Source organism: Henckelia pumila, chromosome 2, assembly GCF_033568475.1.
Source record: "Henckelia pumila isolate YLH828 chromosome 2, ASM3356847v2, whole genome shotgun sequence".
Lineage (NCBI taxonomy): Eukaryota > Viridiplantae > Streptophyta > Magnoliopsida > Lamiales > Gesneriaceae > Henckelia > Henckelia pumila.
The window spans coordinates 11,653,537-11,725,625 of NC_133121.1; the positions used below are offsets into that span (position 1 = coordinate 11,653,537).

General features: G+C 34.7%; 4 protein-coding genes and 1 pseudogene across 17 annotated transcripts; 1 reads left to right on the forward strand and 4 right to left on the reverse strand.

Annotated features, from left to right (window-relative positions):
• Nucleotides 1–1,789: 1,789 nt before the first annotated feature.
• On the reverse strand, nt 1,790–5,244 carry LOC140881569 (disease resistance protein RPM1-like). 6 transcript variants are annotated; one of them, XM_073286983.1, is made up of 3 exons: nt 5,140–5,244; nt 4,941–5,008; nt 1,790–4,714 (listed from the first exon to the last, which is right to left on the reverse strand). In XM_073286983.1, the coding sequence occupies exon 3, from the start codon at nt 4,689–4,691 to the stop codon at nt 1,908–1,910; it is 2,784 nt and encodes a 927-aa protein (XP_073143084.1). In that variant the 5' UTR covers nt 4,692–4,714; nt 4,941–5,008; nt 5,140–5,244; the 3' UTR covers nt 1,790–1,907. The 6 variants fall into 6 exon arrangements, with proteins under 6 accessions (XP_073143084.1, XP_073143083.1, XP_073143082.1 ...); XM_073286982.1 differs by having other exon boundaries at nt 1,790–4,717; XM_073286981.1 differs by having other exon boundaries at nt 5,094–5,182.
• A 182-nt stretch (nt 5,245–5,426) lies between these two features.
• LOC140881570 (uncharacterized) lies at nt 5,427–10,102 on the forward strand. 6 transcript variants are annotated; one of them, XR_012150011.1, is made up of 3 exons: nt 5,427–7,641; nt 7,758–7,856; nt 9,793–10,102. XR_012150011.1 is itself a non-coding variant. In XM_073286987.1 (2 exons), the coding sequence occupies exon 1, from the start codon at nt 6,392–6,394 to the stop codon at nt 7,556–7,558; it is 1,167 nt and encodes a 388-aa protein (XP_073143088.1). In that variant the 5' UTR covers nt 5,427–6,391; the 3' UTR covers nt 7,559–7,600; nt 9,790–10,102. The 6 variants fall into 6 exon arrangements, 2 of the variants coding, with proteins under 2 accessions (XP_073143088.1, XP_073143089.1); XR_012150008.1 differs by lacking the exon at nt 7,758–7,856 and having other exon boundaries at nt 9,790–10,102; XR_012150009.1 differs by lacking the exon at nt 7,758–7,856.
• A 24,696-nt stretch (nt 10,103–34,798) lies between these two features.
• LOC140879918 (disease resistance protein RPM1-like) lies at nt 34,799–38,410 on the reverse strand. 3 transcript variants are annotated; one of them, XM_073283891.1, is made up of 3 exons: nt 38,332–38,410; nt 38,147–38,202; nt 34,799–37,814 (listed from the first exon to the last, which is right to left on the reverse strand). In XM_073283891.1, the coding sequence occupies exon 3, from the start codon at nt 37,786–37,788 to the stop codon at nt 34,975–34,977; it is 2,814 nt and encodes a 937-aa protein (XP_073139992.1). In that variant the 5' UTR covers nt 37,789–37,814; nt 38,147–38,202; nt 38,332–38,410; the 3' UTR covers nt 34,799–34,974. The 3 variants fall into 3 exon arrangements, with proteins under 3 accessions (XP_073139992.1, XP_073139993.1, XP_073139994.1); XM_073283892.1 differs by having other exon boundaries at nt 34,799–37,806; nt 38,332–38,372; XM_073283893.1 differs by lacking the exon at nt 38,332–38,410 and having other exon boundaries at nt 34,799–37,806; nt 38,147–38,274.
• A 3,477-nt stretch (nt 38,411–41,887) lies between these two features.
• On the reverse strand, nt 41,888–45,341 carry LOC140883788 (disease resistance protein RPM1-like; annotated as a pseudogene).
• A 6,227-nt stretch (nt 45,342–51,568) lies between these two features.
• LOC140880181 (disease resistance protein RPM1-like) lies at nt 51,569–55,818 on the reverse strand. 2 transcript variants are annotated; one of them, XM_073284387.1, is made up of 3 exons: nt 55,747–55,818; nt 55,527–55,585; nt 51,569–54,411 (listed from the first exon to the last, which is right to left on the reverse strand). In XM_073284387.1, exon 3 carries the CDS (start codon nt 54,392–54,394, stop codon nt 51,605–51,607), a length of 2,790 nt encoding a protein of 929 aa, XP_073140488.1. In that variant the 5' UTR covers nt 54,395–54,411; nt 55,527–55,585; nt 55,747–55,818; the 3' UTR covers nt 51,569–51,604. The 2 variants fall into 2 exon arrangements, with proteins under 2 accessions (XP_073140488.1, XP_073140487.1); XM_073284386.1 differs by having other exon boundaries at nt 51,569–54,453.
• Between the last annotated feature and the right edge of the window lie 16,271 nt (nt 55,819–72,089).

The window sequence follows — 72,089 nt, forward strand, 5'->3', positions numbered from 1 at the left end:
AGTATGTGTTTACTAGCAAGACACATGATTGCTCCTGTATCTATATAAGCATGCATATGATACGATTTATGTTCCTTTATTTTTATTTGAATTTTTATATAAATACTATTTGAATTAGTATTGTTTTTTATATCCATTCTCCCACTTTTTTTAATTTTTAATTTTTTATGAGGGTAGGATTTTTGGGGAAAATTTTATCTCTCCAGAGAGTGGAAATAAATTTTATGTTAGTAGATAGTGATAAATAAGTTGATTTTGAGATTAGGGATTTTTGGGCAAATGTCCGTTAAAATAATTAGTTATATAAAATAACTTATCGATAATAGAAATAACTTATAAATAATTTTATTAAATAATAAAAAAAATTAAATTTACCAAAATATCTAAAAAAACATATAAAATTTACTAACCAAGGTTTGAAACTTATATTTAACAAAACGTGGTGTAATTATATTTTTTGATATATTCATATAAAAATTCAAAAAAAATATTTATGTAAAATTAGTTAATACTATAATGATTAATGTTATGGAAAATTGCTTTTTTTGTTCTGTATGTTTGTCACTTTGCGATTTCAGTCATCTATATTTTCAGATTTCAGTTTTAGTCCGATGTCTTTGTTTTCTTGGCAATTTGAATCCTTTTTACGATGTAACGCTCATGTGGAACGAATCCCGTGCTGATGTGGAGCTGACATGTACAGTGCCACGTAAGCATTTTCGAAAAAAAAGACTAAAATTATCAAAAATCAGAACATGCAGAACTAAACTAAAATATGAAAACATTGAGGATCGAAATCACAAAGTGGCAAACACACATGACCAAAATTGCAGTTTTTTCATTAATGTTATAATATTTTTTTATAATTAATGCCAAAAAAAAATTATTTTAAAATATATAAAATATAAATTTATAATTTATTTGTGGAGATTTGAAAGTTAATTACATAAAAATATTTATTTATGTTAAAATATTAATATAATTACGATAATTTTATAAAATTTTTATTTAAAAATAAAAAATATATATTTAAGAAATACTTAAAAAAAATTTACAATTTATATTATATATCTTCATATCAAAAAAAATATGTAAAATATTAATTACAATTGTGAAAATATAATTTTTGAATACAAAGATGTTAGTTTACAGAATAATTGAAAATACAAAAAAAAAATTAAATTTATTCAAAGAGTTAATAAAAAAATTTAAACTATTGTAAAAAATTAATGACTTAAGAAAGTATCTATACCTTGTTTGGCCAAAACACGAAAAAAATCCAAAGATAGAAAAGATAATTAATTAATTAAATAATGCAAATATAAAAATACATTTTAAAGATAAGAGAGAGTGAGATAGAGAGGAGAGGAGAGAGACGTGTGGAAGAGGAGAGAGAAACTAGAACAATTAAAGAAAATTGTTACAGATATATAGGAAAGACTCATAACATCGATATGAACTACAAATTGGTGATGAATTAGAATATGGACCATATGTTGCAATGTCATTGCTATATGTAGATGAGATTGAACTAATATCATCTATGTTAATTATTTCTACACGAAAAACAGACTTTCGACTTTTATTTTTTAGTTCAATGCACTCCGAAAAGGATCAAATATACAATATAAGTACACACAATTTTAAATGTTACTGTTGAGATAAGAATTGTCAACACATCTTTTGCTATTAATCCATTTTAGATTTACTTTTTATGAAATCTTCATAAAATGCGTCTAGCAACATTCATTTGCAAAATTTGCTGACCATCCATATATAGTGTGCATTCAAGTTCGTGCTTGCTGCTAGTATTACTAAATAAAGTCAAACAAATTTCTGAATGGAATAAATCACATAACATAAATAAGTCGATCATGTTAAGTGTACAATGATTCTTACACATTGCGTTACAACAGTCGTTTCCATTCATCATTGACTAAATCCCAAACCTCAACTCGAGGAACATGTGCAAGCTTCCACTCCTCTCCTCCTCCTTCGTGTTTCTGCTCAGCAAGTCTCCCATTGAATTTCTCAGACATATCCACGAATGACAGGTAACAAAGATTTCTCAAATGCTCGATGCCCTCCGGCAACTCCTCCATTCCTTCACATCTCCAAAATTCCAAATGTTTCAGCTGAGGCATGGAATCCTTCTCCACTCTCACACTTGTCAATCCTCTTAATTCCAATAGACACAATCTTTCCAGCTTCTGAAATTTTCTGCCGGCCTTCAAAATTAATTCTTCGCCTTCATATGCAAAATGATCCAGCACTAATGATACTAGATTCGGCAAATCTTCAAGGTGTTGCAATGGATCCTCTCTTAGTCTACTCCAAAATAATCCTACTTCAACGAGCCCAAGGAGAGAATACACCCACCTAGGAAACTTCTCCAAACGGCCGTGAAGATAAATTTTACCAAGAAACGGAAAATTTGAAGAGGATAAAGAGTGATCCAAATCCATCACCTCATCCTTGTTAATGCTTGAAATTTCCAGCGACCGCATGTTGGTAAGCTTCACTAGCGACAAGCAAAGATCCATTCCATCTTCTCTTCTCAGCTTTGTGATGCTTAATCTTCGGAGTTGAGTTAGCTTCCCTACTTCTCGCACTATTTTAATGCCATCTGTTTCCTCTGCATCTATACAACAGAGCGTTTGTAAGGATGTCAAGTAAGATCCTATTTCATATGGCGCCTTCAAGCCTTGCACCCATGCAGGAGAGTCATCATCTGTGTCGTTGTCTGATTCTACTAGGAGATGCCGAAGTTTGTGAAGCTTCAAAATCTCAATGGGCACCTCTGTCACTTTGGATCCCTCGAGGTTTAATGACTCTAGATTTCCAAGATTTCCTATTGATTTTGGAATGACCTTGACATTTGTTCTACTTAAGTTGAGATATTTGAGGTGATATAGTTTGAATACCTCATTTGGGATGCTCTCTATGGGAGCTTTGTTTAGATTCAATACCTTCATTAGCCTGCAATGGCTCAAAACCTTTTGTAAGAAGAGAAGTGATTTTATATCTTCCAACTCCAACCAAAACAAAGAACGGAGATACTTCAATTTGTAGAATTCTTTTGTCTCTTTAAGTCTGCTATGAATTGCCATGCGTCTGATTTTATCAGGAAACATCATTTCTCCTCCGCAAGTAATTGCTGTAAAAATATTTTGTTCTCTTGATTTTGAAATGATGTATTCTCGTAGAATGTCGTGGATGCGAAACCATACGGCTCCATCATGATTGGTATGTGCTACCTGGATTAGACTTCTGTTATGAAGCTCTTTAAGATAGGTCTCTGCCACTTCTTCAAGCAGCATTCCGTCTTTCGCCTCCACAAAACCTTCTGCTATCCATAGTTGACTTACTTCCACCTTATCAAAGAAATAATCTTCTGGAAAAATGCTCAAGTATAAGTAGCATGCTTTGAGATGGTAGGGCAAGTCATAGTAACTCAGAGACAGTAATTTGTTCATTCTTTTGAGATCGTCTCCGTGTAATTCAAAACCAATGTTATGCTCAAACATTTTCCAATCTTCAAAATTGTTCTTCTTGGTTGCTAATAGCCCACCAATGACAACAATTGCAAGCGGCAAGCCCTTGCATCTCTTAAGGATACTTTCCGAGATTTCCTTTAAATAAGAAGGACATGTGTTCCGTGGAAATGCCTTTCTGTAAAACAACTTTTTTGAATCTTCAGCATTCAAAAGATCTAAATCATACAAATGGCCACAGGTCTCGCTACAAGCGGCATTGCCTATGCTGGAAAAGCGAGTCGTGATGATGATGCGGCTACTAGCACTCTTTCTTGGAAACGCATACCTGATGGATTCCCATACGTCGATTTTCCAAACATCATCTAGGACAATCAAGTAAGTTTTATCCTTGAGAAACTTATAAACATATTCTTTCATTTCATCGGCATTCATTGTTCCAAGATTTTGAGGCGGTCGTAGCTTGACTTCATTAGCAAGCTTGTTAATCATGTCTTGCAAAAGACTTTCTAAGATGAAATTCTGTGAGACAGTAACCCAGACATGGCATTCGAAATTGGCCTTAACTGATGCATCATCGAAGATCTTTTTAACAAGGGTTGTCTTCCCCAACCCACCCATGCCAACCATTGAAATGACCATAAGCCCATCACGAGTCTCCTTGAGCCACTCTACCAGCTGTTTCTTTGGTTTTTCAATGCCCACGACCTCTTCTTCTTCCAATAGAAGCGCATCACCTCGAGTGTCATATGTTTGACTGCTGGATCCTTGATCCTTGTAACCATAAATGTCTTTGAATCTCAGTTGAGTCTTGGAAACATTTTCCATTCTCAACTTGATTTTTTGGAAATCAGACGCAATTTGGTGACGGACCATCAATGTTTTCACCGAGGCATATATCTTTTTGATGTATCGTTTGTATCCATCTTCATCACGATGTAAATGGGCTAGTTTGAGCATGTATGTTTCCAGGACATCTTCAATGTCATATGTGATATCGCGCACTTTGTTGACCCATTCTTTGAGTTGGGGATCAGTTTCTTCTTTCTCGTCAGCAACTCGAAGGAATGCCCTCATCTGTCCCAATTCATCTCTAATATACACCGCATTATCTCCGATCCCTCCAAGCAATTCTTGCTCTTGTTGGAGGAACAGAGTAAGCTGATTGAAGAGAAACGATGCCGCACTCTCTGCCATTCTTGTTCATTCAATTCGTTGTTCTGCTGCAAGTTACAAAGATTACATGGAACTGTTATCAAATTCATCTCGAATATTTTAACAAGATAGATGTAGAGTAGAAATAATATTGGTCGAAATTATTTTTATAGTTAACTACCACCATGAATCCTAGCTAAAATTTCATATGGTACTAGTAAGAATATGATAGGCTATGGACATTAATTAATTAAATATATATATGATTCAGTGGTGGAGTAGAAGACTTACCTGATTTAATTGTATTTTCTGCACAAAGCCAGAAAATGATTGAAGATCAGATTGTACAAGTGACAGATCTAAAAATAAATGAAGAGGAAAATGAAGACCATATATATTAAAGAATGAATTTATTTGCAAAAGAATCAAAGAATTGATGTATACCAGACCAGATAGAAGAAGAATCATGTATATGTATGTATACACATACCTCGAATTTCTGATATTCACAAATTTATTTTATTTTATTTCTGGGCAAATAAAATGATGTGGTAGGATTATAAGGAGAAAAGAATCATACTATAAAACAAGTTGGCGAGACATTGGCACATTGAGCCACAGAAGTCTCAATTATATATGATCCAATCAGGACCGCACAATGCAACATTAAAATCACATGTGGTCCTGTTGAATTATTGATGTTGAGTTAAATGAATTTTGACTTAAATTCTTTTTTAAAGCTGCATCGGGAGTGCTAGCTTTTGCTTTTGTGATTCGGAAAGACGACTTTAATATAAATTTTTAAAAAATAATTGGAATCATTCATGTTCATATATATATGCTTGATGTGGCTAAATCATTGATTTGTGCATCAAAATACTAAAGTCTTTGTCGATAATAATTATCTTAACACTTGCACTGAATGAGTGTATATCAAGTTAAATCGAATAAAAAATAGGGGATAATTAATGATTATGTCTTTAAAGTTTCATAACTTTCCCAAAAATATACTAACACTTTTTTCGGGGCCAATTACATCCCTCTTTTTATAAAAAGTTTCCCTGATATGTCTTCCAAACTAAAAATTTCCTATAGTACCCTTATATTAATATTTTGTATAAACATTTCCCAATGTATCAAAATGGTATCAAAGCCTAGGTAATTTTATTCAGACTTTATATTATTCATTAAATCATACTTTTCTTTGTTGAGGAAGAGATTTTCAACAAACCATGGTTTCAAACAAGAGTTTGAACCAGAAGGATTTTATTTATATGAAATCCCAAAAACAAGTGAATCTATTTAAAATAGATTCTTTACAAAACTTAAAGAGACTTAGGTCTTATATACTCTCTGAAGAGATTAAGAAATATGATTTCTAATTCTCAATTTCTAGAGATCACACCAGATTCCTCTAAACTATCCGGAGATCTTAGAGAAATTCAAAAGACGATACAATATTACAGTAATCAGCTGTACGAAATACCTCGGCAGATTGGAGAAATCCTTAAGAAACAAGAAGAAATTCTTGTAACTATAAAGGATCTTCAAACCAAAATCGTAAATCTAGAACACACTTCTAGTTCTAGAAAGGGAAATACAGGAGGAAGGTTACCACTCTCATTTGGTACCGAACCTCTGTTACATCAGAAAGGTAAAACCAAAATGGTTCAAAAACCTTTAACTGATGATGAATTGATGATTAATCTTATAAAGGAAGTATCAGAGAAAAACACTATCTGATGACTACTTTAGAAAGATTAAATCTCGAGGATCTACAAGATCTTGAGGATTCTTTTGCAAATCTCAAAGTAGTAGATCTAAAAATGAATTTCCCTGAGGGTGAACAATCCATAGGGAATCCCCCTAGATATGTGGTTAAAACAGAAGAACCACATAGTGAGTTCCATGTTGGAGGAAATTCACATTCAGCCGGAACCAGATCAAGAAAGAGTAATATACCAATACATCAAACTCCTTATGGAAAAACTGTTTTAGACCCTATATATCCTTATGGGATTATGTTAAACCTGGATGTTCTGGACTTCAAAAACAGAGAAGATCTTATAGATGATTGGACATCAGCAATGAGAATAGCAGCAGGAACTTTAGATCTCAATAAAGAAGGATTTATCAAACTTCTGGAAATGATTCTAATGGGATCTGTCAAGATAGCTTGGGAAATGACCATGCTAGAAACCAAGGAATCAATCTTAGCAGGAGAATTACTTAACGAGATTGGAGGAAGAATGGCTACCCTTTTTAAAGCACAATTCATAGGGGTAGACTATTTCAATAATCAAGATACAGAGAAAAAGAAAAGATATACTCAAGCTCTGTATAGCCTCGAGTTACATGATATCTATTTAGTTGATGAATATATTATGTTATTCACCAAATACAGATGGAATTCGGGAGTTGAAGAAAATATAGCCATTCAGCTATTTTTCGCAAAAATGCCAAGCCCCTGGAGAGAAATGCTGATAAAAGAATACGTTCCAGGTAATCTTGATACATTGGCAAGACGCGCCTCCTTTTTGAAAGGTAAATTGGCGGAATGGTGCCATATGGCAGTATTACAAAAGAACTACAAGAAAATAAGGGGTATTAATAAGCATACTCCTCTATGTTGTAGAGAAAATGATCTCCCTACGATTATAGGGAATAAATCACAGGGATTTAAGAGGAAGAAATTCAGAAATAATCCCTACAATAAAAGAATGAAAAGTTCTTGGAAACCAAGAACATTTTGGTCCAAACAAAAGGTCAAAGGCTATAGATCTGGTAGAAGAAGTGGACCTACTAGCATCTGTTCTGGAGCTCCATCTCTCCTACAACAAGCTAGATGGCAGGATTCCCGACTCTTTAGGAAATTTGGTGTCCCTTTCCTCTATGGAACTCGACGATAACAAGCTGGATGGTGGGATTCCTGATTCTTTGGGGAATTTAAGGTCTCTTTCTTATCTCGATCTCGCCGCTAACATTATTGAAGGTATTTATTCTTGAAAGTCTTTTATTTCATTTTACGAACTAGGATTCGGGGGAAGGAAATATGATGTATTAATTAACATAAAATCTAAGTTGATGTGTCCTCAAATTATTTTGAAGGTGGGATTCTTATGTGCTTCGACTAACCTTGCAATGATAACCCTTCCAAATGAGCAAATCAAAGATTTCTTACAAGAAATCGATCATCAATATATATAAGTATGTACTTCTTGTCATGTTGTTTGTACTGGAGGCTTCTTATGTGAAACATGGGACATAAAATTATGAGATAAAATTCCTATTTCAACTTTGAGATATATATATATATATTAATTATACTAAAAATTTGTGTATTAATTGAAATTAAAACTTTTCCTTATGGATCTGAATCGGAATACGGAGTGGTTCATGTATCCTGGTGTATGGACCATCTACATCCTCATATTATTCTTCTCCTGGCTGGTCGTACTCTCGGTCTTCTGGTGTTCTCCGGGCATGGCATGGACAATTGTTCATCTCTCCCATTTCGTCCTACGTTTCTTTGATTCCATTTTTTAAAATCTTTGAGTGGATTAATTTGTATGTGTTTGCGGATGCTTGTTTTAAATCTCTTGCAATTGATTGCTCGTGCTGGTAGGGAGTAGATGGGTGCTGATTTTGGTTTTCATAATTGCCTGTGTATTTTATTTAGAATCATCGATGAGATGATAAATTTATAGTTGTGTATGTTTCGTGTTGTTGGTATGCATAGTGGTTATCAAACCTGCGTAAAATGGTCGGTTTGTTTTTCCAAATATCAGTGTACTAGCTAAGCTTATATATTGATCTATTATGTGTAATTAATGATGTACCAATCTAAAATCTCAACAGATAAACAAATTAATAAGATAGAAATTGGGTTGCTTGATCCAGCAAGTGCACATGTTCAAGTTGTTGTGTTTGGGCATTGTGCATATTCTTTGAATTACGTTCCTATATATATTAATTAATCAATTGTTAATGACTCTCATCTCGAAACTGTTTCTCAACTTGCGTCTTTCGAGAATTTTATTGGCCAATAGGCATTTATTTCTGAATGAACATGCATGCATGTAAATTTACGCAGGTTATGTATCTGGTTATTAATGCCTTTAGCACCTCTGTTCTCGTTCGCTTTTGGTAATTATGTTCTATCTATTTTGTCTGAGATTTATATGTTTTTATCTGTTTGGATTAGATTAATTGGTGTGGAACTAATTGAGAATTATTTTGTACGTGATTCGTCGAAGAATTGACTGGTTGTTGTGATAAATATTTATACAAATTTTGGCTTGGTGGTTCAGAAATTTCAGTTAGAAATCCTATCAAATACGAATGCAGGCTTGTTAGATCTTAGTAGTTAGCCATATTTGTTCGGTATTTTTTAATATTAGTTAATGACCAAAATTTTGTAACAGTCAAGGTATTTAAAAAACTAGGATATGTGATTTTTTAAGTTTATATGTGGGTAGATGTAAGTTTTATATAAATTTGAGAGAAGGTATACTTAATTTTCAAAGTTTGTTGGATTTTTTTGTAATTGTAATACACCTTGGGAAAAATATATATTAGAGGTGATCTTTCGGTTGTACTTTACTGTCTCAGTTTATCTATTTTCAATTAGAGGTGGATCTTTCGGTTGTTTTTTGGCCGTTGATTTTTTGAGTGGAGTATCGGTTTCGATCGATTTTTGGAGTTTCCAGGGAGATCTGCTGTGAGTTTTTTTATGCTTTTGGTTGTTTTCTTTTGTCTACTGATGAGAATTAATTTTTCCCCGTGGTCTGTTAGTTTTAATCTAGGGAATTTTATGAGCTGAAATAAAAATTATTGTTATTTTTTTCTTGAGATATCTTCTTTTGCTCCTCTTATTTCTTTTCATGGGTTTCTTTGTTTTTAAAATTAGCACATCAATTACTCTTGGAATTACCATAACAGACATGAAAAAATAAATGTACTAGAAATAGGAAGTCCACTGAAATGAAAACAAGAGTCATGCATGGACTGTGGTACAAAGTCCTCTTTCAGTAGGATTCACATAATGGCATACAATGCTTGGAAACTATAATACATGGACTGGTGTGTGGTTGATTTTTGTAATTGGCTTGTAACACTATTTGGTATTTGTTGTTACTAGTAGTTTTGGCTGTCGGGAGACTGGAAGTCATGTCGGGCATGGACATGAAGCTATGGAATGAAGCTGTTTTTGGAAATTGAGGAGAAGAGATTTGTTTCAAGATCGGCCTTTAACTATTGAGGAGAAGCTGTTTTTGGAAATCGTGATCGAAAATATGTGATGTATGGTTTCATACTAGTAAACTCGGTCAGATAAGTACATCTATTTTTGTACAACTTCCATGACATGTTGGGTTCAAAATTACTAGCGCTACAATTTCTTCAAAAGTATTTAGATCCATGTAACAGTTTTTGAGACTTGAAGATATATAATATTTCCACGGATTTAATGCATGTAGTAAATATTTTATTTTGTATGGGTATATAGCACTAATTAAATTAGAAAACGGTTTTGAATTCATAGTGAAAATTAAATAATGACAACATTTTTAAAATGTTGAGGACAACGAATAATAACTGTTGTGAAAATCAACTTAAGACAACAGTTAAAAATTGTTGTAAAAAATAACATACGACAACGGTTTTGAAACATGGTTGATAATAAGCAGACACCTACATAAGACATCGGTTTTAAAATGTGGTTGAATAATGTCTACGACAACGGATATAAACTGTTGCAAATCTGTTGTCGTATGTCAACATAGACAACGGTTTATAACTGACGTTAAAGGCAACTTAAGACAACGGTTATAAACCGCTGTCAAATACTGTGTACGACAACAGATATTTACTGTTGCATATCCGTTGTCGTATGTTTGAATCCACAACGGATATAAACCGTTGTTGTATGTTATACTTTTGACAACACCTTAAAGTACAACGGTTTTTTGACCCCTACAACAACGGATTATATCCGTTGTCGTTTCCCGTTTTTCTTGTAGTGAAAGAAGACATCATTTGATTTACAAAGTATCCAGAAGGGAAATGGCAATCCTTATGGAGTTAACAAGTAATCAAATAGAGATGCAGTTAATCCCTTTTGAAAAAGTAAGAGAGGAATTGCAGAAGCTGAAAAGTGAGGTAGCAAGAACGATGTCTTGGATTCATATTGGAGCAATCCAAATAATGATCAAGACAACTTTTAAAGAAGAGATAGATTCACCCATTGATATCGTAGTATGTGATAAAAGAATGGGGAATATCCAAGATGCTGTTTTGGGTACGATCTCAGGAAATCTATGTGCAGGGAAAATTGTAGGAGTTATTTATCCAAGAATAGCCTACAATTTAGCTGACAGAGACTTTAGTCGAGCCTTGACGTTGCATCAAAACTTCAAGGAAAAAAGATTAATGAAGGAAGGTAATAGACCATATTCTATTACCTATCAAATTTCATATGCTCTTTCTAATACTCATCATTCTGAATTATTTATTAGAAATGAGTTTATTGAAATTCCAGAAATCTTTGGGAAAGTTGCTCAAGCAATATACCCGGAAAGAATCGAGTTTCCTTTAATTCATGAAACAGACATTCAAATACAAGATAAACCGGTTCTATACAGAGATCTTAAAATAGAACCTTGTAGGTTATCTTTCCAAGGTGGCCGAATGACAAGTCGAAGGTGGGAAAAACCTATTCAGGAAATTCCACCAGAAAAGGAAGAGATCAATCTTAGGCCCCACACCGACAAGGGCAAATCTAAGATCGATACTAACCCAGCTGTCATTTCTCCATTTCAGGTTTATCAACAAAGATGGGAGAAATTAAGCACAAGAAGTGAAATCAACCCGATCACTTGCAGAGTTGATGTTGCAGGAATATATCCAATGGTTTGGCTAAAAAACAATGTCAATCCTAAGGATGTAAAGCTATGGTATGAATTTGGGGCTCTAGCCTCAGTTTATACAACTTCACCAGGCTTCCAGGAAATATCACAACTACCAAAATGGATTCAGGAAGCAGTCCAAGAAACATGGGCAAATAATGATCATTTGTCCAGAGGAGATGTGCTCGAGTTATACTTCTTTAGTGCAACTCCAGAACCAACAGGGAAAGGATCACACGAGCCCTTTCATTTCATCAAGCTAAGGAGACCTGACATGAATAATCAAAGATTTATCAAGGATCCTATATCTGAAGAAATACCATTGGTGTCCACTTTTGGAGAAAATGAAATCTCAACCAGAAGGGCATGGGGCATTTGGGTTTGTCTCACCGAGATGGATAAGGTCAAGTTTTCGTTCAAATTTTATCAAAATTCTGTGAACGGATCATTTCTGTTAAACACCATGACGGGAAAAACTACGGCTTTTGCGGAAGAACTCTTCGAAAAGAAGAGGAACTTTTTGTGGAACAACAAGCTAACGGGGAGTAAAGAAACTCGCCGAAAATTTTGTAACATGGCTCATATCGGAAGATGGTCAGAGAATATCTGCCCAGAATGTCCAAACCAGAAGGAGTCAGAATTCGGAAAAACCTTCAAACCCCGAACGGATCGAAAAGATTTTTCCGAGACAAGCAAAGGTGGACAGGGACCACCAAAACCGCGTTTTCCCAGGGGCCCACTGCAAAAGCAAAAGATGCCCCGACAAAAATAAAGAAGGCATATGAGGAGAATAAATCCAAAAGAAAAAGTCAAGCATGTGACTCCTCCACTAGTAAAAGATGACATCGGACATGTGACTCTCTCACTAGCAAAAGATGCCATCAATAATGGCATAAAGAATTCAAGACAGCTGTAAGATTCCCTGAAGTTTCTCGGTGAAACGAGTGGAACTTGGGCTATAAATACAGGATTTTGAGGAAGCTGAAGACATCGATCATTCCCTTCAGTTTTCTTACGAAATAAAAATTATTGTAATATTTCTCTTTTTGAGTTTGTGTTAAATTTCTGTTTTATGTATTTCAAGAACAATGCTACTATGAGTAGCTAAACTAGTTATCTCCTCCTTTTCAAAGGAGGTTGATTTATGTAATAATATGTTGTCTGAATAAATTTCCTAAGTTTCTTGTTCATCCATGCTTATATTTTATAATTAGTTTTATATACCATACGCCTTAAGATAGAAAACGAATTAAGGCTGTGCTGGGTGTCATTGAAGGAGCTTGTGCAGAACCATCTGTTGCGACTGCGTGGTTGAGTGTGAGGAGCACTTCGTAAAACTCGGCAGGTATGACCCGACGACACTATGGTCAAAGAGGTATTTAATTTTAATTAATCTTACGGAAGCATGATGGGCTTATGCATAACTTTAATAAAATTGGGAAATAAAAGGCAGAATATGTATTATTTAGTTTCAAGGACATGCTCGAGACACTTTTTAATTAAAAAAGGATATTTTCAGGATACGAAAAACAAAAGGGATATAATTGGCTCAATAACGAAACTAGAAGGATATATTTAGGAATTATCCCAAAAAATAGCATACAAACTTATTATTTTCAAAACAATACATTTACATGATGAAATACTTTGACGTCCACTTATTGTGTGGATTCGATCTACCAGTAAATATATGATAATAAATAGTTATCATACACAATAGCTTACTATAAAAAAGGAAAAAAATAAACATTGCTACTAAATTATTAGTTACTAATCATATAATACATTTTCATGACAGAACACAGACCCCGCACGTGTAGAGTTGTCAAAATGGTCGGGGATCTGTTGGGTTGGCTCGTCTCGTGTCACTAAATAGATGTTGGGTTGACAATTTTCCAATCCGCCAAAATAATGGGTCGGTCTCGTCCCGTCAAGTAGTGAGTTGTAGCATGCTGCGGGTCAAACTGTCCCAAACCCACTAAATATCTATTATTATTATTATTATTATTATTATTATTTATTATACTATTATAAATATATGAGTTCTAATTGTGAATTTTCTAATTTGCTCTTACTTATCTTACATAATATTAATTAAATATTTTTGTCATTTCCAATGTATTTTTTTGTTTTTCCTTTCATTTTTTAGATTAGTCTAGAGTAATTAATTTTTTTTATTAATTGTTAACATTTAATTCATGTCTTAAATTAAAAAAAGTTATTAATTAATTAATTAATTAATAATTAAAATTATAAATATATGAGTTCCAATGAAAAATATACTCATTTCTAGATTAGTTCAAATTGAGTTTTAACTGTGAATTTCTTAATTTGCCCTTACTTATCTTACATAATATTAATTAAATATTTTTGTCATTTCCAATGTATTTTTTGGTTTTTCTTTTTATTTTCTAGATTAGTCTAGAGTAATTAATTTTTTTTTTATTAATTATTAACATTTAATTCATGTCTTAAATTAAAAAAAGTTATTAATAAATCAATTAATTAATAATTAAAATTATAAATATATGAGTTCCAATGAAAAATATATTCATTTCTAGATTAGTTTCAATTGTCAATTTTCTAATTTGACCTTATTATTTTACATACTATTAATTAAAAAATATATATGTAATTTAAATAAGTGAAACATAGAGAGTATGATTATAATTAAGTTTTAAGTTGATATTTGTACTACAGTATAATAATTGGCTAATAGAATCAATTAATACTAATAAAATAAAATAATTATACATATGATAACTAGACTATATAATTGAGACAAGCCCACAGGGGCATAGGCGAGTTGGTAAGGTCTGAGGTGACGTGGGAAGAGATTCTCCAGCGTTGCGGGTTCGATCCTCGTGTGGAGCATATTCCCTGCTGAAATATTATGGGGGTATGCTCTGGGGGTTGGCCATGTTAGTCCCTCTTTCATGCCTCTGCCGCTCGTGCACATCCCTCGATTTAACCTCCGCATGAGCCAATGAGCCTCTGACTCATTTGGAATGGGGTCCCCTTCGGAGTCAACTTTTTTTATATATATAATTGAGACAGATAAAAAATAAATGTATTTTAAATAAGTGAGAAAAAGAGATCGAGTATGATTATGACTAAATTTCATGATGTGGATATTTATATTACAATATAATACTTGGCTAATAGAATTAATTAATGTTAATACTTATGAAATCTAAAATATTGCGTGACAAAACTTAAAAAATCACACTAAATTCAAATCAATTTTAAGTTAGACAAGTTATTCTTATCTCTAAGTTACTTAAATACTTGAATGATTTATTATAAAAGTTTTTAACTTGTTTAAAATATGATTGTTCATCCTCTCAAAAAATATTTTTCTTCGCATTTTTTAGTCTACTCAAATTTTTATTGCAAATAATATATTTAACATATTATTCTTAAAAATTATAAATTAATTATCACACTCATATATAAATGTTTTTTATGGCATGTACAACAACATCTACTTTAAATGCATATAAAATTTAAAACAACTCAATTGGATTATTATTGAAGAAAATTAAGAATAAAAGCATATATTCGAGTCAAAAATTGAGATTGAACATTGTTGAATTGTCAAATATCACGTCAGCAATTGAACTAACAATAGTCGAAATTAAATGTTAGTGCACCAAAACCAAATTTGGCAAATCAATGGACTAAAACTCAAATTTAGAGAAGTTAATGAATCAAAAAATCACTTATCTGAAAAAGATTATTGTAGCAAGTTAATCTACAATAATTGTCTTATGATTAACATGGTTTATCAGAGAAAAAATAATACGTGATTTTTATTTACTTTATCAATGGAAGATCAACTTTCATATCTAAATAAAAGCTTTTAAATAAAGGAAAACTAGTTTTTTTCACTAACTTATTTAATATTATGATTTGGTCCACTAAGTTTACAAAGTTTATTTTTGATACGCTAAATTTTAATTCGGTTATTTTAGGTCTAATTGGGTCAGAGGCCCATTGGAAAATACTGACTTATAATAAAAAAAAAATATTTACATGACGTAAAAATGCTGAAGTGAGATCGAACATTGTTGAATTATCAAATATCAAGTCATCAATTGGACAAACAATAATTAAAATTAAATGTGAGTGCACCATAACCAAATTTGACAACTCAATAGACTAAAACTCAAATTTGAACAAGTTAATGAATCAAAAAATCATTTTTTTGAAAGAAATTACTGTTTTTTTTCTTAAAAATCAATATAAGTAAAATTATCATTTAACATAAATTGTTTAAGCTGAGATGAAATAATAGTCTCTAAGAGCAATCGAAACATGATGCTTGAGATTTTGTAATATTTAAGATATTTGAATTGTATTGTTACCATCAATTTTAAATTTTGGTAAAGCGATACGTATTCGGTCATACAATTAATATCAGAGTCAATACCATAGTTTCGATTCACATTGATTGAAAGCACAATTGTTGATAAGGTGATTTTTTTGGTGCAATAATTGTCCTCTTGGGTTGAACAACTGAAATATGTATTTTTTTGAACTGTGATACGATCTAAAAGATTTGCGTTACACAGTTACCCCCAACTATAGTTTTTAGCAAAAAACAAATCTCTTGATCCTACCGTTTGTAACAATATAATGCCCTTAATGTTATAATACAATCGCGTGTTTGCTGATAACCCCCTATAAAAATTTGTTGAGCTAGAAGCCCCTTATGATTTAAATCTGTAGCATACACCCCCCCTTCTGGCTAAAAAATGACTAAAATGTCCTTAATGTTATATTACAATTTAATATTAAAATATATTTCGTATATGACAAATATTATGATAAAATAATTATATATAATTTTCATAGTTATTTAAATAAAATTTGATTATTTTACTCAATTAAATATAGAATTATAAAATAAATTTAATTTAATTATTTATTTAAGTAAGGGTATTTTTGTCAATTTTTAATTAGAAAGGGTGTGTATGCTACAAATTTTGAATCACAGGGGGTTATTAGCTTAAAAAAATTTCATAGGGAGTTATTAGCAAACTCGGGATTTCACAGGGGCGATATATGCAATTTCCCCTAAATATTTTACGTTTTTCAATAAATATGTAACATATGTTATTGCATAAAATTTGTTAGCTTTAAAAAATAAAACTTAATGAATAAACATATAATATCACTAAAAAAACGTCTATCAGAAATCGACAAATCTAACAAAAGAGAAAGTTAAATAGGTTATATGATCACTTCAGTAGCTAATTAGATATTGAATCATAGTTACTGAAGTTTGAACTGACACCCGTAAAAATATAACACTTGATTTTAATAAAACTAAACATTCAAAATTTGATAACTCCGGTCACAATCAAATAAAATTGTTATTACGTGCAACACACGTACATTTTGCTAGTAACTAAAAATTGACAGGCCGACCCGCCCCGCACCTTCAAATAGACAGGTTGGCCAGTTGCTAATTTTCCAACCCGCCCAAGTTCGGCCCGACCCATCAACTGACAGGTTTTAATGGGTTGCTGGTTGGCCCGCCTCGTCAACCAGTTTTGTTAGCTCTACGCGCGCGATGACTCGGGGTGGAGCTCCAAGTTGTGTATGCATTATGATGTTTAATTTACAGCTCATACATTATCATAATGGTTTTCCCCCCATTTTATGGGTTCTAGAATATATTCATGATCTCTTCCAAATTTGAGAAAGGTGATGTCATTTGACCAAGTATTCATTGATGCATTATAATGTTTTCGATCATATCATCTTTATGCATTGATTATAATGATAGTGGGATAATGCAAGATATATGATGAAATAAGTGCTCTTCCAAGAAAAAAACCAAAATCTTGTGACATATATTTGTTGGGATCGGTTCAGAGGGTAGAGGGGGGGTGAATACACTCTGAAACTTTTCTTCTTCTTCTTCAAAATGATCAAGTGAGGTTTAGTTCACTTAATCTGTTTTCTCAACTTCTAAAACGGTTTGAACAACTTAAATAGTGCGGAAATAGTTCAGAGGTTTTAGTGATGCAAAGTTTATAATGCAATGTATGAGCAGAATGTAAGATAAATAGCAGTAAAGACTAAGGCACGATTTATGGAAGTTCGAAGGCTTAATCCTTCTACGTCTCCCCTTCTTCCACTTAGGAAGGAATTCACTAGAAGACTTTGGTTATTACAACGTCTTGTAATACACCCACTTCAGACTTAGGACTTATCCAATGCCTAATCCGAAACTCCTAGATTTACACAGATAAGATTCTCAGTTCTTATCAGACTGGTGGAAGCTTTCAGAGTAGCTTCAATTCTCTTCAACAATGAGTATAGTTGAGTTGAGCTTCTCAAACTGCAGAGCGGTCGAGAGGCTTGAAAACCCTAGGATGATCCTTGACGATCAGATATGTGAACTGTAGGCGAGGGTTTATTTGAGCAGCAAATGAATGATCTTGTAAGTGTGCTCAAGTATATCAGATGAGGACTTCTGATATTATTCAAGTGATTGAGTTGATTGAGATTTTTCTGAATTGCTTGTCTCTCTTTGTTGTCTACCCTTTTTTTTGTTGTTGTCACACTTCTTGAGCAATCTTCCCTTTATATAGGTCAATCATCAACGTCTTTATTTTGAACGTTCTGATGCTGCATTGAATGCACATTTAATGCTCATAAATGCATTGATGATTCTGCATGAAGATCGTACACTGCAGACAACTTCCAGGGTCCAAAACTGGAATAAACGGTCGAATGCTTTATCTGTAGTCATTCTGTGTTTTTGCCATTTTGGTGCAACCTGTTGTCTCGATTGCAGGAGTCAACATATCTTCTAACACGCCGGTTCTGCTTTTAATAAAAGATCTTGCAAAGAACATCTTGTCACAGGTACTTGTCTTGAGATATCCTGATAAGCAGTTGGCATTCTACCTGTAGAGATATTTGTCCTCTGCTGGTTTGAATAACCAGTCGATAAGCTTGTGACTTCAATCGGTCGAGAGACAAAGGCGGTTGACAAGCTTCCGGTAGATAGATTTATCCTCTGCTGGTTTTGATAGCCAGTCGATAGGCTTGTGACTTCAGCCGGTCGAGAGCAAAGGCGGTTGACAAGCTTCCGGTAGAAGTTGTAGTAGATTCCTGAAATACAATGGTTGGCAGCACATTCCTATACAATGAGTTGTTGTTTGTTATCACCAAAATATCGGATTCAACAATTTCCCCCTTTTTGGTGATGACAAAACTTAAGTGCTCCAAGAACAATATGAAAGCATTAAAATGAACTTCATTGAGAGAATGAATTTCATTAAGTACAATAAGCATTTTTATTACACCTACAGAAAAAAATAAGATGCAGCTGCGATAAGTAAAGAAGAGATAAGTTGTTCATCTTTTGAACCAACTGGCTCCTCCTGACCTATCGCCTTCTCTTCTTCTTCTGTCGGCTTCTTCTTTTCTTCTGGACTCTTCTTCACGTCTTCTTGCCTCTGCTGCTCTACGTTGCTCTTCTTCCCCCTTTTTGGCATCACCTTGGTTGAGTCGAAGGATGACCTCAGTGAGTTGAGTGCCAAGGCAGGCTTGCATAGTGTCTATTTTTGCATCGATTTGAGCAAGTAGAGTGGCTTGCATAGTGTCCATCCGATCATTCAACTGCTTATGAAGGCGGTTTTCGGATCGGATAACTTGTTCGGAGACGGTAGAGAGCGTGTTGATTTGAGTGCGATGATGATTAGTGATCTCTGTGGACAGACGAGCAAGGTCTCGAGACACAGTCTCGAAATGCCGAATCATCGTCTGGCGTGAATTATCGACCGATAAGGATGAGTTTGTTATGTCTTGAGAGAAGGATCTAACCGTTTGCATGAGCTCATGAAGCCGATTTATCAAGGTATGATCTAGAGCTGCGGCCATGGCTTCAATTAAAGAATCATCAGTCTGAAGCATTTTCCCTTCTGGGTCATTTCTTGGTGAAACCGGGCTAGACTCACGATGATGTGGTGCGGGTGTACTGGCTGGAGAGCTACCCGATGGACCTTCCAATAATGGTACAGTTGGAGATGTAATAGTTTCGACTGCAGCCAATATGGTTGGTGGAGTACCAGGATCAGCACTTGGTTCATCCATAATGAGATCTTCCATAAACTTTTCAGTAGATGGAGACGGTTGAAGTGCTGGATCAGCATCAGTCACTTGCTGTTCTGGAGATGCAGGTGATACAATAGTGCTTGATATCTCCGTTGGGGGCACTGTTGCTTCACTACTGCAAGGAGCCTCTGTCACAGAGGTGACAGGTATCTCTTGTGCAACCACTTCTAAAACATCTTGTGAATGACCGGGAGAAGTGTGAGCGGTCGTCACTGGAGAGGAGTGAGCAATCACAACTGCTTCCGGTTGAGTAACTGCTTGGACTGCGGTTGAGGAGGGGTCGACCGATGAAGATGCTGCCACACTCGATCTTAGAGCAGATGATTGAAAGAGGTCAGCAGTGATGAGATCGGTCAGAATCTCATCTGAAGAAGGGAGAGCATAGACGTCTTCTTCACCCTGATCTTGAGTGAGAAAGGTTTTCATCATCACTTGTGCTTCCAGCACATAAGCTTGTAAACAGGCTGCTGAAGCTGGTGTTTTGACATTGTTGAGAGCTTGGAAGTGCTGAAGTAGTTGAGTGATTTGACGTAGACTATCCTGTAGTCCAGTCAAAATCACAAAGTCATCGGCAGCGGTAGGACTCTTGGATTTGAAATTCTTGACACGCTCATTAATTAGCAGAGATAGCAGGCTTCCTCGAAGCTTCAAGTCTATGAGATGTCTTCTTCCCAGAGCCTCCACGATGTCTTCAGAATCAGCAAATAGAAGCATCTTCTGCTCAATGACGTTTAGAGATTTCCATTTAGGAAATATTTGAGCGAGTGTCAAGTGAGTGCGGGAGTGATGCCATCTGTCAAAACGTTGTAGATGACGCTTGACAGTACGGAGCACGTGAGAGATGATCACATTGAGTTCTATCGTAGCTGCTGGTTGAGCCTTGGGTGTGTAGATCATCACACCTTTCCCTTTGTCTTTGGGATCAGCTAGAGTGACCTCAGGAGCTGATGAGGCACCTTCCCGGATTATCACACCCTTTGTAGGACGAGGAGCAGTAGAAGCAACAACGGTAGTAGTCTCGACCGTTGGCAGGGTAGGAGCAAGTCCAGAAAGAGACTTTAGCTTCTTGTGCTGCCTCTTCTTCTCGCCTGCAGGCGTGGATGACACAGCTGCTTTGGAGACCGAAGGGGATGACTTGCTGAAAGCTTGAATCAGTGGAACATTCTCACGTGATTCATCTTCAGAGTCAGATTCGATGATCAGTTGACGCTTGGCAGACTTTTTGGTATGGACTGGTTTGGCCACGACCGGAACCGTTGAAAGCGGTTGAGGGATAGCAATAACCTTTGCGGTTGAGGGCAAGGTGTCGACCGCAGTCTCTTTCTTGTTCAGGAATTTGAGAATCGTAGACTTGTTGAGCCATTTGGTGGGATGCAGAGGCTCAGTCTTGGAAAAGTCCACTCCAAGGACGCCCAAGATGTGGCAGATTTGCAAAGCAAATCCCTCGGATTGCCCTTTGCCCCTGATCATTTCACATAGAATATTGAACAAAATGTCTGACCAGTTTATGTTGATCTTGGAGGCAATACAAGCCATGTATTGAAATTTCTCCAGCGTCACCTTGTCGTAAGATCCAGCCTTGGCCAGAAGATTCTTGGCCACGATATTAGTCAGTAGCCTGAATGGAGCTTTGAGAGATGTCTTCTGGGCCGGCAGTTTGATCGGAGCATCAGTAGTTGAGAACTCCTTCAACCAATAAGAGCAGTTACCATCTGGAAGATCCGTGCATTTTGTCAAACCCCTGGAGGGCAGATCAAATGTGCTGGCGAAGAACTTCTGATTGAAGGAGTAGACCTCTGTCTTGATCAAGCATTTGATAGTCCCATGCTCGATTTGAGCGGTTGCGAAGAACTCCTTCAAAACAGGCAAATCGCAGATGGCGCTGCATTCCAGAAATTTCTTCAGTCCAGAGGCTTCAAGCATGGTGAAGACCTCAGATATTCCTGCGTTGTTTGCCTTAACAACGGAATCAAAGTTGATTGCGAGGCAAGTCTTCTGGATCGACATGATAGCTGTAGATAAGAACTCGAGCAGAGAGTAAGCAAAATCTAGAGAGTAATTCGATGATGCGTTTAATACAATATGAAAGCTTTTAGCAAAGGTGAAAGATTGATATACGAGTGTAAAGAAGTATATATAGGAACCTATGGGCCATAGGGTGACGTCATGAAAAGTATTTTTGAAATTCAAAAAGTTTTGAAGAGCATAATCACGGCGCCCAATTAATGTCATTTGGTTCAAAGCACCAAGCTGCTAGTACGAAGCCTGTCAGAGACTAGTTAAAGGCGGATGATATGCCAATATTTATGGCAACGTAACAGCTAATCTATTAATGTCATATTGACAATCATTCCCCCTAAACACATGCATACTAACTTAAATCTACTAAGCCAAGAATATTTCGAAAATATGAAAACTTAGCGTCCGGTAGAGGCTTGGTGAATATGTCTGCTGCTTGCTGATCGGTAGAGATGTATTCCAGCCTGATTTCCTTCTTTAAGACATGATCTCGGATAAAGTGATGCCTGACATCAATGTGCTTTGTCCTAGAGTGCATCACTGGATTGTGAGTGATGGCTATGGCACTTGTATTGTCACAGTAGATTGGAGCTTCACTCGACCGAATCCCATAATCATTAAGCTGCTGTTGAATCCAGAGTATTTGAGCACAACAGCTGCCAGCAGCAAGGTATTCTGCTTCGGCGGTCGAGGTAGCAATTGATGTCTGCTTCTTACTTGACCACGAAATTAGTCTATCTCCAAGGAATTGACATGTGCCACTTGTACTTTTGCGATCAATTCTACAACCTGCATAATCTGCATCTGAATAGCCAATAAGATTGAGATTTGAATCTTTGGGATACCAAAGACCCACATTAGTAGTTCCTTTAATATATTTAAGTATTCGTTTGGTAGCAATGAAATGAGATTGCTTAGGTGCAGCTTGAAATCTAGCACATAAACAAACTGAATACATGATATCCGGTCGACTGGCAGTCAAATAGAGCAGTGAACCAATAAGGCCTCGATACATGGTTACCTCGACCGGAATTCCCCCTTCATCTTTATCAAGCTTAATTGATGTACTCATGGGGGTAGATAAAGTTGAGCATTGTTCCATTCCAAACTTCTTTACCAATTCCTTGGCATACTTGGACTGATTGATGAATATTCCAGTTTCAAGTTGCTTCACTTGAAGTCCAAGAAAGAAGTTTAGCTCGCCCATCATGCTCATTTCAAACTTCTCCTTCATCAGTTTAGAGAACTTTGAGCACAACTTGGGGTTAGTTGACCCAAATATAATGTCATCAATATAAATTTGTACTAGTAACACATGATCACCTTTTACAAATTTAAACAGGGTCTTATCGACCGTTCCAATTTGGAAATCATGTTCCAGTAAAAATTTTAGTAATGTGTCATACCAAGCACGCAGTGCTTGTTTTAATCCATAGAGAGCTTTGTCAAGTTTATAGATATATTGAGGATGAGTAGGATTGACAAAACCTGGTGGTTGTTCAACGTACACTTCTTCTTGAAGTAGACCATTGAGGAATGCAGACTTCACATCCATTTGATAAACTTTAAAATTCTTGAAGGCTGCATAAGCAAGAAAGATGCGGATTGCTTCTAGTCTTGCAACTGGCGCGAAGGATTCCTCAAAGTCTATGCCTTCTTCTTGTCTGAATCCTTGAGCAACAAGTCGAGCTTTGTTACGCACAACAGTGCCATGTTCATCGAGCTTGTTACGAAACACCCATCTAGTTCCAATCACATTTTGATTTTTCGGTCGAGGAACTAGATGCCAAACATTGTTGCGGGTGAATTGATTCAACTCTTCTTGCATAGCTTCAATCTAGCTGGCATCTGATAGAGCTTCATCTATTTTCTTGGGCTCTACCTGAGATATGAAAGCTGCATGCAAGAATTCATTAATCATTTGACCAAGTGTTTTTCGAGGAGCAGAAGGGTCACCTATGACCAACCCAGGTGGATGATCTTTGTTCCACCTAAAATAATTCCCTAAAGGGTTGTCATCAATTGGTTGATGAACGTCCTCGTTTACTGGATCATCATTGGCTGGAGGATTGTTATCAACCGGTGGATCCACTTCTGGCCTTGTTTGATCACACCCGGTAGAGGGAACTGGATCATCCTTCTTTGGAGGATATAGATCACTGTCACTCTCTTCCTGTAGATTTGTGTTTTCCAGTCTATGACTCAGATCATTTATGCTCCCTTGAGTTTGTTCTGTACAAAGAGTAGATTCATCAAAAACAACATGAATGGTTTCCTCGACCGTTAGTGATCTTTGATTGAACACTCGATAAGCTCTGCTAACGGCTGAGTAACCAATAAAAGTTCCTTCGTCTGCTTTGGCATCGAAGGCTGTCAAATGGTTTTTGTCATTGTTGTGGATAAAGCATTTGCACCCAAAAATTTTGAAGTATGAAATATCAGGTTTTGTGCCATTCCAGATCTCATATGGAGTTTTGTTAAATCGTTTATTAATCATAGATCTGTTTTGAGTATAGCAAGCTGTGTTAACTGCTTCTGCCCAAAGCCTTTGAGAAACATTTGAATCAGCAATCATAGTTCTGGCTGCTTCTTTTAAAGTACGGTTCCTTCTTTCAGCCACCCCATTTTGCTGTGGGGATCTAGCAGCTGACAACTCATGCTTGATTCCCTGATCATCTAGATAAGTCATAAGAGTGGTGTTTAAAAATTAAGTCCCTCTATCACTCCTGATTCTATCTATCACAGTAGATTGTTCATTTTGCAAGCGTTTAAAAAGCTTAATCAGGTGAGGTGCAGTTTGATCTTTTGAAGAGAGAAAGATGACCCAAGTAAATCGAGAAAAGTCATCAATAACAACAAGAGCATATCTCATTCCCCCTATGCTTCTTACTGGTATAGGACCAAATAGGTCCATGTGAAGTAAGTCTAAACATTTGGAAGAAGACATACACCCTTTATTTTTAAAGGTTGCTCTCACCTGCTTTCCTAGTTGACAAGCAGGACAAACTTTGTCTTTTATAAAATCTCCTTCGGGCAGACCAGAAACCAAATCATGCTTCCTCAAGTTAAAAATGGACTTAAAATTTAGATGATTTAACCGCTTATGCCACAACCAATGTTTATCATGATGAGCAGTAAGACAAGTAGGTGAAGAAATATGTGAGCAAGACCAGTTTACCTTGTAGGTGTTTAGGTCTCGTACACCGGTCATAAGAGTCTCACCTTTGTCATTTTTTATGAGGCAAGTGTGTTTGTGAAACTCGACCGAATGATCATTGTCACATAGTTGACTAATATTTATCAAATTATAGCATAGTTTGTCAACAAGTAACACATCTTTAATAATGATGTTACCATGGATAATCTTACCCTTACCCACGGTTTTACCTTTGGAGTTGTCTCCAAAGCTGATCTTTGGTCCTTTGCACAACACCACTTCTGTTAGAAGTTCTGGATTCCCTGTCATGTGTCGTGAGCAACCGCTATCTAAATACCAGGTAGTGTCCTTGATAGAAGTGGTTTTCTCGCCCGTTTGGACTTTTAGTACCTGCAAAGAGTGAAGAACTTTTGGTACCCATATCTAGTAGGGTCCAGGTCGGATTAGCCCTTTTGGGACCCACACCTGGAACACCCTTACAGGTTTGCCCGTGTGTGTGTCCAAAAATCTGTGCGGTCGATAGGCAGTAAATGTGTGTGCTTGTGAGGTTGCTGTGTGCTGCTTGACTTTTTGATTTTCATCAGTTAGCCTGTACCTCTTTTGAACTGGCCTGCAATTAAAGTACTGGTAAGGCTTCTTCTTTGACCATCTTTTCTTAGAGTAGTTAGACTCATTCCATGGCCTTTTGAAATTAGATTGGTTTCCCTTTCTTCTTTCATTAGGTTTTGGTTTGATCCAAGTTCCTCTTTGATTAGAGGTCTGGGGATCCACATATCCCAGCCCTCTATGCTTAGAGCTTCGTTCGTTAGATACTTTCTGATTTTTGTCAAAGCTGCACTTATCGTGTTCATATATCGTGCTGGACCTGACAAATCTTATTTTGTTAAGATTTCCTTTGTCCAGGCTTGACTGAATACAGGATTCCATAGACTGTTCATTTGTTCCAAACCCTAGACCGGTTTTATCATGTACCGGTCTTTGGATTTCTTGAATCTTGTCAATGGTTACAGAAGATTTATTCCAAGCCTTAATGGTTTCAAGTAGTTTTTTATTCTCAATCAAGGTAGCTTGGAATACTCTTTTCAAGGTGTCGTTCTCAGTAGCCAGCAGACTTAGCTTGACCTTAAGACCATCAAGCTCTTTTTGCTGCATGCAGCTTGATTTGCTTGACTTATCTTTTAGGTCAGCTCTTTCTGCCTTTACTTCCTCGAACTCCTTGGATAATGCTTTGTATTCATTAGCCATTTCGTGTAAAGCAGTAACTAAATCACTGTGAGTAAATTCAGGTGAGCCAAAGTCAAATACCTCCTCAGCTTCTTCTTCGATGTCGGCCATAAGGCATTCCACTTTTTCATCATCGCTGTCATCTGAAGAGCTTCCGGTATTGGAGTTGTCAGAGTCAGACTCAGCCCACTTGCTTTTGCTTTCGTCTGCTACTAGAACCCTTTGGTCTCTTCCTTTTCTAAACGTCCTTTTATCCTCCTTACCCCTTCTTCTTTCGGAGAATTGCTTCTGATCATTGTTCTTAGGCTTGGTGCAGTCTGCAATGAAGTGGCCTGACTTGCCACAGTTAAAACAAGTAGGACCATCCTTTGTATGGTCCGATTTATGATAATTTTTAAATTTAGAATTGTTTTTACGCATAAATCTACCAAATTTCTTGACAAAGAGTGTCATGGCTTCATTGCTGATTTGCTCAGCTGATCTCTTTGGAGCTTCCTCGACCGGTGGACATATCACGGTTGAGGTTAAGGCCTTGGTTGGTTGAGAAGTAGATGGTTCATCTTCTGTTCTCATGTTGAGCTCGAACTCGTAGGCTTTGAGATCTGCAAAGAGATCATGCAGTTCAACCTTGCTTAAGTCTTTTGACTCTCTCATGGCCACTGTCTTGATCTCCCATTCTTTGGGTAAAGCTCTCATAACCTTCACAGCAATTTCACGGTTAGTATAAGTTTTACCTAAAGCAATAAGATCACAGATGATACTACTGAACCGTTCATCAAATTCAGCCATGGTTTCCCCTGGCTTCATTTTGGCGTTGTCATATTTTTGAATGGCCAAAGTGAGCTTGTTTTCCTTTGTCTGGTCATTCCCTTCACATAGCTGAGTGAGCTTCTCCCAAATCTCCTTTGCTGTGGAACATGACTTGATTTTGCTGAACATATTCTTATCCAGTGTTTTGTATAGGATGTCCCGGGCCACATTGTCAAGATTGGCCTTCTTTTTGTCCTCAGTGGTCCACTCAGCTCTTGGTTTCTCAATCATTTGTCCTGCACCATCGGCTAGAGCTGGGTTGACCTTCATAATTTTGATAGGACCGTCTGTTATGACATATAGCATGTCATCATCCTGTGCTGCAAGATGTGCCTGCATGCGAATTTTCCAATCATCATACTCTTCTTTAGAAAACATAGGAATTCTGTTGAAAGAAGTCATGATTTTAAAACTTCAGATCAGCAGTTGAGAAAGGAACCCGCTCTGATACCACTTGTTGGGATCGGTTCAGAGGGTAGAGGGGGGGTGAATACACTCTGAAACTTTTCTTCTTCTTCTTCAAAATGATCAAGTGAGGTTTAGTTCACTTAATCTGTTTTCTCAACTTCTAAAACGGTTTGAACAACTTAAATAGTGCGGAAATAGTTCAGAGGTTTTAGTGATGCAAAGTTTATAATGCAATGTATGAGCAGAATGTAAGATAAATAGCAGTAAAGACTAAGGCACGATTTATGGAAGTTCGAAGGCTTAATCCTTCTACGTCTCCCCTTCTTCCACTTAGGAAGGAATTCACTAGAAGACTTTGGTTATTACAACGTCTTGTAATACACCCACTTCAGACTTAGGACTTATCCAATGCCTAATCCGAAACTCCTAGATTTACACAGATAAGATTCTCAGTTCTTATCAGACTGGTGGAAGCTTTCAGAGTAGCTTCAATTCTCTTCAACAATGAGTATAGTTGAGTTGAGCTTCTCAAACTGCAGAGCGGTCGAGAGGCTTGAAAACCCTAGGATGATCCTTGACGATCAGATATGTGAACTGTAGGCGAGGGTTTATTTGAGCAGCAAATGAATGATCTTGTAAGTGTGCTCAAGTATATCAGATGAGGACTTCTGATATTATTCAAGTGATTGAGTTGATTGAGATTTTTCTGAATTGCTTGTCTCTCTTTGTTGTCTACCCTTTTTTTTGTTGTTGTCACACTTCTTGAGCAATCTTTCCTTTATATAGGTCAATCATCAACGTCTTTATTTTGAACGTTCTGATGCTGCATTGAATGCACATTTAATGCTCATAAATGCATTGATGATTCTGCATGAAGATCGTACACTGCAGACAACTTCCAGGGTCCAAAACTGGAATAAACGGTCGAATGCTTTATCTGTAGTCATTCTGTGTTTTTGCCATTTTGGTGCAACCTGTTGTCTCGATTGCAGGAGTCAACATATCTTCTGACACGCCGGTTCTGCTTTTAATAAAAGATCTTGCAAAGAACATCTTGTCACAGGTACTTGTCTTGAGATATCCTGATAAGCAGTTGGCATTCTACCTGTAGAGATATTTGTCCTCTGCTGGTTTGAATAACCAGTCGATAAGCTTGTGACTTCAACCGGTCGAGAGACAAAGGCGGTTGACAAGCTTCCGGTAGATAGATTTATCCTCTGCTGGTTTTGATAGCCAGTCGATAGGCTTGTGACTTCAGCCGGTCGAGAGCAAAGGCGGTTGACAAGCTTCCGGTAGAAGTTGTAGTAGATTCCTGAAATACAATGGTTGGCAGCACATTCCTATACAATGAGTTGTTGTTTGTTATCACCAAAATATCGGATTCAACAATATTTTCTAGTGATTGAGCATCGGGTCCATTTTGTGCATTGAACTGAGTTCCGTTTTTACATGTTTAAAATGGAAAAGTATGTTTAAAGTGGTAAAAACATGATTAAGAGTTCATTAATTAAGAAAATCGAGTGTTTAATTGAGTTTGAAACCAAAGAATTTAGCTTCAGACCCTTCGAAGAAATCAGACCTTTCGAAGTATAATTCGGAGGCATCGGAGAGATCGGATCGTCCGATCAGAATAAACCATGCATGTGATGACATGTGGGTTGCATGTGAGTTCGGAGACGTGTTCCAAGACGATATCAAATGTAACGTCCCAAATTCGATGATTATTATCATTGTCTCAAGACAGGTCTTTCCAGCTTGCTTATGTCATCATTCATACACATCCTGAGAAAACTTTCCAAGGGGTCACTCATTCCATAATTGCCCCAGGTATTACTTATATCAAGAAAGTATTTCTTTTTTTCTGAAGTTTATCACATAAGAACTTCAAAGTTAAGTTCTCCTCAACCGTATAGTCCATACCTATATAGTCTCAAAATCTCTTTCACTCTGGTACAAGAACGGTTCATTTATGTTTCCCTTCGCCTACAAGTCTGTCAGGGCGCTGCTCTTTGTCCATGCAACCTCTTGGCACCGACAATCACTTCTCGCCCTCTCATCATCCTCAAACGCCACATCAAATATCTTTTTCCATCAATAGCTTAGGGCGTCATGTATATTCTTTTCATGTGTTAAATTTAATGTATGGATTTTATTGTACTATTTTGTGATTAGACAAACATACCATCCTCGGGATTTGGAATTTTGAGCACACGCATACTTGAAAACACATATGGAAAATAGGGTATATGCTCAAAATTTGAAAAATAAAATTGACAAGTATGTGTTCAAAATTAAAAAATACTTCGAGTTAATAAACCATTTTTTTGATAAGGAGTTTTTAGTTATCTTAAAATTTCAGTGTAATGTATCCAATTAATCCAAAAAATAAAAGTAGAGTGCATTTATCTAATAGTGGATTCATGTGAGTATCACACCCTTATCTATGCTAGGAACAGACATGTGCGATGCACGTGGAAGCACACTTTCATTGTCGAAGTGTTGTTAAATTATAAGAATAGATTGATTTGGAGCAAATTAATGATTTTCATGTTATTTTAGTCAATATTAAATTCAATGTAATATTATTTGTATAATATATAATATAATATAAAATGCGTACAAATGATCTTTTTTCAAAATATTTATATGTTGCAAATATAATTGAATTAATAATTGTTGAAAAACTTATTAGTGATCAATCTTATAATTTTTTATAAATTAAACAAAAATATTGAGTCAAATTTTTTTTTCTTTACATTAAAAAAATATATAATATAGAATTGATATTATAATGGTGATATTAAATAAAATATAAGATAAAAAAGTATAATCCATAGTGTAAAACAACTTATTTTACTACTACTGATTTATGAAAAAATAAACATATAATATAGATAATTAGTTCTAAATCTTAAATTAAATTATTATGTCAAATGTTTTTTTTCTTTACATTTTGTACTATTATCTCTTTCACGATTTTTTACTTTATCATATTTATTTTTTTCTTTGTAAAAGAAGCAATGTTCTCATGGGAAAATTGATTTCTTGGTCCGGTATATTTGTCACTTTGCGATTTCGGTCCTCTATATTTTCTAATTTCAGTTTTAGTCCGCTATCTTTATTTTTTTGGAAATTTTAGTCATTTTTATGATGTGGCACCAATGTAGTATTGATGTGGAGCTGACGTGTACAGTGCCACATAAGCATTTTTCGAAGAAAAAGGACTGAAATTGCCAAAAATAAAAACAGGCAGGACTAAAACTGAAATATAAAAACATAGAGTACCAAAATCGCAAAGTGACAAATATACATGACCAAAATTGCAGTTTTCCCTATTCTCATAATCTTTTCAATTGCAATTCTTGTGATGTCGCCATCATCATATTTGCATTTTCATATCTTTATTTTTTGATTTTTTTTGTTGGACTGTCTTTACGAAGAGGAAAAAAATAGTTAAAATTAGTTAAGTATATGTATTCAATCATACCTTGTTAAACTTTACTTTAGTGAAATGTAATTAATTAACCGTCGAACCTTTTTTATAGCACCAACCTTAAATAACACACGATTTAGTTATTTGATTTAGTTATTTTATTTCATCTTTTTAAACTAATTAATCCTAATTTATGTCAAATAATGGATATTAACATTAGGTTATTAAACAAATTAAGTTTTTTTTGGAAAATCTTTTCACTTTATCTACGAGAAAATAAAACAAAAAAATTTCGGTATTTCAATCTTCTACAAATTAAGGTTTTTTGGAAAAATTAATTTCACTTCATCTACCAGCAAATAAAACCAACGAATTTTGGAATTTCAATATTTTCGAATTAATATTTTCGTGGAAAAAATATGTTCAGTTCATCTACTAACAATAAAAACTAAAGAATTTTAGAATTTCAATCTTTATGAAAATGGATCTTTATCTAATATATTCACGTATTTTGACAATTTTGACCTCATCATAAAATGTGATTTTAGAAAGAAAAAAAATTCTCACCAAATATGTCAAGTATGTATAAATAAAGGATAAAGTTGACAATATACAATATAAAACTTTGATATTAGTTCACACTTTTATAATTATAAAAAAAATAATAAGAATTGAAAATTTTTTCACTTTATCTACGAGCAAATAAAACAAAAGAATTTCAGTATTTCAATCTTGTACAAATTAAGTTTTTTGTTTAAAAATTATTTTCACTTCATCTACCAGCAAATAAAATCAACGAATTTTGGAATTTCAATATTCTCGAATTAAGATTTTCATAGAAAAATATGTTCAATTCATCTACAAACAATCAAAACTAAAGAATTTAGGATTTCAATCTTATTGGAAATTGGATCTTTATCAATATTCACGTATTTTGACAGTTTTGGCATTATCATAATATGTAATTTTACAAAAACATCCTTACCAAATATCTCAAGTATGTATAAATAAAGTATAAATTTGACAATACACAATATAAAACTTTGATTTTGGTTTATATATATATATATATATATATATATATATATATATATATATATATAAGCTATTATCAATATAAATAATGAATATATAATAATTATGTAACATAACATGATAACAACCACACACACACATATATTCGAAAGTAACAACCATATAAATGATAAGAACAAAAATGTTGATTTTAAAATGATATGATAACCCATGAAAAAAAATAATGTAGTAGAATTATATGAATCAAATATAAATTAAAAAAAAATCACTAGAATTTTTATTTAGAGCATTTATAATTTAAATAAATTAATAAGAGTGATAAGGCTTATTGTAGTCACTTCATAAAAGGATTAGGAGAAAGAAATGTATTTAGCAAAACTTATAGTACAAATACTATTTCCTCGAAATTATTTTCATTGTAAATTACCAGTATGCATCATTGCTAAATCCCATATAGAACAAGTCAGAATATGGTATGCTAATATTTTTAGGTTATAATAATGCAAATTGACACAATTAATGTGAAGGCCATCAAGAATTCTATGATAAGATTTTTAGGATATATATATAATGATTCAGTGGAGTAGTAGAAGGCTTGATTACCTGATGCAGTTTTTTTTTTTTGGAAAATTGCATATATCACCCTTGTGAAATCTCGGGTTTGCTGATAACCCCTTATGAAATTTTTTTAAGCCAATAACCATCTGTGATACTAGATTTGTAGCATACAAGGGTGATATATACAATTTTCTCTTTTTTTTGTGTGCTTGTATACAGACCTGATTTTCTTTTTTATGCACAAAAAAAAATAGAAAATTGAAGATCAAATTGAACAAAACGGCCCCAAGAGGTGTCTGAGTTGCAGAGCCGTCTCCAGAATATTAGAGGCCTAGGCAAATATTCAAGGGAGAGAGCTATATAATATTTTTTAATTAAATATCAATACAATCATTTCATCATCTAAAAATCAAATTTTCAACTTTTTGTAACTAAATATAATGACATAAACAACAATTGAATCAAAATATAAAAAAATAAAACTAAAACAAAAAAAAAAGAACTCAATGAATACTAAAATTTAATGAGTCAGAGATGAATTAATGCATACTACAAGTTGAATAAGAATATCCAAATTAAAAAAGTATAAATAATATTTTTTGTCACAACAAATCTGAAAAAAAAATATATTATAATTTAAATAGTAACATAAACAAGGAATAGTTATAATCTAATTAAGTAAAAATCATTCTCACTGTCGAATAAGAAAATTACAAAAATTTAGTTTATCGAGATAAAAAATTAAATCAATAAAAAAAATCAACCGCGTAACAAAAATAGACAAAAATAAATCTCATCTAATTCAATAAATAAACAAAATATGATTAGCCTAATTTGAATACCCTAACTCATCTGAGATGATTAATTTAACGAAAAAATAGATTTTTGTTTAAATAGAATGATATTTTTTTTACTAAAGAAAATGATGAAAAAAATATAAAAAATTGGCCACGATTTCGAATTTTAAATAGACTCACATAATATTTTAAATATAAAAAAGTATTTAATAAAAAATTTTGAGCCCCTGCCAAGGGGAGGCCCTAGGCCGGCTCCAAGGAGTTAATGGAGTAGGTGAGCGCTTGACTAGATGTCAAGAGTTCGATTCTTCCTAGCAACATCTTCTTAGACTATCCTGTCGCACATAAATTGTCTAATGCGGTTTATCTGACTAGCGTAGTTTGCAGGCTATTACGTTTGTATTATGGTTTATCTAGTGCACACCAAAAGATAGCGGTTGCAGGTTCTCACATCATTTTAAAAAAAATTGAACAAAGTGACACAGATCTCTCTAAGAATTATACGCACCTCAATTTTTGAGATCCATCAGCTCCATTGTTATTTTTTCTTGACAAATAAAATGTGGTAGGGAGAAGAAGAAGATTATTATACGTACAACACTTTCCAACACTTTCCCTTGGCCGGAGGAGTTGACACTTGACCCACTTCTAAGTCTTTAGTGGTTTATACGCGTAAACTGCAGATTGGACTTGTTTTCTTCAAAATTTCGTGTTTTTTTAAAAAAAAATTTAGCTAATAACCCTTTGTGATTTTAAATTTATAACATATACTTCCTTCCAGCTAAAAATGACAAAAATATCCCTGTTTAAATAAATAATTAAATTAATTTTGTTCTATAATTCTCTATTTAATTGAATAAAATAATCAAATTTTAATTAAATAAATATGAAAAGTACATATAATTATTTTATCTTAATACTTTTTATACACGAAATATATTTTAATTGTTATTTGTATTATTACATTAAATTAAGTAATAAGTTTAATCATTTTTTAAATAAAATTTAATATTTAAATTAATTAAAGTGATTGTATAAATAAACTTAATTGAAAATATAAGATAATGCATATGTTTTAATTTAAATTTTTAATAAAAGGTGATGCAAGAGTTCATAAAAGTCATTTAAGGGCATTTTCGTCATTTTTTAGCCGGAAAGGGTGTGTATGCTACAAATCTAAAATCACAGGGCTAATAGCTCAAAAAACTTTCATAGGGTTTATCAACAAACTCGGGATTTAACATGAGTGATGTATATCATTTTTCCCATTAAATTATTTAATGAAAATAAATGTTGATTTATGTAATTAACCAAACATATTGTACCAGAAGATATTTTAAACAAATCCAAAATTTATTATAATCTCACACGATTATTTTAGGATGCTACATTTGTTACACAGGCTTTTCGACAGTACTCTTTTATTATCGTAAATTTAAATATTGGATTTTCGCACAAATATGAAATCTAAAGAATCATCACCAAGGTTTTCCACAACATGATCATTGATGAGTATCTAGATGCCTCGCTTTTGATAGAAATCTAACAATTCATTAATCGGTGAATCATTCATGTTGTAGAGCAAAAAGTATCTTCATTATATTATTTCAATGCAAAAACAGAGGTTTTCTTAAAAAGAAATTGAAAATCGACATTTGTTTTGGCAAAATCATAAACTGTCCATCAATAAAACTAGCAATTTACACATAAAATAATTTTGCACAATTATCTAGTATCGTGCTATTTTTCCCATACTCATCAGTTACTATAGGTACGTAGATTGTGTGTGAAAGAATTTCAGATCAATTGAAAGACATTATAATGTCAAAATTAACAATTTTTATCACTCGTTAATCCCATTGTTTGACGACATATCCATAAAGTCCACCAACTGACTAAAATCATTATTGACGAAATTCACAACAACAATTTTGGAAACGTGCGAAAGCTTCCACTCATGGTGTTTCTGCTCAGCAAGTCTCTTATTGAATTTCTCCGACATATTCACCAAGTCCAAAAACTGAAGATTTCTCAAATACTCCATACCCTCCGGCAACTCCTCCATTCGTTCACAATCCCATATATCCAATTCTTTCAGATTACGCATCGAATCCTTCTCCACTCTCACACATCTCAATCCTCTTAATGTCTCCAGAGACAATCTTTCAAGCTTCTGAAATTTTCCGCCCTTGAAAATTAATTCTTCGCCTTCATATGCATGCATACCCATGTGTAGGAATACCAGATTGGGCAAATCTTCAAGGTGCTGTAAGGGATCCTCTCTTAGTCTACTACACAATAATTGTACTACAGAGAGCCCATGAAGCGAACACACCCACCGAGGGAACTTCTCCAAGCGTCCCCGTAGAAAAATTACACGAAGAAATGGCAAACTTAAAGAAGATAAAGAGTGATCCAAATCTATCACCTCATCCTCCTTAATGCCTGTAATGTATAACCACCGCAGGTTGGTAAGCTTCGCCAGCGACGAGCAAAGATCCCTTCCATCTTCCCCTCTCAGCTTTGTGATGCCTAACGATCGGAGTTGAGTTAGCTTCCCTACTTCTCGCACTATTTTAATGCCATCTGCTTCGTCTGCATCTATCCGACATAGCGTTTGTAAGGATCTCAAGTAAGATCCTATTTCATATGGCGCCTTCAAGCCTTGTGCATAAAGATCAAAAGAGCCCGGTTCTGTGGTGTTCTGCGGTGATACTAGAAGATGCCGAAGTTTGCGAAGCTTCAGAATCTCGATAGGCAATTCTGTCACTTTGGATCGCTCCATATCTAATGTCTCTAGGTTTTCAAGATTTCCGATTGATTTTGGAATGACTTCGATATTTGTTCCACTTAAGCCGAGATATTTGAGATGATATAATTTGAATACCTCATTTGGGAAGCTATCTATCGGAGATTTTCTTAGATTCAATATCTTCAATAGCTTGCAATGGCTCAAAACCTTTTGGAAGATGAGTCCAAATTCTGGATCTTCAAACTCCAACCAAAACAAAGAGCGAAGATAATTGACATTGTAGAATTCTTCTGTCTCTTTAAATCTACCATGAATTGTCATACGTCGGATCTTATCAGGACACACCATTTCTCCTCCGGTAGTTACTGTAAGAAGATTTTTTTCTCTTGATTTTGAAATGATGTATTCTCGTAGAACATCATGGATACGAAACCCTTTTGGCATTCTATCAAGACCTGTAAGTGCTACCTGGATTAGATTTCTGTTGAGAAGCTGGTTAAGATAGGCCTCTGCCACTTCTTCTAGTGTCTTTCCGTCTTTTCCCTCCACAAAACCTTCTGCTACCCACAGTCGAATTACTTCCCACTTTTCGAGAAATTCATCTTCTCGAAAGATGCTCAAGTACAAGAAGCATGCTTTGAGATAGTAGGGCAAGTCATGATAACTGAGAGACAGTAATTTAGTCATTCTTTTGAGATCGTCTCCCTGTAATTCAAAAGTGATGGTTCGCTCAAACATTTTCCAATCTTCAAAATTGTTGTTTTTGGTCGCTAGGAGCCCACCAATGACAACAATTGCAAGTGGCAAGCCCTCACATCTCTTTAAGATACTTTCTGAGATTTCATTCAAGTAAGGAGGACATGAGTTCCGTGGAAATGCCTTTCTGTAAAATAACTTTTTTGAATTTTCAGCATTCAAAGGATCCAAATTATACAAATGGCCACAGGTCTCGCTACAAACAGCATTGCCTATGTTATGTAAGCGTGTCGTGATGATGGTGCGGCCACGAGCAATCTTTCTTGGAAATGCATACTTGATGGATTCCCATACTGATATTTTCCAAATGTCATCAAGGACAATCAGGTAATTTTTGTCCTTGAGAAACTTGTAAACATATTCTTTCATTTCATCACCACTCATTGCTTCCAGATTTTGAGGTGGTTGTAGCTTGACTTCATTATCAAGCTGGTAAATCATGTCTCGCAAAAGACGCTCTAAATCGAAATTCTCTGAAACAGTAACCCACACATGGCAATCGAAATTGGCCTTTACTGACACATCATCGTAGATCTTTTTAACAAGGGTCGTTTTGCCCAACCCACCCATGCCAACCACTGAAATGACCATAAGCCCATCCCCAGTATGCTTGAGCCACTCTACAAGCAGTTTCTTTGGTTTTTCAATGCCCACAACCTCTTCTTCTTCCAATAGAAGAGCATCACCTCGAGTGTCATACGTTTTACTGCTTGATCCTAGTTGATCCTTGAAATCATAAATGTCTTTGAATCTCTGTTGAGTCTTAGCAACATTTTCCATTCTCAACTTGATTTTTTGGAATTCAGAAGCAATTTGGTGGCGGATCATCAATTTTTTCACCGCGGTATAAGGCTTTTTGATGTATCGCTTGTATCCATCTGCATCAGGATGTAAACGGGCTAGTTTGAGCATGTATGTTTCAAGGACGTCTTCGGTGTCGTAAGAGATCTCGCGCACTTTGTTGACCCATTCTTTGAGTTGAGGATCAGTTTCTTCTTTCTCATCCGCAGCTCGAAGGAATGCCCTCATCTGTCCCAATTCATCTCGAATATACACGGCATTATCTCCGATCCCTCCAAGCAATCCTTGCTTCTGTTGGAGGAACAGAGTAAGCTGATTGAAGAGAAACGAAGCCGCACTCTCTGCCATTTTTGTTCATTCAAGTCCCTGTTATGCTGCAAGATATAAACATTACATGGAACTTTTGTCAAATATTAAACCTACACCTTTAAAATCCCTAAAAATTTGATGCATTTCCTAAATTATTCAATCTTCCTGGTCAAGGTTTTCACGTCGAGATTTTAATCAAAATACGACAGGACCACGCACCATAAATATATATATATATATATATGTCAATCTTAATTTGAAATCAAAATTAAGAGCAGAACCTTTTGAAATCCAAGCTTATGTCACACAAAAGAGAGGGTATGGAATTGAAATTCAACAATTGATCAATATTCTGCAGAGAAAGTTGCTCACTTCAGTGGTGGAGTAGAAGACTTACCTCATGCAGTTGTTTACTTGTTTATTTGTGTGTACAGTACCTGATTTATTGTTTCCCTGCATACACAAACAAAAAAAATTGATAAATTGAAGATCAAATTGTAAAGCAACGCAGATCTATAAAGAATTAGCCATGAATTAAGAGGGAAATGGTTTGTAAAAAGAATCGATGATTTATATGTATACCTCAGTTTCTGAGATGCATCGGCTCCATTATTGTTTCTTTCAATTTATGTATAAATATATATAAATTATAATATCACATCTTCCCTTATAGCTGGAGGAGTTGACCCACTTCCTTGGTCTTTTATTGGTTTAGACGTGTTTCTAAGTAGAAAATATTTTTAAAAAAATTATTCAGGCATTCGAGGATTTTTTTTTTTTTTGTTTGGCTCGGAAAGATAACTTTATTTAATAGAAATTAAAAAATTAATTGGTGGAACATTCATGCTAATAGAGAATAAATTCTCACGGGCAATGAATGATTGTATATCACCAACTATAGGAGTAGAGATGACAATTTCCTCCGAACCCGATGGGGAATCCGATATCCGATCTGAATGGAGGAGGGTATGGAGGCGTGTTTTGGACCCGATTAAATAAATAGGTAAATGGGTATGGGGATCTCGTATATGGGTATGGAAGAGGATGTAGTAATATCCTACCCATACCCGACCCGATACCCGATTATATATATATATATATAAATATATGCATATTGATTTATATTAATTAAATGCTAATTTAATTTTTTTGTTATATTATGTTAGTTGGATAGAACAATGAAAATTATTCGTATAAATCTAATGTTATTTTGTAAGAGTTTTATTTTTTATACTCCCTCCGTCCCATATATGTTGTCTTGTTTTAGTTCACATGAATTAAGAAAAATTTATTGGAAAAATAAATTTTATATAAACTTCATATTTTATCCCTATTTAATGTATTAAAAAATGATTGCACAATTTTCAAAGTTTAGTTAATAGGGGTATATTAGTAAAGAAGTGTAAAAAAGTATTACTAAATATGATATATGACTATATATTTGGTACAAGCAAAAAAAAGAAATGTGGACACTATAATTGGGACGGGGGGAGTATAATTTTTAAGTTGTAAATTTTCTACTATGTTTCATTTTTTCTATTGTTCTCTTAAAAATTTTGGTATAAAAATCTAGTAAATAAGTATAGTTTTATCAAAATAATTCAAATTTGAAAAAATGTATTTGTACGGAGTAGATATGATAAATGGGTATATGGGTAGGGTATGGATATCCGATCCTCCGATGGGTATGGGGATGGGGATGAAATTCAATACCCGATGGGTATGAGTATGGGTATCGGGATGAATTTAATAAATGGGTATGGGGATGAAGATGCGATATTCTACCCATACCCGACCCATTGTCATCCCTATATAGGAGTCTGTTTGGTTGGAAAAGTCAATGGATCAAAACACTTCAAAAAAAAATATTGTTTAGTGTCTAAAGTTGTTTTAGAAAAACATTTAAAAAGATCTGAAAGAGTTGGTACTCAAATACTAAATATTAATATTCCTTCCATCCTATATATGTTGTCTTGTTTTATTTTTCACACGAATTAAGAAAAATTTATTAGAAAAGTAAATTTTATATAAACTTTCTATTTTATCCCTATTTAATGTATTAAAAAATGATTGCACAATTTTCAAGATGTAGTTAATAGAGGTATATTAGTAAAGAAGTGTAAAAAAATTATTATTAAATATGATATATGACTATATATTTGAGACAAACAAAAAAGAAAACGTGGACAATATAATTGAGATGGATAGAGTATCATATTTTCAATATTTTGTACCGATTTTCATATGTGAAAAAATATGTGAGCTCAAAAAGTGCATTTTTGTGTAGATGAGGGATTGCAAACACATTTTTTAACGATGATGAAAATGCGGGATCATTGCATACACTACTCATCTGAAATATCAAGATTGCTAAAAATTTCCTATGAAAAAAGAATGATACATTAGCTCTATGTATTTTTTTTTAATATTGAGCACGTACGTCTCTATGTTTTCAAACATACAACCCCTTGTTTGTACGTGTGTTTCAGGAGTACGTGTGTTCAAAATTTGAAAACATAAAGGACTAATGGTGATAGGAGTTTTTAGCATCTCAGAATTTCACAGGAGTAGTGTATGCAATTATTCCCTGAAAATGCACTCTTAAGTTTTGGGTTTGGGGATTTAATCAAATTTAACCTCTAAATATATAAATAAGAATTTCCACTATTTCATATTATAGTAGGTTTTCGGTGAGATAGTCTTATAAATTTATATCTGTGAGATGAGTCGATCCAACTCATATCTATGATGAATAACATTACTTTTGACATGCAAAATTATATTTTTTTATGCGGCGGGTCAAATAAAAAATTCTTCTAACAAAATTAATTTATAAGACCGTCTCATAGAATTTATCATGTTCATATTGATGGAGATTTATAGCTTTTACGATGATTCACTTTAATTTATTGCCTTAGGGCCAAAATAATGATAGACAATTATGTTTTCGTGAATTTACAAAATATTAACTAAGCCAGCCTTTATTTATTTTATTTGTTTTGAGAATAACTAAGCCAGACTTAAGCCTCGTCAAATGAATTTTTTTTTTTTTTTTTTTATAAATTGGCTAAGTATTAAAATCGGCAGCGCTTCCAAAGAAAACTCAGCACAAATAGTATCTAAGCCTTGCAGAATACGAAAAGAGTGTTTGTACAAAAGCTAGTCATATGCTGATTATGATTTTCCAAAAGTAATTTTAATAAAAAAAATTAATGTTAAAATCATTCTAATAACTTATTTATCAAACACTATTCAACTTTGATTTTTAAATTTTCACAGTTATTTTCAAACACAACCAATTTTTGGTTTATAACCTTGACAACACAATATCTTACACATGGACTTATCAGGAACAACTTGAATTTGCTTTTGGGGATTTATAGGAAATTTTCCTTTTTTATCTTAATCTATTTTTTTTAATATTTAATTTAATTTATCATATCACTCTTTAATATAACTTTCTATGATTCAAATGTATCGTAAAAGAAGATCATGATGTTTTATGTACTTAACACGAATCTATTAATATAATTTTAAACTTTTAGGCAACTGGATATTTTATTATAGATATAGATTTATACAAGCTAACAAAAACGAACGAGTTTTGGTATTCTAATTTTATGGGAAACTCCATCTTTATTAAACATACACATAATTTGTCAATTTTGACCTCATCATATTCATCGAATTTACAAAAGCATCATCAAAAAAATTTCAAGTTTGTATAAACAAATGAAAATTTTGACAATACACCATGTAAAACTTTGATTTTGGTTCACACTTTAAAGTATTTTTTTAAAAAAATATATTTAGAAATATATTAGATTTGTTATAAATCATAAATGTTTTGTTTTTGTTAAAGAAATATATTTACGATAACTATATATCATATTAATATTAGATCGTTATTATCGATATTTTTATTGTGGCAATAAATATTATTAAATAATTATTAGAGTTTTTTTTAAGGGTAAAACAATTAGAATTTAATAAAACACATAATATTTATAACCATATGCATAAAAATACTTGTTCCCACATCGAGAATTTAATAAATAATTTGTTATTTATAAATCACTTCCACAATCTTTGGTTTGCCGGGCACAATCGCGAGGGTCTGTAATCTTAGCGGGGGCAATAAAGTGGAGGTGAGTGAAACCGTGCGCACTATCTTCCAAGGGAAACCTTGAGCTCAGACTTGACGGGAAACCTTGAGCTCAGACTTGACCGCTGATGGTGGCGCTTCCCACATTTTCTTCTTTTAATCGAAATCATTCGTTCTTCAATTTCTAAAATTATTTTATTCGCTCATTCCTCTTCCCTCTTTCAATTAGTTGAAAGTATTGCAATTTCTTCTCAAATTTGCTTCATATTTCCTTCTCTCGTGATGTTTGGGCAGCGGGGAAAGAGGAGGAACTGGGTGGCGGGATCTATCACTAGCGAATTTCTCTTGCAAATTCCGATGATATTGTGCCCGATACCGTAAGAAATTCTTCTATGTCTTCATCCCTTTGATTCATCAACGCCACCATCACAGGTGGTCCACCACCGGCCAGAGCCGCCGCCACAGCGAGATACCGATGGAGAAGAGCCAAAATTCAGGTCCCATTTTTATGATTGAACCCTCTTTTCTCGTCCCTATTGATTTTTTCATTTATTTGTTTTCGGTAATCTCTGTATTTAACAAAATAGGAGGTTAAGTGATTTTCAGACCATATGTGATCAGTTTTGTTTTGGTTTATGCTAGGAGGATGAGTTCTTGTTTGTGTTTTTTGAAGGAAAATGTATGAATCTTCAAAACACGGTGGATATACACAAACTAAGTAGTGATGGAAGTATGGGTAAATCAAACGTGGTAGAACATTATTGAGATAATGTATGGAACTGTTTTTAAATTTAATAAGAACATAAATTGGGTGCTTATAAAATTTTTTTATGATGTTGTTTTACTCTAAATTTGGCATCGCGTATGTGCATGATTTTGATCTCGGTTGTATGTTTTGAAACACTACTTTGTTATGGTGTTGCGTCTGAGTTCCAAAAAATAAAGTTGAGAATGGAAAACGTTGCCAAGACTCAGATGACATTGAAAGTGATTTAAGATTTCAAGGATTAAGGATCAAGCAGCAAAACGTATGACACTCGAGGTGACGCTCTTCTATTGGAAGAAGATGAGGTTGTGGGCATTGAAGAACCAAAGAAACAGCTTGTAGGGTGGCTGAAGCATACTGATGATGGGCTTATGATCATTTCAGTGGTTGGAATGGGTGGGTTGGGCAAAACGACCCTCGTTAAAAAGGTCTATGATGATGCATCGGTGAAGGCCAATTTTGATAGCCATGTCAAGAAGACAAAGAGTTATCTAAATCAATCACCTCATCCTCGTTAATGCCTGAAATGTATAGCCACTGCAGGTTGGTAAGCTTCACCAGCGACGAACAAAGGTCCATTCCATCTTGTCTTCTCAGCTTTGTGATGCCTAAATCTCGTAGTTGAGGTAGCTTCCCTACTTCTCGCACTATTTTAATGCCATTTGTTTCCTCTGCGTCTATCCAGCGTAGCTTTTGTAAGGATGTCAAGTCAGATCCTATTCCATATGGCATCTTCAAACCTCGTACACTATCAAAAGACTCTGAGGTTGCAGAGTTATTTGATCCTATGAAGAGATGCCGAAGTCTGCGAAGCGTCAGAATCTCGATTCGATTGGAGCCTCTTTGAGATTCAATACCTTCAAGAGTTTGCAATAGCCCCAAAACCTTATGAAAATCGAGTACTGATTTTGAATCTGCAAAATCCAACCAAAACAAAGACCGAAGATACTTCACGTTAGGGAATTCTTCTCTCTCTTTAAATCTACCATGAATTGCCATGTGTCGGATCTTATCAGGATACACCATTTCCCCTCCCCCTCCGCTGGTTACTTTAAAAACATTTTGTTCTCTTGATTTTGAAATGATGTATTCTCTTAGAATGTCGTGGATTCGAAGCAAATATGGCCTTCCATCAGGATATGTATCTGCTATCTGGATTAGACTTCTGTGGAGAAGCTCATTCAGATAGGTCTCTGCCACATCTTCCTTTGTCATTCCTTCTTTTCCCTCCACAAAACCTTCTGCTACCCATAGTCTTATTACTTCCCACTTTGAGAGCGAATAATCTTCTGGAAAGATGCTCAAGTACAAGAAGCATGCTTTGAGATAATAGGGCAAGTCATAATAACTTAGAGACCATAATCTGTTCATTCTTTTGAGATGGTCTCCCTGTAATTCAACACCATTGGTACGCTCAAATATTTTCCAATCTTCAAAATTGTTCTTCTTGGTTGCTAGAAGTCCACCAATGACAACAATTGCAAGTGGCAATCCCTCGCATCTCTTTAAGATACTTTCCGTGATTTCCTTTAAATAAGGAGGACATGAATTTCGTGGAAATGCCTTTCTGTAAAACAAGTTTTTGAATTCTCAGCTGTCAAAGGATCTAAATTATACAATTTGCCACAGGTCTCGCTACAAACAGTGTTGCCTATGTTGTATGAGCGAGTTGTGATGATGATGCGGCCACAAGCACTCTTCCTTGGAAGCGCATACCTGATGGATTCCCATACATCGATTTTCCAAACGTCATCTAGGACAACCATGTAAGTTTTATCCTTGAGAAACTAATATACATATTCTTTCATTTCATCAGCATCCATTGCGTCCAGATTTTGAGGCGGTTGTAGCTTGACTTCATGAGCAAGCTGGTTAATCATGTCTCGCAAAAGACGCTCTAAGTTGAAATTTTCTGAAGCCGTAACCCATAATGGCTATCAAAATTGTCCTTTAGCGATGCATCATCATAAACCTTTCTAACGAGGGTCGTTTTGCCCAACCCACCCATGCCAACCACTGAAATGACCATAAGCCCATCATCAGTATGCTTCAGCCACCCTACAAGCTGTTTCTTTGGTTCTTCAATGCCCACAACATCTTCTTCTTCCAATAGAAGAGCATCACCTCGAGTGTCATACATTTTGCTGCTTGATCCTTGATCCTTGAAATCATAATTAATGCCTTTCAATGTCATCTGAGTCTTGGCAACGTTTTCCATTCTCAACTTTATTTTTTGGAACTGAGACGCAATTTGGTGGCGGACCATCAATTTTTTCGCCGCGACATATGGCTTTTTGATGTATCGTTTGTATCCATCTGCATCAGGATGTACACGGGCAAGTTTGAGCATGTATGTATCGAGGACATCTTCGGTGTCGTAAGAGATCTCGCGCACTTGCTTGACCCATTCTTTGAGTTGGGGATCAGTTTCTTCTTTCTCATCAGCAGCTCGAAGGAATGCCCTCATCTGTCCCAATTCATCTCGAATATACACCGCATTGTCTCCGATTCCTCCAAGCAATTCTCGCTCCTGTTGAAGGAAGAGCGTAAGCCGTTTGAAGAGAAACGATGCCGCACTCTCTGCCATTCTTGTTCATTCAATTCTTTGTTATGCTGCAAGTTATAAAGATTAAGAGAAGCTATTATTTATGTAAAGAACATAAAAACCATATAGTGTTGCGCGCTATATGTAAAAGATCGTCTAGTGATATTAAAATGATATGAAACACAGAAAAAATTGATATCATCAAGAGTAAAATTATATTATATGCACCAAATGCAAAAATAAATAAAAATAAATAAATAAATAAAAATACATCAATTACCAGAGTAGGGTTTTTTTTTTAATAAGTTTCTATTTTTAGGATATAAGGGGAACATCAAAATACAAAAATTCTTCTTTCGTGTTTGTTGTATCTAGATATGATCATACTATTTAGACATTATACATATTACTTCTGAGTGTCAATCCACGGAACAAAAAAAAAACAATAAGAGATTAATATGATTTTCAATAATCAATTACAAACTTAACGTTTTTTTAGTACGAATAATACTCTTTGACGCAAAGGGGGGAAAAAAAAAAAAGAAAAGGTTAAACAAAAATGATATCAAAACACATAAAAAAATATTCAAGTAGTTAGGGATGTAAATGAGACGAACAGTTAAACAAAAATGATATCAAAGCACATAAAAAATATTCAAGTAGTTAGGGATGTAAATGAGACGAACAGTTCGGGTCTCGGCTCGTTAAAAGTTCGTTCGAGCTCGTTTAATGAGGCTCGTTAAGACAAACGAACCAAGCTCGAGCTTTACAATATTCGGCTCGTTAGCTCGTTAACAAGCTCGTAAGTCATCTCTTAGACGAAAAAATAATAGTATTGATATTTAATTTATAAATTTACACTTTACTTATGAAAACTATTGAAAAATTTATAAAAATTAATTTATTAGAATAAAATTACAAATTTTAATAATATTATTATATTTTTTTCAAATATATAATTTAGTTTTTAATTAATTTAATAAATATTTAAATTTATAGTTTAAATATATTAAGCTCGTTTAGGCTCGATAAAAACTCGAATAAGTTCGTGAGCCATGAATATATTCGTTAAATAAGCTCGGGTTCGGCTCGTTTATAAATAAACCGAGCTTGAACATTCAAAAGCTCGGCTCGTTTACATCCCTACAAGTAGTAGGTTTACACGTATTAAATGAAGGTAAAAAAAAAAAAACAGAGAAGCAATTACTGCTGTTTTGAGGATAAAACATATATAAAACTGCCACAATTACTATAGCAGAGAATTTAGACTTACCTGATGCAGTCCTTTGCGTGTGTTTTCAGAATTGTTTTTCTGTACAAAAAAATGAATTAAGATCAAATTGTACAAGTGACAAAGATCTATAAAGAGATTAAGAGGAAAATGGTGAACATATTATAGAATTAATTTCTGAGATCCATGCATCGAGTAGTACTCCACTATTATTTATCTCTTAATTAGCAAATATGAGAAGAAGATTAAAGGACCTCAACTTATATAATACCTTCCCTTCCCTTACCCAATTAGCTGGTGGAGTTGACACTGTCTATACATACATAGTTGAAAATATACTTAAAGTCTTTATTTATTTATGATGACGAAATTGTTTATGATAAAATAAAACTATATAATCAATTTCTAAACACGGTTGGGTTGACACTTTTTTAAACCGACCGACAGATGCCTCCCCCAGCTAGTGGACAATCCCTCCGGAGATGACCAACTTCTCCACAACGGAAACATGCCCCAGAAGCTTTACGGCATCTGTCGGTCGGATGGTTCTTCCCGCAATGGTCGCACTTCTTTTTCTTCCCAAAACGAACAACACCACCAGAACCAGAGGAAGAAGAAGTAGATCCAGACTTCTTGAAAGACTGAGTACGGGGACCCAAAGAACTCGCAGGCCTAGACTGAAAAAAATACATGTTACGCCGAATGCTATCCTCTGCCTGGTGACAACGGCTCACCAAACCCTCGTAGGACATATCATCACCGACCGCCACACGGTCATGAATCTACGGGTTAAGACCCTGAAGGAACAGATTGTACTTTATCTCGAAACTATCAGCAATCTCGGGGCAATAATACAATAGATCAAAGAACTTCTGCTGATACTCCTCAATAGACAGAGATCCTTGACGCAAACTCAGTAACTCACCCGCCTTCGTCTGACGAAGTGCAGGAGGAAAATACAGCTTCTGAAAAGCTGTGCGGAACTCAGCCCAATTGGCAACTCCTCTTGCCGCAACGAATGGTGCAAAAGTAAACCTCCACCACCTACGGGCTCGTCCATCCAGAAGATAACCAAGCGTCTCCATTTTCTGCTCCTCAGTACAGTGGAACGTCTGAAAAGTCGTCTCCATGCGATCTAGCCAGTTCTCCGCATCCTCCGGAGTCTCGCCTCCAATCAAGGTCTTAGGACCCATCTGTAAGAATTGGCGTACACTGAAACGCTGATCATCATGACGACGACGATGGCGTTCCCGACGACGCTCCCGGTCAGCATCGCCCCAACCTCCACCTATACTGTCATGGCTACTCTGATCATCGCGATCCGCCATCTACAAAATTTACCTCGCGGTTATCTTATGCAGAATCTAAATCCCAAGAGTACTATGCATGCTCTGATACCATAAATGTAGTGACCTTTACCGAAATCACCTATTAAACAGAACTTAGGCATGCAATTAACATAACCAAACAGTAAACCAGAATTAAGCTGCGGAAACAATAAACAATAATATATAATCCCAAGGAAAGGAATCTGCAAATACCCAAATAGTTATACAACCAAATCAAATATTGTATCAACCCAATACAATTAAGATAAAATCCTAGGCGAAACTCCAGCTGGCCAACCACTGCCTATCCTCTCTTGGATCCACCCGCCTCATCCAATCGCAAACCTGCCTCATGGAATAAGGTGTCCAAACACACAGAGTACGAGACGTGAGCATAAAACGCTCATCATGAGAGTATGAGTATACATGAATGCAAGTGTACCGCCTACTGACTAGAGGTCAAAAATCAGATAATAGAAACAAACCGGGCCTTGGTATGTAGCAAGCTGTGCCGTCGCTTCAGGAGGTGGCTCCCATACCGAAATACCAGTGGATATGCAGAACCCAAATTCGATGGAAGTTCATCAACTAACAGGATAGGGTAAACCCTACTAACAGACATCTCAAAAGAGATAGCTCAAGATGCAAATGTATGCAGCATAAAATCATGTCATATAAATCATGCAGTCACATAATACATGCATACTCAGTCAGGATATCTCGAACAGTACTTTCGTACCTCAAATACCAGACAAGCTTTACCAGCTCTAAGTCCACGCCTAACTCCGCACTACACTGCAAAATGATACTAATATCATTATAGTGCTCTAAAAGCCTTAACTAAGTTATTGTATACTCCTAAATATTTTTAGAAAGCAAAATCTATACCTTCGTCCGTCGTCAGCCCTTTGCTGTCGCTTGCCTCAAAACTAGGCCACAGCTCCGCTACGACGCCTGGATCGCTACGCCACTTTCGGATTCCCAACGGGACGCCTAGAAAGCCCTAGATCTAAGCTGAAAGACCAAGGAATCGAGAGAAGAGAGGTGATTGGTGCGTCTGAAAATGAATCTCAACACCTCTATTTATAGCCGGAGTTCGGGCCTTCCGAACTCCACTTCGAAGCCTCCGAACATGTTCGGGCCATCCGAACTGGACTTTGGAGCGTTCGAAGTCCCATCAATGCGTCAGCCATGACATCAACAAGCTTACGTAAGCAATGATGTAATACTGGACTCCGATCGGACCGTCCGAACCTGCCAACGGAGCGTCCGAACACGTTCGGAGCCTCCGATCCTTGCCTCGGATCGTCCGATCCTGTTCGGATCCTCCGATCTGCCTTTCGGAGAGTCCGAACTCAATTTTAATAATTGTCATTAGATCCTTAATCTCCTTATTTGGTTACGGGCTACTACAATGCGCCTCTGTAGCTATCTCTCTATGTTTCTTATCATAATCAGCAATAGTATCATTCCCATCCATCCTGATATTCTCAAATTTTGCATTTAACAATCTCAGTCTTGTCCTTCTCACACTATCAGTTCCTTCATAGTGTTCTTGAAGAGCATCCCACGCATCCTTGGCAACTGTACAGTCAGCTATGATTCCAAACATTCTCATATCCACAGATGAAAAGATTCCATTGATTGCTTTAGCATTGTAGCTTGAATTTTGTGTTTTCTCGGCGGTCCAAGTTTCTTCTGGATTGATAATGTATTCTCCTTCTGGATCTAACATCTTTGGAGGAGTCCAACCAGTCAGAATGTTTTGCCAAGCACGAATATCCATCGCTTTGATAGTATATCGCATCCTAGTCTTCCATAGTGCGTAATTCATGCCATCAAGAACCGGAGGTTTCAAAAATGAGTTCGCAACAGACGATGAGTCCATCTTATTCCCTGTAATAAAATAAACAAATCAAGATCAGTTCTTAGTGTATCAAGAATATGGCTCTGATACCACTTGTAAGGGAATAGGGGTTGCACATAAACAGTTTGAGGTGTTGTCACAAGGTGTTGACAACACCTACAATAACACCTTGAGTAATTTGCAGCGGAATATTATTTAAGCGTGAATAAAATAAACAAGCAACCAAATAAATAGACTCAAATGATTTAAGCAAGAGTATAAAATACTCTTGCAGTGCCTTAGGACAAAACTTTTACTATAAACGAATTAAAGAGTTTACAAAACCCTAAATCTAGTGAATTATTGTCAAAATAAATTTTCTCCAAACATGTGAGAAAATAAATAATAATCGTTCTCCTAAAAATTCTATGCAAGATAGAATACTAAAATAAGACAAGGAGAAAAATCTTGAAGCCAAAACACGTGAGCAGCACACTTCTTGATCAATGATCTTCAAGTGATCTTCAAGGCTTCAAGTACTCACCACCGATGTGAGTTTAAGAAAATCTCAGTTCTTCTCTCAACGTACGTATGTGAAGCTATTTCTTGGTGTTCTTTTCTTTGCACGCCTATCTCCATATATAGGCTAGAATCCTTCTTTGTAGATGTTTTCTTGTGGACATATGATTCTAGATCTTGTTTCTTTTTGATCAAGTCAAATCTACAATGCAAAAGAATCAAATCATTAAAGATACGATAATAAATATTATAAGAAACTTAATCATATCTCAAATCTAAATAACTATTTAAAACTTGTGGGAAAGAAAGGCAAAAGATCAAATTTAATTTTTCAAAAATAGAAAAGATTTAACGAATAAATATTCCTTTCATTTTTCTTGTTCAAAAGAAGATCGAATGATAGCACTTTAATTTATTCACTAAATTAGTCAATTTGATCCTTAACTTTCTTATTCCAATGAAATATTGTAAAAATATTTGTACCCAAATAATTGGTGCTACCTCACGGCTATATTATGCATGGCTTATATTTTATCACATGTGCTTTTCGATGTAGTATTCACCGGCCTGCAAGAATCTCATTTATCGAAATTTGTAATGAAAAACTGGGCTTTTGGAGTTGTAATAATTTACTATACTTGGTGCGATTTGCTTTGAGTTAGTAAAATTTTGTTATTGTAAAGTTAATTTAAATATCAAAAGATGTCTCTAAAAAAAGGCGTTCAAACCAAAATCTAAAGAATGATCACAAAGCTTTCGATAGATATTAGCAATTAATAAGTGAATCATTCATGTTCTAGTTAATACAAAAAAAATAGGAGAAATTGCATATATCACCCCTGTGAAATCGCGTGTTTGCTGGTAACTCCCTATGAAACTTTTTTGAGCTAGAAGCCCCTTATGATTTTAAATCTGTAGCATACACCCCCTTTTGGCTAAAAAATGACTAAAATACCCTTAATGTTATAATACAATTTAATATTAAAATATATTTCGTGTATGACAAATATTATGATAAAATAATTATATATAATTTTCATAGTTATTTAAATAAAATTTGATTATTTTACTCAATTAAATATAGAATTATAAAAAAATTAATTTAATTAATTATTTAAGTAAGGGTATTTTTGTCAATTTTTAACTAAAAAGGGTGTATGCTACAAATTTTGAATCACATGGGGTTATTAGCTTAAAAAAATTTCATAGGAAGTTATTAGCAAACTCGAGATTTTCCATAAGTGATATATACAATTTTCCCAAAAAAATATCTTGATTTCCGTCTTTAGAGCAAAAACATTAGTCTTTTTTTTTAAAAAAATAAAATAAAATAAAATAAAATTGAAACTCGCATGCACATTTTATTCTGACAAAATAAAAGTTGTTGAAATGACGACAATAGCAATTCGCACAAAATAAATTCAGAGAAAATAAATTTACGCAATTATCGACTTACTTTATCTAGTATTACTAATGTTACTAATTTATTAATAAATCACATAACATAATTTACGACTAAAGCTGTTGTAGTTTCCATTCATTAATGACAAATTCCCAAAGCTCAACTTGAGGAACATGCGCAAGCTTCCACTGATGCCCTCCATTGTGTTTCTGCTCGGAAAGTCTCCTCTTGAATTTCTCCGACATTGCTGTGATTTCCACATGCTGAAGATTGCTCAAATGCTCGATGTTCTCTGGCAACTCATCCATTCCTTTACAATCCTCTAAAACCAATCGTTTCAGATGAGGCATGCAATCCTTCTTCACTCTCACACTTTTCAATCCTCTTAATCTCACTAGGCTCAATCTTTCAAGCTTCTTAAATTTTCTGCCCTTGAAAATTAATTCTTCCCCTTCATATGCAAACATAAACATCTGTAGGCATACCAGATTCGGCAAATCTTCCAGGTGTTGTAATGGATCCTCTCTTAGTCTACTCCAAAATAATTGTACTGTAGTCAACCCATGAAGCGAACACAACCACCGAGGAAACTTCTCCAAATGTCCATGTAGGATAATTGTACGAAGAAATGGCAGATGTAAACAAGACAGAGACTGATCCAAATCAATCGCCTCGTCCTTGTTCATGCCTGCAATGTATAGCCACCGCAGGTTGGTAAGCTTCACCAGCGAGAGGCAAAGATCCCTTCCATCTTCTCTTCTCAGCTTTGTGATGCCTAAATCTCGGAGTTGGGTTAGCTTCCCTACTTCTCCCACTATTTTAATTCCATCTGTTTCGTCTGCATCTATCCAGCGTAGCGTTTGTAAGGATGTCAAGTAAGATCCTATTTCATATGGCACCTTCAAGCCTTGGATCCTAGCAAAAGACACTGAGGTTGCGGAGTTGTATGATCCTATGAAGAGATGCCGAAGTCTGCGAAGCGTCAGAATCTCCATGGGCAATTCGGTCAATTTGGATTGCTCGAGATCTAATGTCTCTAGGTTTTGAAGATTTCCGATTGATTTTGGAATCACTTTGATGTCTGTATTGCTTAAGTCCACATACCTGAGGTGATATAGTTTGAATACCTCATTTGGGATGGTTTCGATTGGAGCATCTTTGAGATTCAATACTTTCAAGAGTTTGCACTGCCCCAAAACCTTATGGAAATCGAGTTCTGATTTTGAATCAGCAAACTCCAACCAAAACAAAGACCGAAGATACTTCACGTTAGGGAATTCTTCTCTCTCTTTAATTCTACCATGAATTGCCATGACTCGGATCTTATCAGGATACACCATTTCTCCTCCCCCTCCGCTGGTTACTTTAAAAACATTTTGTTCTCTTGATTTTGAAATGATGTATTCTCTTAGAATGTCGTGGATACGAAGCAGATATGGACTTCCATCAAAATCTGTACCTGCTATCTGGATTAGACTTCTGTTGAGAAGCTCATTCAGATAGGTCTCTGCCACATCTTCACGTGTCATTCCTTCTTTTCCCTCCACAAAACCTTCTGCTACCCATAGTCGAATTACTTCCCGCTTTGGGAGCAAATAATCTTCTGGAAAGATGCTCAAGTACAAGAAGCATGCTTTCAGATAATAGGGCAAGTCATAATAACTCAGAGACAATAATCTGTTCATCATTTTGAGATTGTTTCCTTGTAATTCAACACCAATGGTACGCTCAAATATTTTCCAATCTTCAAAATTGTTGTTCTTGGTTGCTAGAAGTCCACCGATGACAACGATTGCAAGCGGCAATCCCTCGCATCTCTTTAAGATACTTTCCGTGATTTCCTTTAAATAAGGAGGGCATGAGCTTCGTGGAAATGCCTTTCTGTAAAACAACCTTTTGGAATTCTCAGCTGTCAAAGGATCTAAATTATACAATTTGCCACAGGTCTCGCTACAAGCAGCGTTGCCTATGTTGTATGAGCGAGTCGTGATGATGATTCGGCCACAAGCACTCTTCCTTGGAAATGAATACCTGATGGATTCCCATACATCGATTTTCCAAACGTCATCTAGGACAACCATGTAAGTTTTATCCTTGAGAAACTTATAGACATGTTCTTTCATTTCATGATCTTTCATTGCTTCCAGATTTTGAGGCGGTTGTTGCTTGACTTCACGAGCAAGCTGGTTAATCATGTCTCGCAAAAGACCCTCTAAGATGAAATTTTCTGAAACCGTAACCCACACATGGCTATCAAAATTGGCCTTAACCGATGCATCATCGTAGACCTTTTTAACGAGGGTCGTTTTGCCCAACCCACCCATGCCAACCACTGAAATGACCATAAGCCCATCATCAGTATGCTTCAGCCACCCTACAAGCTGTTTCTTTGGTTCTTCAATGCCCACAACCTCTTCTTCTTCCAATAGAAGAGCATCACCTCGAGTGTCATACATTTTGCTGCTTGATACTTGATCCTTGAAATCATAATTAATGCCTTTCAATGTCATCTGAGTCTTGGCAATGTTTTCCATTCTCAACTTTATTTTTTGGAACTCAGACGCAATTTGGTGGTGGATCATCAATTTTTTCGCCGCGGCGTAAGGCTTTTTGATGTATCGTTTGTATCCATCTGCATCAGGATGTAAACGGGCTAGTTTGAGCATGTATGTATCGAGGACATCTTCAGTGTCGTAAGAGATCTCCCGCACTTGCTTGACCCATTCTTTGAGTTGGGGATCAGTTTCTTCTTTCTCGTCAGCAACTCGAAGGAATGCCCTCATCTGTCCCAATTCATCTCGAATATACACCGCATTGTCTCCGATCCCTCCAAGCAATTCTTGCTCTTGTTGGAGGAAGAGAGTAAGCTTATTGAAGAGAAACGATGCCGCACTCTCTGCCATTTTCGTTCATTCAAGTCCTTGTTGTAACACAGCAAGATATAATGATTACGATCGAGAAGCTATTATGTAAAGAACATAAAAACCATTTAGTGTTTCTATATGTAAAAGATCGTCCATTGATATTAAAATGATGACAAAACACAGGCAAAAAAGAAAAGGAAAAGAAATTCAAGTGGTAGCTAGAATTATACGCATCAAATGAAAAATGCCTATATGTTTCGGTTATAACATTAATCAACCATAATTAATATATTCGTGAAATGATTTGTTGAATTTAAATAATTATTACTGTCATTATTGGATTACATATTACATCCAATTGATATATAAAAATTAACTAGAGTACCCAAATGAATCTTACCCAAGTGTTCTCTAAAAGACCAGGTATGGGTATATTGCTGATCTAAATTCATACTTTATATGTCTTTTTTATTTGATTATTTCATATATACTTGCCAGAACGATCATATGATTCATATGGGATGGATCTCGGCTCTTCTTGCTTTCAGCCGCCAGCATCACTAATCACTTTGGATCATGTCTTTGGGAAGATATAAACTTTTAATTAGCTATATATATGAATGTTAAAGTGATCCATGTATTGTTTTTGGTAAAATGCAGATATGCCTAATGCTTTCTTTTCATTATCAAAAGTCGAGAAAAACAAACTGTATATATTTTTAAAAATTTAAAAATATTCGAAATTCCACCAAAAAATGTGTGAGAACACAGAATCTGGGATGATGGTGAAGCACGAAATCATTTCAATTTTAATAAATACCACCAAACATGATCTAAGAGTGAAGAATATTACTGATCACCAAAGTTTCCCACACCTCATTTAATTTGAACACTTAAAGGATCAGGTTGAGGGTAAATGCATCCTGGTGGAGTTAGTATTTCCAAAGAGAGAATAATTAAATTTTTAAAGCCCTTTCGAGTGTTTTTATATTCTTGATTGGGAAAGATGACTTTAATACTAGAAATGAACGAAATTGATCATTCATCTTCATAGATATATATATATCTTTATTTTTCTCTCTATAAATCATAGCTAAATCCCACATAGAACAAGTAAGAATTCTATGATCAAATTTTAGGATACATGACGATTCAGTGGAGGAGTAATTACCTGATGATGCAGTCTTTTGTATGCATGTGTGCGTGTAAAGGCCTGATTTAATTGCTTTTCTGCACACCAAAAAAATAGAAAATTGAAGATCAAATTGGACAAGTGACAGATCTATAAAGAGATTAGCCATGAATTAAGAGCTAGGAAAATGGTTTGCAAAAGACTCAATCAAATATATATATAATATATATATATATATATATATATATATAATACAGACCTCAATTTATGACATCCATCAGCTCCATTATTATTTATTTTCTTGACAAATAAAATGTGGTAGGAGGAGACGTAGAAGATTATTGGAAATCAGTTTATATAGTACCTTCCCCTTGGCTGGAGGAGTTGACTTGACCAAGTTCCAAGTCTTTAATGGTTTCTGGTTTTATACGCGTAACCTAGGAATAATTATATCGGGTTCATGTAAAAATCCTAATTGTCACAAAACTTCCTATAAAAATTTAATTTATGAATATGTTCTTGACCTTTTAAAATATTTGCTCATAGTATCCCTCCGACCCATGTTGTAATTGCACGCCTCATGATGTAATTATTTATGATATTTTTTTATTTTTTTTATACACATGATTTGATCTAATTGCAATATTTGAGAATAAATTGTTATATTTCTTCTTGGGACAATTATAATTTTGGTCCTATAATTTGCATGTTTTTCATTTTTGGTCCTGTTAAAAATAATTTTGTAATTTTAGTCATATAAGTTGCATTCTTTTTTTCATTTTTGGTCCTATTAACATTAATTCGCATTTTTAGTCCTGTAACTTTCATTAATTTTTCACTTTAAGTCTTATTAACAATGAATTAACAATTTTAGCCTTGTAACTTGCATTTTTTCTCATTTTTAGTCATTTTTGCATTGAATTTTCACTTTTTTGTCTTGTAACTTCTATATTTTTTTTCTTAGTCATATTATCGATGAATTTATATTTTTAATTCCATAAATTTCATACTTTTTTATATTTTTATTTATAATATATTATGATTTACATATTTTAAGGCTTTTAAAATTTAAATGAATTAAATAACAAAAATTCAACTAAAATTATTCAAAACAATTTTACAATAAATATCATCTTATAAAATACATAATATAAATAAATGTATTAATATAATGTGAATCATGTTTTTTTGGGTTTAGTTTTGATATATAATATGAAATCAAAATTTTTTAATTTAAATTTTATATCCGACCAAAATTTGATTTTCATTTTGTATTTTGTTTCTTGAATTTGGATTTATGGTCTTTTTTGTTTTAACCAAAGCTTAAGTACTCACGTAATATATGCTTGTCACAAAATTTTTTTGGTAGAAATATAAAAAAATTGAAAAAAATTACAAATTACATGGTATAAAAATAAAAATTCGCCTTTAATATGACTAAAAATAAAAATTAAGTTTTAACAAAAAATTAAGTGTCGTATTAAATTAATATTTTTATTTTTATTTTGTATTTTATAAGATGATATTTAGTGTAAAAAATTTTTGAATAATTTTTAGTTCAATTTTTTTTGATTCATTTAAATTTTAAAAGTTTTAAAATATGTAAATCATAATATATTATGAATAAAAATATAAAAAAATAAAATTTATTGAATTAAAAATATAAATTCATCGATAATATAACTAAAAATAAAAATATATGGAAGTTACAAGATAAAAAACTGAAAATTATATGTAAACTGGACTAAAAATGAAAAAAAATGCAAGTTACAGGACTAAAATTGTAAATTCGGTGTTAACAAGACTTAAAATGGAAATTACATGAAAGTTACAGGACTAAAAATGCGAATTCAATGTTAATAGGACCAAAAATAAAAAAATAATGCAAGTTACAGGACTAAAATTGCAAATTTACTTTTAACAGAACCAAAAATGGAAAATGTATAAATTAGAGGACCAAAAGTGTACTTTTCCCTTTCTTCTTTGAACTATGTTTTATGCATTTTTTTCAAAAACTTAGTATCATTGATTCTTCATTGATCTTCATTCTTTTAAAAAAATTTACATTTGGACACTTGAGAAATATATAATTCCAGAGATCAATATTTATGAAAACTTTGATTGTATCATTTTGTATCAATATTTAATGATTTCTCAATAATATGCAATATATATTTAACATATTATAAATTTTGTCCAAATGTCTAATACATTATCAAAATAAAAATACCAAATACAACATATATAAAATAAAGACATGTTAAAATTTTCCCAGCTCTAAATTATGTATATTTTATCGATATTTAATTTTGGAAAAATTGCATATATCAGCCATGTGAAATCTCATGTTTAATGATAATCCCCTATAAAAGTTTTTTGAACTAATAACCCCCTATAATTCTAAAAGACTTACCTGATTTAATTGTATTTTCTGCACAAAACCAAAAAATAATTGAAGATCAGATTGTACAAATGACATATCTAAAAAGAAATGAAGAGGAAAAGGAAGACCATATATATATATATGTACATATTTCGAATTTTGAAAACTTGAACGACAACAGCAACAAAAACAACAACAATGATGAACAAGTCGAGGTGAGAGATTCTCTCTATCCGCAAGACGAAATTGCTCGTTAACAGTGCTCAACGTTTGCGGCAATCGTCTCTAAGATACAACGACTAACGATCGTGATATAGCAGCACTACAAATAACACGAACTTCAGCGAACGAAAATATGCAAAAATTTCTTGAGAGAGAGAGAGGGGGAGAATTTGCAGAGAAAGCAGAAATCTTATGTTTTTACGTTGTCTAAAAATTCCAGATCAATTTCTCTGTGTTATATCAATAATCTATATAGCCTAAGACTCCAAATAACATGTCTTATGGCCCAAGAATGCAACCCATGACAAAAAAAGCCCAGAAAGAGTCGTGATTTTTCGGACTGCAGGCATCGCGCTCGAGCGATAAGTTTTTACCGCTCGGGCGCAAAATGCTCTGATGAGCATTTTCGAAGCTGCGCTCGAGCGGTAAAATTTAACCGCTCGGGCGCCCAATTTTTGCCAAACTTTCTTTCCCCGCTTATTTGACACTGCGCCCGAGCGGTCAAATTCTACCGCTCGGGCGGACGCTATTGGCCAAACCTACTATCTCGCAGGTGAGGTGCTGCGCTCGGGCGGTAGTTTATTGCAGCTCGAGCGCTCACAATAAAATAATAATAAATATTATTTTAGCTAGATTTTATCCAAAAAGAATAATAGGATCATAAATGCATCTTGAGTCATTGGGTCTAAATGAGACCATTAAAGAAAATGGTATCTCGTCATCACAAGATAAAGCAAAAGCTATGATATTTTTGCGTCGACATCTTGATGAAGGATTAAAATGTGAATATCTCATTGAAAAAGATCACATGGCTTTATGGAAATGATTAAAAGAAATATTTGAACATATAAGAGAAGTTATACTTCCGACCGCTCGTGATAAATGAAATACGTTAAGATTCCAAGAATTTAATTAAGAAAGTCAATGGTTATAACTCGATAATGTATCTAATAATCTCGCAATTAAAATTTTGCGGACATAGGTTACGGAATCGAAAATGATTGAGAAAATTTTTTCAAATTTTCACGCATCAAATATAACTCTATCCTCTTAGGCGACAAAACGGGCTAGCGGGATGGGCCGGCCCACAACCCATCGCAACCCACCATTAGGAGGGACGGGGTGAGCCGACCCCCCTTTTAGGCGGGTTGGGAAAACATCAATCCAACCCACCTATTTTAGGTGGTGGGGTGGGCCAACTCAGCGGGCCTACGTGTAGTTTGGCGGATTTTGGCGGGCCAATCCGCAACCCACCATTAGGTGGGGCAGGGTGGGCCGACCCACCTTTTAGGCGGATTGGAAAATTGCCAACCCAACCCACCTATTTTGTATGGCGGGGCGGGCTAACCTGACGGACCTAGCCCATTTTGACATCTTTAGTCCTGACCCACTGGATCAACAACATTTCCAAAATTAAATATTGTAAGTAAAAATGGATTTAATAAACTTGGAAACCAAAATCAAAGTCGTAAACAAAGATTTTGGTCGTGGCCAAGGTCGAGGTCGTGGGCGTGGACGTGGTCGTGGTTGCGACCGTGGTTTTGAAAATAATCGAGGTAGTTAATTCTATAACTCATCTCAAAAAGACTTCATGAACCACCCACTAAAGAGGCATCATGAGAACGTGAGTGTTAATGAAAATCACTCAAAACGATTTTAAAGTTCTTATTTTAGATGCAGCACCCCATGACATTGGTCTCGTATTTGCCGAGCCCCTGAGCACCTTTGTAAGCTCTATAAGAAATCGATAAAGGAAAAAGAAAAAGAGACCAACTTCACTTAACACAGTGACCGTTTGAGTGATTCAACTTATTTTGATGCTGCAGATTTTCTGAATGCTTTCTCTGAAAATGATCAATATAAAGGTGGAAAAGAAATGTAAAATATTTTTTTTTTCTTGTATTCACATGATAATGTTTTATTGTATAATTCTGGTATGTGTTATATTTTTTTAATTTCAATAATTTATTTTCATTGCATTTTTTTAAAATTAAATATGGAAAATGCTATAAGCAAAGCTAAACAAGAAACTAATCACATGAAAGTTTTCATACCTGATAGTGGTACAATACACACTATTCTCCGAGATAAAAGATATTTCTTGGAACTAAAGCCAACAAAAACAATGGTGAATACACTATCAGGTCTTGTAGATTTTATTGAAGGTTGTTGTAACGCACCAAAATTATCTTAATGGACTTTATTTGAGATAATCAGAGATTCTAGAAGTCGAGGGCCGATTCGATTTGGATCAGGGACTAGAATGCAATTTTCGGAAATTTCAGGGGCTAAAATGCAAAATGAGGATTTGTTATAATATCTAGACTTTGACTAAGTCTTCCATTCTTTTCCTTCATCCCTCCCAAATGTCTCCCTCCATTGAAGCGCCTCAAAGCTTCCTCAAGCTTTGTGATTTCGATTTTAGCTCGATCCGTCCGTTGGAATTTGATCTGAAGTTCATATCTGCGATCACAACATCGAGTGCTCCGTTTGGAAGTAACTTTCTATTATTTCTACGAGGTTTGAATTTTTGGATGTCTTTAGAATTGATTGATATTCGGAGAGGATGTTCTTGAGGTAGCTGTGATAGTATATCTAAGACGGTTCGAAAATCTAACGACGATCGGAATTGTTATGATTTTCTTAGTGATTTTCGAAATCTTTGAATTTGATATGTGTTGGGATTGGATTGGAAATGTTATGTATTGATTGAAATGAGTTTATTGGATTGTTGAATTGCTGTTTGCGTTTCCGGTTTGATCAGTTTATAGCCGTTATGCCGTCAGTTTGAGTTTTGGATATCGTTTCTATGTTTTGATCGTATCGAGTTTGAGTGAGCTTTTGATGTCGATATTGATCCTTATGACTCCTTCTGATAGATTGAATTGAAGTCAGCAGAGTTGCGAGATAGCAGCTTTGGACAGTTTGGAAGATTGAAGTCGGTACAGTATCGATTTTCTTATTTATTGATCGAAGAAGTTTGATTGAGTTTTGAACGAATTTGATTGGATATTGATTATTATCCTTATTATTGATTTTTCAGATTGAAGTACCTTCGAAGCGAATAAGGTATAAGATGACTTTGAAATGAAATAGGACGATTAACTCGAATCCGGATTCATTCGAGTGTCCTAGAAAAAATCACATACTTGCATGTTTATATGCTTATATGAATTTATGATTGAATTTATATTTGAATGCATGAGTGGCCTTGGTAGGCGATTTACTACAAGTGTTGATTAACTCACTATAATGCCCTAGAGTCTAGAGGATTAAAATATACCTCGTCCACCTCGAAAGGGGAGTTCGGTGTAATCATTGGATATTTTAACCTCGGGATCCCAAACCGAAGAAAGAAAGAAAGAAGAATTCCATTTGATTATCTGAGTCTGATAATCCAAAAGTTTTAAAGTCATGCATATCATTTTAATTCTGCAATTGAATGAATTACTTGAGGAATATGTGGAATTTGATTTGATATCATGTTTTGATATATTTACATGTTATTATATGGTAGTCTCTTTTACTAGGAATATTATTCTCACCGGATTATCCGGCTGTTGTCTTGTCTTTGTATATGTGCTTGGCAACAGGTGGGGTAGGACCGAGTCAGAGATCGCATGGCTAGAAGGCCGAGTTGATAGAGTGAGGCCTTGGTGTTTTAGAAGTCGATTATGTAATCAAACTTGTTATGTTTTGTATTCGGATTGTAATAGCTAGAACCGATGCATGTTCTATCCTTTTGAGCATTGATCAACTCTAGAACTTCATGTCTTATTTGGAGAGATTGTGATTTAATGCATGATTATGTTTTGATGAAAATTTGGGAGTTGCATTGCATGATTTCGGCTCTGTAATTGCTGAAGTTTTTCTGGTGTAGCAGAGCACGGACCCCGTGCCTCTTTTGTGTAAGGGTCCATGCCTCCTCGCATTTCAAAATCTTGGTTTTTTTGTGCATGCACGGACCCCGTGCCCTTCATGTGTAAGGGTCCGTGTAGGCTGGCAGAGAATTGGCTATTTTTGATGTTTTGCACGGACCCCCTTCCGGACTTGACCCGGGGTCCATGTGTTCTTGAAATTGTAGGAACGGACATGTGCACGGATGTGTGCACGGGGTCCGTGCATGTGTTTTAAAAAAAATCATTACTTGTAATCTTGTATGCTTTATTATTGTTTATCATGAGATTAGATGATTAAAATCGAGGTCTCACATTAAGTGGTATCAGAGAGATAAGATCTTGAACCAAATTTAGAAGCGAGCGGGGTAGATCGAGTCCGCATGAATTGAATTCTCGCATGTGATTGATTAATTCTATGGTTTAAGAATATGCGAGCATGCTTTATGATTGAGAATTATTTGAATTACTTGGATATGTGATTTAATTTTTAAAGCATGAATTAATTGAGATACGAACTATTTTGGGTTACTGGTTGCGTTGAATACTCTAGAGATCGAATGAGTATGTCAAATTGAGGTTGTTGGACACCAGATAGATGTAATTGAGATGTTGTGTCCTAATCCTCTTGAATCAGATTTTTTATTCGGCAAGTTTTGAACAGGATTCAATTAGTAGCGAACCCTATTGTACAGAATTGTTCTGTGACTGAACTGATGGATGTCACTCCGACACTGAGGGAATCATTACTGATGAGATTTCAGTCTTTTAGCCCTCCAACTTTGAGTAGTTCTGAGAATGAGTTTGGGTGTGGAAGCTGATTAGAAGAGATCGATCAGTTGTTTGATTTTTTTTAGATTACATGGACGAACGACGGATTCGGTTATTTGGGTACCAACTGCAAGGCATTTCGAAAGGATTGGTGGTTATCGAAGAAGAAAGCCTTAGAGAAACAAGGTTTGGTCGTTTCGTAGAGTTTTTTTAAATCTGAATTTCTGCGACAGGCTGTGGTACTTGCTCTTATCGAGGATTCACAGACTCTAACTGCTCCTGATGATGATGAAGCAGGTAACTGTTCGATTTTGGTCTTTCGACTCTTATACTGTTAGATATTGATGCAAATTTTTCTTCTTATTGAGAAGTTAGATTAATGTTTCCTCTACTTTTGAGTATCTGAATTAGTTGCGGTGAGTTTAGTTCGAATTTTTGAACTTTGTTTCGAAGGGAGTTGATTGTACAGAACAGTACTATACTTCAATTATCAGATTTTGATTATATTATCGATGTAGTGCATTAACCGAGTACAGAGCAACCGAGGTTGATTTCAGATTGTTGCCAGATTTGGATTTGAGATGACAGACGGTGGATTTACCTCCGATGATGCCTTCAATCAGCCGTGTTGGTTGATTTTAAAGAGTTGTTGAATTTGCTGATGTTGTTCTTGTTGAGATTCCAGATTTGCCTCCGCATCGAGAGGAAGAGTTCAACATTGAATTTAGATCAGACATCATCGATTGATAATCTGAAGGGAAGAGGTTTCAGAGATCGAATTCAGAATGTAGTACGACGGAATTGAATTTTAGCGTACAGATTGAATTGGAATTGCATCTGCAATGTTATGAGTCCTTTGAAACGAATCTTTCAGAGATTTGTAGATGAGTTCTTGAGTATTCTTATCGATGAATCTCTTATCCTTCGAAGAGCCGTATTGATCATTCAGATTCTTTAAGAATTGTTCGCAGATTTGCGTGCCGATCAATTATGCTATTCTTTTGACGTCTGAATCTTGTTGAGACCGAGTTGTCTTTTCCTCGATCTTTTCTCTAGGAAGATGGAATTTTATAGAACACCTCAAGACTAGAGCTGTTATGAATTGATCTGGATTGACGTCCTTATCTGAAATTTGAAGATTCTAGGATTTAGCGTGTTCTATCGCGAATCCTTTGAGGAATTCTTATTGTTGAGAAGACGATTACTCAGCAGATTATGTTCTTCTGTTAGTGTGTATCTTTGAGACCAGTTCCTATTGAATTGAAGGAGAGATTGAATAGCACCTCAGTATTATTGATTTATTCGGTATTGATGACCTTTCGGTGCTTTGCACTCCTTCTTATTGAGAGTTGAGACTTATTCTTGTTCACAAGAACTCCTTGTTAACTTGAGCTTCGACGAAGTTGAAGACGCTCGAGACGCAATGTTAGTTTCCGATTTGAGTCTCACAGAGATCTTATTGCTCGAAAGATCTAGCATCATTTTCTTGCTTGGAAGATTTCCGTAATCTGTTCTAATCTTGGAAGATAGAAGTTGATCGTCGTAGTCCGAACTGATTCTGAGTTGGGAGAGAGAGTTTTAGAGGAGGATTAATCTGACTGCAAATTCTATTGTTATCCGGAGAATTGATTGTAACAGCTAAGAATTTAAGCTAAATGATTTGTTCTTATTTTATCTACTTCAGTTGTCCTCTTTGATAGATGATTGCTGCACTTCTGTTAGAGTCGGGAACAGATGAAACATTTATCTTGACTCCTTCATTCGATTTCGAACCAGAGTTGATTGAGAAGATTGAGAACGCTTTGGAATCAGATTCGACCTTTCAGAATCCGATGAAGATAGATCATATCTGGGTATAATCTGAGTTTCAGGTTTATATTGATGCCTTCTTAGCTAATAACTTTTGTTGTGCCAGATGTTCCAGTTTGAGACAGAGTATAAGGAGATTGGAACTTGAAAGTTCATTCAGTGTTCTTCCAGATGATCGGAAGATGTTTGATGAATTGAGGAATCAGATCGAATAGAGGACGAGGAAGCATGAGGTTCGAGGTATGGCTTCTGATGTTATGAACTGTCAACAGTCAGAGAGAGAACGATCCGATTTTTTGTTGTTCAGTATATTCTGATTCAAAATGGAATTGGGGTCACAATTCGATGATTTTCGTAGCAAGGCTACTTTGTTGAGTCTGAGATGAGATGTCATCGGAGTATCGTTGTACGAGTGATGGAATCCTCCGTTAAGAATTCTCGATTCTAAGAATTCTTGATTTATTCTGTTGAATGACTATTGTTACAGAATAGTATGAACGAACTCCCGAAGCTTTACAGTTGATGTATTGGATTGTAACTGGTTGATGTGCCAGTGGTTATTGAACGACTGAAGTTGTTCGAAATGAACTTCTAGATTGGCCCCGATTGTCAGAACGAGTTCGACACTGAAGGGGGATCCGAAATTTATCTACAGGAGGTTTGTAAAGAGAGAACTTTCTCAGAATCGTTTTCGGGTTTAAGTTTGGTCGTTTTGAACTTTGGACAGGCCGTTTGATTTGACGAATACTCCTGCATTGTTGAAAAATTTTCTGTTGACCGAATCTTTCTGAAGTATTAGTTGAAATTAGGAATTCTTATTGATAAATTTCTTGTTTTCTGGTTATGAGAATTGTATTGATCGTACAGAGATTTCGAGAATCTTTTCAGAATTGTACGCCGAACAGTTGTATGTTAACTCGATGTTTGAATTTTGATTTGGACAGAATGAATTTCTTCGATCCTTATTCTCTGGTTATGGAATTTTTGATTATCCGCTTTCATGTATTCTGATTTTCAGTGCTAATGATCTTTCAGTGCTGGGATTTCTTCTTATTGAGATTTTGGAATTATTCTTATTTTATCTACTGTCTGTTTTTGATTGATTGATTGATGGAATCCGCTACAGTTTTTTTTGTACAGAATGATTTTGATGAAGAACAGAAAATTGATATCTTGTCAGAGGTTTTCAGATGTCATGAATTGCCGAAGTCTGTCGGTCTCGACAGAGATCCTTGATGTTATTGTTCTCTCGGCATATACTTTGAAGAGAATTTTTTTTGTTGATTTCAACTAGTTTCGATTCGTTACCCTCAGAACGACGTACAAACAGATCAGATGAGTCGAACTTTAGAGGAATTGCCATGAGTTGTAGTGCTCGACTTAGCACTAGTTGGCAGAATTCTTGATTTTTGTGGAGACTTCGTACAACGGCAACGATCTAATGATATATGGAAAACACCTCTCTAGAAGTTGTACGAGGAGAGATGAAGATCTCCTTCATTTTCGAGGTGAACTTTCTGTGTCTCATGAGTTAGAACGGTAGATGATTTGAAATGTGACTGAATTGTAAGGATGTTCTGACGAGGATGAGACGACTTTTGATAGACGGATAGAATGTTGATGAATTAATCGACTAGAGTTTCTGACTTTCTCCTGTTGTTGAGATGTCGAACTGATTGAGACGAATGATTTCAGAGTTAGATTGGAAGCAGATTTTGGACTTAGTTCCGAGATGTAAATTCTTATTGCAGTCCTGTGATTCTATCCTCAACCTTGTGATAGAACTGTAATTTATTTCGAGGACGAAATCGATTCTTAGAGGGGGAGAATTGTAACGCACCAAAATTATCTTAATGGACTTTATTTGAGATAATCAGAGATTCTAGAAGTCGAGGGCCGATTCGATTTGGATCAGGGACTAGAATGCAATTTTTGGAAATTTCAGGGACTAAAACACAAAATAAGGATTTGTTATAATATCTAGACTTTGACTAAGTCTTCAATTCTCTTCCTTCATCCCTCCCAAATGTCTCCCTCCATTGAAGCACCTCAAAGCTTCCTCAAGCTTTGTGATTTCGATTTTAGCTCGATCCGTCCGTTGGAATTTGATCTGAAGTTGATATCTGCGATGACAGCGTCGAGTGCTCCGTTTGGAAGTAAGTTTCTATTATTTCTACGAGGTTTACATTTTTGGATGTCTTTAGAATTGATTGATATTCGGAGAGGATGTTCTTGAGGTAGCTGTGATAGTATATCTAAGCCGGTTCGAAAATCTAACGATGATCGGAATTGTTATGATTTTCTTAGTGATTTTCGAAATCTTTGAATTTGAGATGTGTTGGGATTGGATTGGAAATGTTATGTATTGATTGAAATGAGTTTATTGGATTGTTGAATTGCTGTCTGCGTTTCCGGTTTGATCAGTTTATAGTCGTTATGCCGTCAGTTTGAGTTTTGGATATCGTTTCTATGTTTTGATCGTATCGAGTTTGAGTGAGCTTTTGATGTCGATATTGATCCTTATGAATCCTTCTGATAGATTGAATTGAAGTCAGCAGAGTTGCGAGATAGCAGCTTTGGACAGTTTGGAAGCTTGAAGTCGGTACAGTATCGATTTTCTTATTTATCGATCGAAGAAGTTTGATTGAGTTTTGAATGAATTTGATTGGATATTGATTATTATCCTTATTATTGATTTTTCAGATTGAAGTACCTTCGAAGCGAATAAGGTATAAGATGAATTTGAAATGGAATAGAACGATTAACTCGAATCCGGTTTCATTCGAGTGTCCTAGAAGAAATCACATACTTGCATGTTTATATGCTTATATGAATTTATGATTGAATTTATATTTGAATGCATGAGATTACATATGCATTCATATTGAGACGATTGATTATTCATTTTGAATTAGACGATCTGGAGATTATAGCTGAGTGGCCTTGGTAGGCGATTTACTACAAGTGTCGATTAACTCACTTTAATGCCCTAGAGTCTAGAGGATTAAAATATACCTCGTCCACCTCGAAAGGGGAGTTTGGTGTAATATTTGGATATTTTAACCTCGGGATCCCAAACCGAAGAAAGAAAGAAAGAAGAATTCCATTTGATTATCTGAGTCTGATAATCCAAAAGTTTTAAAGTCATGCATATCATTTTAATTCCGCAATTGAATGAATTACTTGAGGAATATGTGGAATTTGATTTGATATCATGTTTTGATATATTTACATGTTATTATATGATAGTCTCTTTTACTGGGAATATTATTCTCACCGGATTATCCGGCTGTTGTCTTGTCTTTGTATGTGTGCTTGGCAACAGGTGGGGCAGGACCAATTCAGAGATCGCATGGCTAGATGGTCGAGTTGATAGAGCGAGGCCTTGGTGTTTTAGAAGTCGATTATGTAATCGAACTTGTTATGTTTTGTATTCGGATTGTAATAGCTAGAACCGATGCATGTTCTATCCTTTTGAGCATTGATCAACTCTAAAACTTCATGTCTTATTTGGAGATATTGTGATTTAATGCATGATTATGTTTTGATGAAAATTTGGGAGTTGCATTGCTTGATTTCGACTCTGTAATTGCTGAAGTTTTTCTGGTGTAGCAGAGCACGGACCCCGTGCCTCTTTTGTGTAAGGGTCCGTGCCTCCTCGCATTTCAGAATCTTGGTTTTTTTGTGCATGCACGGACCCCGTGCCCTTCATGTGTAAGGGTCCGTGTAGGCTGGCATAGAATTGGCTATTTTTGATGTTTTGCACGGACCCCTTTCCGGACTTGACCCGGGGTCCGTGTGTTCTTGAAATTGTAGGCACGGACCCGTGCACGGATGTGTGCACGAGGTCCGTGCATGTGTTTAAAAAAAAAATAAAATTCATTACTTGTAATCTTGTATGCTTTATTATTGTTTATTATGAGATTAGATGATTAGAATCGAGGTCTCACAGTTGTGGTAAATCACATTTTTTGTTACCTCATGGTAAAATTTTTTTGATAAATAAAGCTTTGTATTCACCATAATAGAAAATGAATTTGTTGAGTCTTAATGACATATATTTTCATGGGTATGATACTCAGAAAATAAATGAAGGAAATGAGAAATATATGTGTCTTACCACATATAAATCAGGAAAGAAATATGTAGTTGAAAAACTATCAATGCTCCCTATTGGATTGTATTATACACATATAAGTCCAATTGAATCAAACATGGTAGTTGAAAATTATTAAATATTAACTAATTGTCATGATAAATTAGGATATCCTGGTTCAATTATGATGCGAAGAATTATAGAAATACACATGGTCATCCGCTGAAAAATCAAAAGATCTTTCAGAATAATAAGTTTCAATGTAAAACATGTTTTTTTTTGGAAAAATTATTATTAGACCATCAGGAGCTAAAATAAAAACTGAATCACCCATGTTTCTTGAACATATTCAGGGTGATATTTGTGGGTCAATTCATCCACCATGTGAACCATTTCGATACTTTATGATATTGATCGATGCCTCCAGCAGATGGTCACATGTATGTTTATTATCAACTTGTAATGTGGAATTTTCAAGATTACTTGCTCAAATAATAAAATTGCGAAATCAATTTTCTGATTATACAATCAAGAAAATTAAACTAGATAATGTTGGTGAATTTATTTTCCAAATTTTCAATGATTATTGTATGTCAATGGAAATTAATGTTGAGCATTATGTTGCTCATGTACATACACAAAATGGATTAGTTGAATCATTGATTAAAAGTCTACAAATGATTGCTAGACTAATGATTATGAAAACAAAACTCCCTATTTCTATATGAGGACATGCAATTTTACATACTGCTGCATTAATTCGTATCAGACCAAGTGCATATCATAAATACCCCTCATTGCAGCTTGCATTTGGTAAAGAACCAGACATTTCTCATCTGAGAATATTTGGATGTATGGTATATGTGCATATTGCACCACCTCAACGAAAAAAAATGGGACCTCAAAAAAATATTGAAATTTATATCGGCTATGATAGTCTATCCATCATTCGATATCTTGAGCCTCAGACAAACGATGTGTTTACAGCACGTTTTGTTGATTGTCATTTTAATGAGAAAATATTCTCAATGTTAGGGGGAGAAAAGAAACATACCGAAAAGTAAATTACTTGGTATGTACCATCATTGTTACATCTGGATCCAAGAACTAAACAATGTGAGAGACTTACAACAAATTGTGCACTTGCAAATTATAGCAAATCAAATATCATATGCATTTAGAGACACAAAAGAGGTAACTAAATCATATATACATGCTGTAAATGCTCCTGCTCTAATTGAAATTTCAAAGTAACGAATTGAAAACAGAGACACTCATGATGTCATAAAATGCATTAAGCGTGGAAGGATAATCTGTTCCAAGGATAAAAATCCTCGAAAAAGAAAATGCATAGAGAAGCACGATGATCACAAAATAGAGAATGATGTTTCAACAAAAACACATGATGATGAAAATGCTCTGTTAGAATCACAAACTTACAAGATTCGTGAAATTTCTATCAATTATATTAATACTGAAAAAATATGGAACCGAAATGATGTAGAAGAATTAATGATATATTTTCTTACAACGTGGCATTTGACATTATAAATGAGAATGAAGATCATGAACCAAAATATTTGGTGAATGTAAGAATCGGTAGGACTGAATAAAATGGAAAAACGTCATCCAGGTAGAGTTGGATTCGCTAAATAAACATAATATTTTTGGACCTATAGTCCTTACACCTGAAGGTGTAAAACCTGTTGGATACAGATGAGTTTTTATTCGAAAGCATAATGAGAAAAATAAAATAGTAAAATATAAAGCTCGACTTGTTGCACAAGGTTTTTCTCAAAGGCCTAAAATTGATTATGAAGAAACGTATTCTCATGTTATGGATGCAATTATATTTCGATATTTGATTAGTTTGGTGGTGTCTGAAAATTTAGAAATGTTTCTTATAGATGTTGTTACAGCTTACTTATACGGATCACTCGATAGTAATATATATATATATATATATATATATATGAAAATTTCTGAAGGATTTAAGATGCCTGAAGCACAAAATTAGTAAAAAAAACCCAAAGAATGTTATTCTATAAAATTGAAAATATGAGTTAAAAGCAATACGATCGAATGTGGTATAATCGGCTAAGTGAACACTTGATGAAAAAGATATATATAAACAATTCAATATGCCCTTGTTTTCATCAAGAAAACAACATCCGGATGCGTAATTATACTATATATGTTGATGATTTAAACATCATTGGAACGAATAAGGAAATTCAAAAAGTTGTGTTGTATTTGAAGGAATAATTTAAAATGAATGACCTTGGAAAAACCAAGTATTGTCTGGGTATGAAAATTGACCAAAAAGAATGTGGAATATTTGTTCACTAGTCAAATTATACAGAAAATTGCCCTAAACGTTTTAATATGGATAAATCAAATCCTTTTAAGTACTCCAATGTTTGTTAGATCATTGAACATAGAAAATGGTCTATTCTTCCCATGTGAAGATGATGGAGTTATTCTTGGTCCAGAAGTATCATATCTAAGTGTTATTGGTGTTTTTATGTATCTTGCAAATTGTACTAGACCTGATATATGTTTTGCTGTAAACTTATTGGCAAGATTTAGGTCATATCCAACAAAAAAGCACTGGAATATTGGAATTAAATATATATTCCGTTATCTACGAGGAACAACAGATTTGAGACTTTTGTATTAAAAAAGTATCAATCAAAGCATAATTGGTTATGCTGATGCTGGATATTTATCTGATCCACATAAGGCACGTTCCCAAACCGGATATGTATTTACTCATGGAGGTACTGCAATTATTTGGCGTTCACAGAATCGAACACTAGTAACAACTTCATCAAATCATGCCGAGATTATTGCACTACATGAAGCAAGCCATGAATGTGTGTGACTAAAATCAATAACCCAACATATCCAAATCTCATGCGGATTATCATTCGACAAGAAGCCTGCGACAATATACGAAGATAATGTTGCATGTGTTACTCAAATGAAAGAAGGATACATCAAAAGCAACATAACTAAACATATTCCCCTTAAGTTCTTCGCATTCACCCAAGAGCTTGAGAAGAATAAAAATATCGATATTCGTTATATTCAATCAAGTGAAAAACTCATCATATTTCTTCACAAAGGCACTTCCTACGACAATATTCAGAAAACATATATATAACATTGGGATTCGCAATCTACAAAATGTGTGAAGAATCGTTCGTGTTAAGATGATGAGGAGTTTAGGTGACAATACTCTTTTTTTCTTACTAAGGTTTTTATCCCAATGTGTTTTTTCTAGTAAGATTTTTAATGAGGAAATATAAAAACACGTAATGAATATTTCAAAAATACCCCAAAATTTTGAAATTATAAACAAAAAAAACACACAAATTACAAAAATTTACATAATCTAACTAATATTAAATCAATTAATTTAT

Coding starts and splice junctions, on each gene's coding strand:
- LOC140881570 (XM_073286987.1), top strand. CDS start 6,392: ATGACTACTTTAGAAAGATTAAATCTCGAGGATCTACAAGATCTTGAG.
- LOC140880181 (XM_073284387.1), bottom strand. CDS start 54,394: ATGGCAGAGAGTGCGGCATCGTTTCTCTTCAATAAGCTTACTCTCTTC.
- LOC140881569 (XM_073286983.1), bottom strand. CDS start 4,691: ATGGCAGAGAGTGCGGCATCGTTTCTCTTCAATCAGCTTACTCTGTTC.
- LOC140879918 (XM_073283891.1), bottom strand. CDS start 37,788: ATGGCAGAGAGTGCGGCTTCGTTTCTCTTCAATCAGCTTACTCTGTTC.